The sequence below is a fragment of the Triturus cristatus genome, chromosome 1_1, assembly GCF_964204655.1.
Source record: "Triturus cristatus chromosome 1_1, aTriCri1.1, whole genome shotgun sequence".
Lineage (NCBI taxonomy): Eukaryota > Metazoa > Chordata > Amphibia > Caudata > Salamandridae > Triturus > Triturus cristatus.
Window position 1 is genome coordinate 222,756,943 of NC_140579.1, and position 72,089 is coordinate 222,829,031.

The following is a 72,089-nucleotide window of genomic DNA, read 5'->3' on the forward strand; positions in this document are numbered from 1 at the left end:
GTATTGTCATTCTGTCTTCTTTTGACCCCTAGAGAGCAAAACCCTCTGGATGCACATACTTCATAATGCACTATGGTAAAGAGGCTGTAGAACCCCCTAACACAGCCGTCTATGAAGACATGGACCTTCAGGAGAATACGGCTGCAGAGAAGGAAGGTCTGCAACAGCCTGGGACAAGCGTCGAAGATGATGGGGCCTCGCAGGACATTAGCGACTCTCAAGATTTCAGAGCCGCCGCAGAGGGCTGTGAAAATGCAGAGGTTAGTAGGAAAATGTTATGAGCAGATAGTTACAAAAATGATGTATGTTATTTCTTCAACTAACGTATTGTCATTCTCTCGTCTTTTGAACCTAGAGAGAGACCCCAAAAAGGTCTGCTACAGAGTGGAGGCATGTGTCAGGGTGGCGACCTGCAAAAGCGAACAATGTAATTTTCAATTGTCTGTGGTGTTCAAAACAAACTGAAAGTTCCATATGTCAAAACCGTGAGGGCTGCGATAAGTGTGTATGCGGCTCTGACGCGTGTGAAAAGAAAGAGCAAGGATTGCCCGACGACGCCCGACAGGCAGTTAAGGCTTTCGCCGCGTCGGTGGTACTAAATTGTGTCAAACGGGACTATTACAGCCTTTGTCAAGGTCATCAAATCAAAGATCCTCAGCAGGCGGCGCACGAATGCTTGTGTGAATCATACAGAACAAGAACAATACGTTATATTTGTACTTTGCTAGACCCTTACAAGGTATATAAACTGCTAAGGGTTGTGTATGGTTTGTACAATGAAAAGAAATATGTCCACCCCGATATGTTGATGATCTTGATAGGGGCACTCAATGAGATCCGATACGCCTTAGACCCGAGCTCAAAACTAACCGTTATGCAGGGAATGGACACTGCTTTCAATAGAAGGATGATAGAAAGACTCATAGCAAGGCGTATGTGTAATGTGTATAAAACAAATAGACAAGCAGGGTCTTTGGCCCCCCGAAGACTGTTTTAAGCAGGTTCTTATGTAACGTTACATGATAGCGTGTATTTAGAACAAACTAGTAGAATGTTAAACCCAAAAGGGTGACGCTGTGTTAAGTTGTACTATGTAGAATGTGAAAAGATATGAAACCAATGTCTGTGATTTTGCTAATAGTCTTTATTTTTTAATAAAATGTTCTTACACAAAACAAGCGTCATTCATTGCATTGTGTAACGGCTGATAACATGCAGGGGGGAGTGTTAAGAAAACTTTATTACGATACTCGGGGAGTTGGTAGCTTGGGGAGCGCTGAAGCTCTATATAGAAGGGCTGTGGATGAAAAGGAGCCGGTAAGCAGAGAAGCTGTGAAGACTTGGTTATCAGGCGAGGAGGCGTATTCACTCCATAAACCGGCCAGAAGACATTTTAAGAGACGCCCAACAATCGTTAATGCGCAAATAGATTATCAATGGCAAGCGGACATAATAAGTCTACAAGATATAGCAAAACATAACAACGGATCTTGTTATATATTAACCGTCATAGATGGGTTGTCCAAGTACGCCTACGCAGAGGCGCTGCGTGATAAAAGTGGGGCTAGCGTCACAGCCGCTTTTAAAGCCATCTTCGATAAGGGGCGTATTCCTCAAAAACTACAAACAGACGCCGGAAAAGAATTCTTAAACAAGGCATTTCAGAAATTATTAAAGCAACACAATGTTCAACATTTTGTAACACACACGGAGGTAAAAGCAGCTGTTGTAGAACGGTTTAACAGAACCTTAAAGTCTAAGATGTGGAGGTATTTTACGGCCCACGACACCTACAGATACGTGGATGTCCTGCAGGCTTTCTTAGCTATATATAATGCCAGTTATCATATGACCATCAAAAGGGCCCCCGAAGATGTGACACCTAGTAATTCGTTAACTGTTTGGAGAAATGTGTATGGTCGTAATTTCGATACAAAGGTGAAGAAGCCTGTTTTTAAAAAAGGGGATCACGTAAGGATTTCAAAATTGAAAGGAGTCTTCACGAAGGGTTACCAGCAGACTTTTAGCGATGAAATATTTATAGTGGAAAGTGTGGAGCTTAAGGAAGGGCTGTATATTTACAGGTTAAAGGACTACGATGGGGAAACGGTGTCTGGGGTTTTTTACAAGGAAGAGTTACAAAAGGTGCCAGATGATCCGAACCGGGTGTACAGGGTTGAAAAGGTTCTGAAAAGGAAAGGTAGCGGGGCTAAGAGCCAGGCATATGTCAAATGGCGGGGGTGGCCTGAGAAATGTAACAGTTGGGTGTTGGCCAGTTCCCTGAAGGGTGTGTGAGCTCAAAACAGCTGATACGATGGAGACAAAACCCTTTTATATAACCTTACCATCCAACGCCTCTAAGGGCATGTTCCCCAACAATCAGATTTCTAATTACACCGTCAAATTGGCTAAGCCTGTGGACCTGAAAGGGGACTGGGAGGTTGCCCTAACAGAAATCCAGTACCCTAGAACATGGAATACCTTTACAGCGGCCAAAACCAAGTTCCATTTCAAGCGTGAACAGGACCCCAAGGTCATAAACGTATCCTTCCCTCACGGCTACTACCCAAGCGTTTCAAGCGTTGTCGAAGCCATCAACAAATCCATAGCTGCCATAGAACCGCTGCCGAATATTCATCTGGTGCTAGATAAAGTTAGAAGGAAGGTGTTTCTCAAATCCATAAACCGCAATACCCTGTTTAACTGCTCCGGTAAATTAAAAAGGGTTTTAGGGACAGTACAACATGTGAAAAGTCGGGTGGAACAAGATCACACGTGCCCCGATATTAACGGGAGGTTCGACACACTCTGGTGCCGATCACGATCCGGTAAAAAAATTCCCCGTACGACTCGTATCCGGTCTTTTTACCGTACGAATCGTACAAGTGCCGTACAAACTGGCAATCACGATTCGCATGGGAAAAAGTCCATACGAATCGCATTGGGAATCATTCCCCACACGTCCTCGGGTCGGAAAATGTGTCCGACACGTCCCCGGACGATTTACCGTACAAATGTGAACAGTGAAGTCCGACCGCGGAATTACGATCCATCCCGTGCGTCCGATGTTACAACCGGATGGAAAAAACACCGTCCGCACTGAACTCCCATAGCAACCATGGAGACATGTGCCCGCATACACGCCCAACACCCCCCCATCCCTCCTATGTGCGCCGTACCCCCCCCCAGCCCCCGTACGTTCGAGTCGTACCCCCGTGTATGTACACCCGTGTTCGAGTCGTACCCCCGTGTATGTACACCCGTGTACGTTCGAGTCGTACCCCCACCCGTGTATGTACGGTGCGTACCCCCAGCGCGTACATACACGGGTGGGGGTACGACTCGAACGTACACGGGTGTACATACACGGGGGGTACGACTCGAATACGGGTGTACATACACGGGGGTACGACTCGAACACGGGTGTACATACACGGGGGTACGACTCGAACACGGGTGTACATACACGGGGGGTTCGACACGTACACGGGTGTACATACACGGGGGTACGACTCGAACTTACACGGGTGTACATACACGGGGGGTATGACTCGAATACGGGTGTACATACAGGGGGGGTACGACTCGAACGTACGGGGCTGGGGGGGGTACGACTCGAACGTACGGGGGCTGGGGGGGTACGACTCGAACGTACGGGGGCTGGGGGGGTACAATTCGAACGTACGGGGGCTGGGGGGGGTACGGCGCGTACTCACGGGGGCTGGGGGGGGGGTACGGCGCGTACCGGGCCCCCTATTCTGGTCGTTTCGCAGCATACTTCGCATTTCCGGCACTTTTTGGGTGCCGTGAAAATATTGCCGTCCGGACTGCTGTCGGTTCGAATCGTACTTCCTGGGTCGTGAAACGCTGCCTGACAGCGTCCCAACGTCACGTCGGCGCATTCCCGGATCACATTGGTATGTATAATTTCGTCGGACGGTGTGTTTTACGATTCGTACGGAAATGGTGTTTCCGTGAGAATCGTACTTGCATGTTTGTAAAGTTTTACAACCGGGTACGAGTCGGACGGAGAAAACGCTCCGACCGACGGTTCGTACCCGGTTTTTCCAGGATCGTAATCGGCACCCATATGTGTATGGCAATATTGTAGAGGCTCAGAGGATCGGGGATAGTTACTCGCCGCTGTTAAGATGTGTTCATGTACAGGGTGATAATAATACCATGGTCAATATCCAGTTTAACAAACCTGACTACGTCGCCGTTTCTAAAAACCATTTTGACACTATTTCAATTATGATCTACGATGATCAGTCTGAGCCGGTGGCCTTTAAATACGGGAAAGTTATTGTTAAGCTTCATTTAAGGCCTAGACACGACAGAGGGTATTAAGCAGCCATCATGGTGGTTATGAAAACCTACGGAGATCCGTCTATGTACAGAGACTATTACAGAAGTCAAGCCGGTTATGGAGGACCGCCGTACTTTCAAGGGTCACCTGTTATGTACGGGGCTGGATTAGGAGGATTCTTTAGAAGTCTGTTTAGAAGAGCTATGCCTTTCCTGAGAAGAGGCTATGAAATTGCAAAACCCCATGTTAAGGCGGCTGCCACGAACATTGCCCAGGAGGTGGTGGGGTCTGTTACATCGGCGGTTGCAGAGCGCATGAACAAGCAACCTCAAGAAGGAGCGGGTTTGATGTATAAACCACGCGCGAGTGTCAAAAGGAAACGTGGGGTTTCCAGACGCAGGGGTCCTCCGGCCCCCTATAAAAAAAGGAGGAGCTCTTCAAAACGCACTCAGAAAAGAAGAGCCCCAAGAAGGAAGAGAGCTGCGAAGAAGCGAAACGGCTCTAAAGTAAATATTTTTTAAAGCCTCGTAAACAGCACTATGGCCTTCGTACATTGTGGATCAGGAGAGTGCGCCAAATCAGAGTTATACTTGTTTAGTCTAAAACCAACGCAGACAAGCATCGAAAACAGCTTCTTCATGGAGGTATCACCTTTAGCAGCATTGACGCCGCTGGCCCCCATAGAGTTTTTTGTGTCAGGGTCCACGGATATGTATTTGGATCTCAACAACACGTTGCTACATCTTATGTGTAAAATCGTCAAAGCCGATGGGACCGACATTGAAGACGACGCTAAAGTGGCAACGATCGCTTACCTGCTAGCTACCCTGTTTAACCAAGTGGACATAACCTTGGGTGATCGACTCATCACCCAGAACGATAACATGTACGCCTACAGAGCCTACATTGAGAGCATTCTAAATTACAGTAGCGATGCCCTTGACACACAACTTTCAGCGGGTCTGTTTCACCGGGATACATACGGACAGTTTGAAATCACAGCTCTGGATGGAGCCAATAAGGGTTTTATAAAAAGAGCCGTGCAGGCATCAGGTAGTCGTACCTTTGACCTCCTGGGTCGCATACATTCAGACCTCTTCTTCCAAGATAAACTGCTCATCAATGGAATTGATCTTAAGCTCAAGCTCACTCTCAACAAGGACTCATTCTGCCTCATCAGCGGGGATGCGGAACACTACAAGCTGAGCATCCTGGCCGCGAGCCTGTTTGTAAAGAGAGTGAAAGTGTCACCGAGCGTCAGGCTGGCGCACGCCGAAGCTTTACAAATATCCAACGCCAAGTACGCTGTGGAAAGAGTATCTCTGAAGGTATTCAGTATCCCTGCAGGAACCCGCTTAACACAGCAGCAGAATTTATTTCTGGGCCAGCTACCCAAACTCATCATCATAGGTTTTGTGGACAAAACAGCTTTTAGCGGTACCTATGCCTCAAACCCCTTCAATTTTAAACACTACAAAATCAACTACGCGGCACTGGTCCACAAGGGCAATGTGATTCCTGCAAAACCCTACACACCCAGTTTTGCAGCCGGTCATTACATCAGGGAATATCAGGGTCTGGTTTCGATAACAGGAAAGCATCAAAGGGACTGTGGTGTAGCCGTGTCAAGAGAAGGCTATGGGAGCGGATACACGCTGTTCGCATTCGACCTGACACCAGACATGGAAGATGGCGATCACTACAACCTGGTCAAAAATGGGAATCTAAAAGCTGAAATACGTTTCGCCGACCCGCTGGCGGCTAATGTGAACATGGTCGTATTCTCGGTATTCGACAGCATCATTCAGATCAACCACGCAAGACAGATTTTGTTTGACTATCTTTAAAAACATTTGCGAAATGAATACTGTACAGATACGTGACTTCTTAAACAGACATAAATACGCTAGGAAATACTTTTTGGGTGTTTTCCCTAGCGATGGGTTACCAAGCGAAATAGGGCCAGAAAGACCGTGCACCCTAGTCTTTAACACAGACCCGCATGACCAGGCGGGGACACACTGGGCCGCCTTGTTTATAGCTAGGGACAAGGTTACAGTGTTTGACAGTACAGCAGAGTTCCCTGAACACAGACTCTATACACGGCCCATATTCAAGTTTGTGAAAAAAGCTGCAGCGGTGGTGGAGTATAACAAGCTAAGGGTGCAGGATTCCATGGCCATAACATGCGGTGAACACTGTATTTATTTTATCAGTAAAATGTCAGAGGGTCTTTCCTTTAGAAATTTCTTAAATCTGTATTCGAGGGATCTTGTTAACAATGACAGTATAGTTGTGAAATATGTAAAAGAAAACACAAGGTCGTCGGTCAGACCTGTGAAAACAGAATATGCAGCTTGTCAAAACTGTAAGGGTTTATAACAGGCGTATGCTTAATGTTGAACATGTAAAATAAAGACAATATATTTTAAAAAAACATGTATTCAGACTCCGTATTTCAATATACATACACCTTAAATGTTTTAAAAGACGACTGAGACGGATTGAAAAGTTATAACAAACGTTTATTACAAACAGGTTGGTAGTGGGGTCATTAGTTTCACAAACTTTATTGAAGAAACCAATGAAGTAGAAAAAACCAGGAACGTTTTTACATATAATACACACAATTATTCAAAAAGTCTGCGGAACCATCAAGGCGTAATCCACGTGAGGGGTTTGGGCATAGTCTTTTTGCGGGGCGGCACCGATGCTGCAGGGGTCGACCATGTCGGGGATAGCCTTCGAGCTTCAGAACCTGTAGGCGATGGTAGTAGGGGGTCCTTCAAAGTGTCTAATAGTCTTCGGTGTTCATTATTACCAACAAGCGTGGAGGGTATATTGAGTTCAGCAGCGGCCCTCAGAAACTGCTCCCACCCTCTCAGTGCATTTTGAGGCGTTAGGATTTTGGGGTGCGTGAGACCTTTGACTAGATCGTACATATGCGACCCTGCAACCGGCTGGCCCTTGTAGAGAAACTCTCCTCGTTCATTCCAAGAGGTCAGGTCTTTAGAAGCGGCTAGTTTACTCATTAGCATCTGCGCAGCCCCTCTGTGCCTTTGACCTATATTTTTTAAGAGATCTCCAACAAAGGTATCTGAGGATGTCGCAAGATCGGGAGGCGGTTGTAGGGGTTGCGGGGCGTTGACTGGAGCTGGTGGTTGTTCAGAGTCTGGGGCATATAGAGTCAGCTTGTTTTTCTCGGTATTCCACATGGTGTATGAATTTAAGAATTTTTTGAGAGTGGCTGTGTAAAGGTTAGCCTTGTCGTAGGGATTTAGATCAGTCCTGCTCAAAATGTCTTGAATTTCAGTATCCAGGCGTAGAGTCTCATTTCTACGTATATCCCAGGCGTTGTCCGAGGAAGACCCCATATGCTCCATTTGTTGTCTAGGCACCAGATACATTTTTGTGGCATGTTCCATCACCGCCCCATGATGAGGCTTGTAATTATAGGTATAGCAATGCCCAACAAGTTACCTATAAAACCCCCAGACTGTTTCACCAGTTTCTTCTTTGTGATGAGCGAGGCCCTTTTATTACTGAGCTTCCTGATAAGACCCCTCTTCTTCTTCAACACCTGTAACTGACACTTTGATATAGGAACATTGCCTTTTAGGGTGTTTAGGGCTATTTCGGAAATGGCAGACACTAAATCGTCAGAAGCGGCGCCCAGGATGGCCTTTCTGTGTTGGGGGCTGGCGGTAGCAAGCATTTTCAGGAGCGCTAGATTGCGACGTAGGCGGGCAGACATGGTCACCACTGAGCGTTATAATGGCTGAACTGTAAATGGCTCTAAAAGACATCAGCGTTGCTTTTTATAGGATCTAGTCTTGGGCTTTGGGGTGTAAACTACAGGGAGCTCTGGGGGAAAAATATCAGCCCTTAGTCTATAGTCTTCTAGAGTTTCATTTTTTAAGTCTACCAGCAGGTACCCGTGGGGTTTTGATGTAGCGTCGCTAAAGGCCTCCATGAAGAAGTGTGTGTTTCCGGGGTACATCTGTTTAGCTATGACGGATATTTGTTGTTTGTCACGGGGGGTTTTAAATAAAACAAGGTATGAAGCGTTGAGAGCTATAGACCGACTGTTCTTGCCCTTGTAAAACAAGTTCTGTACAATGTAGCAGATGCTTAGATTGCGATGATGTGAATATTGAGTAAAAGCTCTCTCTAACTCGGGATGATCACCCCCTTCACGCATCAGGTCATCAACAATTATCATATTTACATGGGTTGGGGCAGTAGCTCATCATCGTTGAGGTTATCCGGTATACCCTCTATAAATTTGATATGGGGGGACCGACAGCCCAAGTCTGTATAAAGAGGCTGCCAGCATGAATAAAGCCATATAATATTGTTAGGGGTTTGTGATAAAGCAGAGTTGGCATTTTCTAAGAGCTTTTTTATAAAGTAGCTTTTACCGCAGTTTGAGGGGCCTGCTAGAACGCAGGAGAACGGATGCTGTAACCGGGTGTCCATGTCGTGGCGGTTGTCTCTCTAATGGGTCTAATAACCATAAGGCAGTGTTTTATAGTCGCTGGTCAGGACCCTTTTATCAAAAACAACTCGCAATGTTTTATGTAGAGGTTGGGTTGTGATTTTCCACTTCTTTTTGGATCTGACTATGCAGGGCTGGTTCACGACTATGGTTTTAGCATTCTCAGAATCGTCTGCTGTAGCGTATTCTTGCACCAGATTCTTCAGACTATCAAAATTGATTTTTAGGGTGTTGCTGACATTTAATGTTATCCCTTTGACCTTCATACACACCTTATTCTTGTTGGTATGGTAACTGTATGTTTTAGGCCCTGAGGAAGTATATTCTTTTATATACTCATCCTCATCTAGCTCACTGGTTAGATTACCCAGATAATCTCCTAGAGGAGGGTCTTCATCCCCAGGCTTGCTGAGAAAAATCACTGAATCTGTATCGTGATACAAGCAGCGATCCTGGAGCTTATCCATAACCCCATAAAGCTCTAGACGAGCGTGGGCTGTCGTGAAGCAGGCTATGAAAATGTTTATGTTGTTACTCGTTGTGGGGTACTCTTGGGCATATTTCCAACACAAAGCCGCGGTATCGTCATCGATAAAATCGCAGCTGGACACCTCGTAGCAGGGGGCAAACAGGTACTTGAACAGTTCATCAGGATCTGATATTAAGGTAGTATTTGAAAGGTTTGTGCGCTGTGCAAATTTTCCCCATAAGGAGTTGAGACAGAGTTTGGCTAACTGTCGGCGTGCAGGATTGACCTCTATCAGGTGGGGGCGTAAACGGATACCCTCATGAGCGTAGTAGTCGGCGATGTATTTCTGTTTTGCACCCTGACTAGTACACCATTCAGGATGCCCTGAGGCCTCCTGTTTGTCTCTGAGAAACAAATTAATGTAGGGGGCAAAGAGTTGTGTTGTAGTGCTCTTAAAATGCCACACTTTGTGTACTCTACCTAACCTGTACCCTTTCTCTAAGGCAGCTTGTACCTCGTTGCTACACCAGGTCCCTGTGAGCATCCTTTGTTCATCGGTGTGTCTGCACCCCGCAACCTCTTTAAACATCGCACATGTTCGACAGAGGGGGAACAGCAGCTTACCATCGACTCTACATGGTAACACAGGGAAGTAAAGCTGCTTAGGCGGATAGATTTCACATTTGATAAGCCCAAAGTATTCGGATAGGGGCTTAAAATCTCTATAGATGATGGTGGGATGACCCAGAGGGTACAACTTCATTTTGTTCACAAAAGGGTACAGACTGGTGAAGTCGTAGTAGTGTATTTTCTCACCCTCATCAGCAGCCTTGTACAGTTGTATGGCATTTGTACGCCCCCCAAATAAGGCATCTCGGGGCTCCAAAGGTGTGGGGAAATCATGAGTCTTAAGAAACGAGCAGAGGGCTGTGTCAGTTTTTAACATATCTAACCACTCGTGCTCCCAAAGAACTCTCATAGCAAAGCCCTGATTTTCAACATACTGGGCCTTTGTCAGAGTACGTCTGTATAAGTGTTCAAATTTGGTACCCAGCATTTTGTTATACTCGTGGGGTTTGTAACACTTGGGGCAGCCGTGGTAAAAACAACCGTTGAATTCAAAGGCTGTCGGCACACCCTTAATTACAGAGTACCCGTCCAGGTAATAGGGTCCCAAGCGGTATTCACCACCCTGTAAGGCATGTTGAATCTGGATGTCTTCCTTCTCAGAGATGTGCATGAGCCACTGGATAGAGGGGGTTGAATAACGTTTCTGTTTACCGTTATAGAGGTCTGGCGGTACTAGAGCTATAGTTTCCGACACTAAAAACATGTGTTTGTAGATGGACATACACATGGATGCCAGAGTGACGTTTTGAAATGGGTCTATGTATTCGACCGCATGTTGTATTTTAGGGGTTTTGGATGTCAAGGCCTTGACTTTCTTAGGCATTGTCTTAGGTTTCAAGACCGTGACTTCTTTAGTCATAGACACCACAACATCTCTGAAGAGGTTACAAGCTTGCCTGAGGATCATTACATCAGCCTGACAATAAGTTTTCAACTCTGTTTGAAAGTGAAACTCCTTTTCACGGTTTTCAGAGTACCACTGTAGAAAGCGCGCTTTCTCATCAGGCATCATGTATTCAACCCCGTAGCTGTCAGGAGGAGGCATAGGACCCACATAATTCTGGTTAGCCCAGGTGTTAAAAAAGTGTGGAAAATAACCTTTACATCCTGGGAACCCGAAGGCCTTTGGCAGCATGCTCAATTTCATGGGGAGGAAATTCAGGGTGTCTATGAACCGTATTTTTAAAGGGCATACCGTCATCAGCATCAGTTTAGAACCTTGGGTTATGAGTTCCACCTGTATCTTTTCACGAATCATGTCGCGTAGAATAAAGAAGGAGTCATAGGCTTTCGAGTTGTGGGCGAGCATGGTATATCCTTGGAATTTGGCTTGAATGAAAGTGCTTAGGAAATCACCAACACACGTTCGCCCCTCAAACTCCCAACTGACGTCGGAGGTTAGATGGTGTGCGTAAATGTAGTTAGGCTGGTGTACCCCCGTCTCTTGTGTGCACTCTATATCAAATACTATATAGTCTTCGGTCTTGGTCTGCGGGGGACCTTTAACCATATAACATTGGTGGTTGGTGCCGGCCTTGTAAGACACGTGGCAGCGGCGACATATCATACCTTTGCACTTGTGATCCACTGTCACATATCGCCCACACTCGGTGCAGTCCTTTTTAGGGACACAGTTGTAAGATTTCTCGTGTATGCTCAAGCAGTTTTGCGAGCGACAAAACATGCTACATGTGCCACACCTCACCTTCAGGGTGGTGTCTTCTATACAGCCGTCCCTCTGACACATCTTACAATGCATTTCACACTGGTGAAATGCTTTATTGGTGTATATATGGTCGCAGTGGGTGCACACATACCTGGTTCCCAGAAAACCTTTAAGGTTCAAGATGCCGTAAAAATGATTTTCAACGTGGAGGACATATATGGTCTTGTTTCTCACAGGTCCCCCGGTTGTAAAGTACTTCCAGGAACCGTTGTGATAAAGAACTTTCACCGTCACGGCGAAATAGTTCTCAAAAAGACCTATATCGCCAAAGCCGACCATTCGGTCAGGAGGTATTTCAAGAACCTCATGGGCTTCAGCAGCTCTAGACATGAAGACAGCGTCAGCGGTCTTGCGATCCATCAGCAGCCCCACGATGCTGGCCGCCAGACATTTATTGGCCGAGGCGCTGCTAAAGTTGAGCAGCCACCTCTGTTTCTTATCAATTAGTTTACTGTATAGTATGCTCTTTAAGGGTCTGGAAACACCTCCCCCTCACGCCCTCGTACAATAAGGGCTATGACTCTAAAAGTGCCATAGGCGACTAGTTCAGCCTTACTCTGTAAAAGCCTTGAGAGGTTTTCTAAAAATTGCACAGCGTCAAAAACATCTCGGCTCTTCCGCCTGGTGAACAAAGGAGTGTCAAAACCCTGCCCCTGGAAGCGGAGTTGGAAAAAGTCATTAGGCCCCACATCGTGTAACAACCTTTCTATGAGCGCCTGCACAGCCTGATGTATAGCTAGAACACCATGAGTGTTTGATGTTATTTGGTGTAGGTTAACAAATCTAAACTCCTCATAGTGTTCTACGGCCCTAAACCTCTCTACTTCGCGAGTGTAACTTCTAACACTCTCTAGAAACAAGGGCTTGGGACCCTCATCAGTAGGAGTGCGATTTGTGGAGGTGTTCTCTGATGTGTCATTTTGGGGGGTCGGGGTGGGATCTGTCTCAGGGGTCCTGGAAACCTACGGGTAGCGCATATTCTAGCCTTCTTCAGCTTCTGTATTAAAAGCCGTCGTTGCTTTGTACTATTAAGCCACTTGTGTTTTTTTTACGGGCCCAGGCTTTTCTAGATACAAAACCCCCGCTTATCTGAACAGGTGGGCCGGTATCATTGGTCGCCTTATTCATGGAGGCCGTCGCTACAGTTCCACCCCCTAGGTCCTTCTGAATGCTGTGGTGTTTGGAGTTTTAAAGTCAGACCCCCTACCCCCTTCAAATGGCCAACCCTCGGTATGTTAGACCCTGACCCTATGTATTGGCGGTGGTGAAGTGTTGGTTTAAGTGTTTCAGGCGTTGCTGTTGAAGCTGCGGTACCTTGTTTGAAGGGGTTTAGGGAAACATCGGGGTCTTGTCTGAGGGGATGTGGGGAAACAGGGGGGTCTTGTCTGAGGGGCTGTGGGGCAGCAGATGGACGCTGCTTGAGCAGTTTTAAGAAGCGTACAGACTTTGTCACTAGCCTCTGGACCTGACGGCTATATTTTAGAGACCGCTTATGAGCACCAGTCGCTGTGGGGGTCTTTAGGGGTTGGTCTTGTCTTAGTCACCATTGTATACCATGTATGTCGGCCACGGTTGTCTGACACATCTGTATGATCCCATTTTTACACAGCCCAGTCCTTGCAGCGATCAGATGTTGGGCCTCCCTCCTGTTACAGCTCTTGGTAAACCCCAGATCAATTCTCATGATTGCGCGGTTCCCCTGACGCCTTAATTTTCGAACAGCCATCTGCATCTCTTTTACATGAGCCTTGAATACATCTTCTGCGTTTACAGACACATCTTGTCCCTGCTTAGGGGGGCACACCTTGCACGGTCTTATAAATGACGGCAACTCCGCAGCACCAGCTATACTGCCAATAGCGGGCGCGGGGCTGGAAACAGGACTGTACACTGGTATGGCAGAGGGGATGGACACAGGCCTGTACACGGGCCTGGCATCGGGGCTGGACACAGGACTGTACACGGGTATGGCAGCGGGGCTGGACACAGGTCTGTACACGGGGTTGGCAGTGGGGCTGGACACAGGACTGTACAAGGGGATGGCCCTGGGGCTGGACACAGGACTGTACAAGGGGATGGCCGTGGGGCTGGTAGGGTCGTATGCTCCCGGTGGGGTACCAGGGGACATAGGGTATGAGGATTGTGAGGAGTTGTCATTGTAATCCTGGGGCCTCGCTGAAATGTCTGTGTTAGGGTGTTGTGCATGGTTACCTGTGTTCTGTAAACCCTCTATGCTCAAAGACCCTTGGTACGCCTCTTCTGGGGTTCTACCTATGCTGTCTACCAACCCCCTCATCAGCGTGAGTGCGTCGGTATCCGTGCTAGAAGGACCTTCTAGGGGATGTGTATTACCCACTGTTGAGACCCTTGGCTGGGCCTGAACACTTACAAACGGCTTTGGCGTCTGCTCAGAGGCGTGCACCTCTACACGGACAGTTATTTGATGTGCCAATGTCTGGGGTTTCAGGACGCTGGGTGGCTCCACCGCTGCTATCTGCAACTTAGGGACCCCCTGTTTCAGCTTCAGATAATTTCTTGAGAGGCGTGTTGTTTTAGCGGGTTGCGGGGGCGCCACCTCTTCTACACCCTCCGGTACATCTATTGTTGCCATGGGTCTCTTGGGTGTATAGGCCTCATTCAGGGGCTTAGCATCCTCTTTTACAGATAAGTCTAAGGGGCTATCTTGGGGCTCGGGGGTCCTCTGGTTCTTCTCAGGGCTTAAGAGCGTGGCTTGGACCTCTGGGAGCACCGGCGCTGTCTTCTTGAGGTTTAAGGGCTCGGATTGGGGTTCTGTGAATACCTTGATGGACTTCACACGATTTAAAGGGTTGTGACGGTTCTCAGAGGGCCTATGATCCTTCTTAATGAGGTCTGTGATTGAGACACCTTTCCCTTTTAACACCCTGAGAGGGCTCAGACCCTTTGTAGCTGTTTTACACAGACCCGCCCCGGTGTTATCTGTGTTTGTAAGCATCGCCGGTGTTGAACCCGCCCCTGTGCAGAATGTTCAACCTGTTGTTTGGGGTGTAGTACGTAGAGAGTTTCTCCTGGCGTACACTCCTACTCACGCCTTTTGCGCCGCTTCTGTTGTTCTGGACGACTGTTATGTCCCTTAAGGGCTGCGCCGACCCCCCACCAGCCGCATGCTTCTGAGACGCTTCTAAAATATAAACAGAATATATATATATATATTAGATGAAACATAAAACAACACATGCAGTCAAAACCATCCTGAGTTCTACACAGCCACCTTTTTATATAGGCCTTGCTACAAGCCGTTGTACCCTTCTGCTTGAGAGTCTGTAGCACTGGTAGTACTTTTCACACCCTTTTGTAACAAACACACCTGGTAGCGGTCTTTTTGCAGCTCCTTTCTTTGACAGGGGTCCCACTTTAGAAGTTGAAGCTTTCCTCTTCAAAGGGCTTTCTTTTGAACGCTGCGCCGCCTCTTGGTCCATGCCGCCGTCCTGGCATAACGTGGGGGCACCTGTAAAGAAACACAATACCCAACATTAGGCATCTTTCGCCGGCGTCCTCCTATACACCCTCAGGGTCAGAACTCTGGCCTACCCCGACAGCTCCCTAGCTCCTTAGACAGTTTAAATAACAGCGGTCTTTTTAATTACTTGTAGGAACTGTAGTGTTTTGCACAGTGTTCATAGCTCCTTGAGCCTCGATGTCCCCCATTAGCTCTTCAAAAACTTGCTGTAGGTCCGGATCATAAGCTGTAAAATCATACATACACGAGAACCGCATTAGAAAAAAGAGACCTTATGCGTTATTGGTTTACAAAACTACGTAGAACTACACAACTCCTAATATATATACCTGGTTGCGGTGTTGTCAACTGTACTGGGTTGCTAGTTATTACATTGGTGTCCATCGCCAGGGGTACACATGTACCTGCGGCATTTGCAGGGTCTTGCATCTGTATTAAATAAAAAGCAACTGTTTTAAAACACGCCTTTTCTTAAACAATGTATTACAATTTCAAACAATTCAAGTAGGCATTTAAAAAAAATTTTTTAAAAAATTTAAAAAAATAAGCTGTTAGGAGGATGTCACAACCCACAATTATAAAAACTATAAAAAGCGCTCCATGTGGTGCTCTAAAACACATATTCAAAATGGCTGCCTGTGTAGCGCCGAAGACTGCACTTTAATAACGCTGGCATTGGGGCTAACCTTGGCATACAGTGGTCACCACTGTCACCTGTAACGTAACGTTTGTTTTAGTGTTTTGAGTGTGCCATTTATTTAATTTTTTTTTTTCATCTACGTGTACTATGTATGCTTTTGTAACATGTACACGTTACTTTATCCTTTTGTTTGGCTCTTGATACTTGTACATTGTCACTATTGTCTCATGTAACGTAACTTTTGTGACACACACACACACACACGTAACGTATCGTTTGCTACCTCTTGTATTTTGCGTGCCCTTGATACTTGCACAATTGTCACTATTGCCTCATGTAACGTTATGTTTGCTACCTCTTGTATTTTTTATGCTCATGATACCCGCACAATTGTCCCTATTGCCGCTTGTAGCGTAACGTTTGCTACCTCTTGTATTTTGTTTGCTCTTGATACACACACACACACACGCACACGCACACACACACACAGACTTTCTACCTGATGGGAGCTTCGCCTCAGGGTCTGCAGTGATGTCACCATACAGTCACTGTAGGGGTGGGGCCTTGCACAACAGACCCGGAGGCAAAACAGGCAGCAGCTGGCCCTAAGGAGCCCCCAGGAGCAGCGCGACCCACCGGAACCAGGCAAAAGACCCCTGAGCAGCGCCACGCTGAAGCGGGCTCGGGGGTCTTTGGAATTTTAAAATACAAAAAAAGAGCGAGGCATCGCCGCCCCCACGGACCAACGGATCCTCCCACAACCCCCGAGCAGCGCCACGCTGAAGCGGGCTCAGGGGGGCATTGGAATTTTAAAATAAAAAAAGAGCGAGGCATCGCCGCCCCACGGACCAACGGACCCTCCCACAACTCCCGAGCAGCACCACGCTGAAGCGGGCTCGGGGGACATTTTTGAAAAAGGAAATAATTTTTTTTTAAAAGAGCTGCACACGGCCGCGAGGCAACTCGGCCCCCATGGGCCATCGCAGCCTCCCACAACCCCCGAGCAGCGCCACGCTGAAGCGGGCTCGGGGTTAATTTTTTGAAAAAACGGCCAAGCCAGCATTCGGGGCCCGGAGCCCCACACAGACCATCGCAGCCTCCCACAACCCCCGAGCAGCGCCACGCTGAAGCGGGCTCAGGGTAAATTTTTTGGAAAAAAAAAAGCGGAAAAGACATCATTCGGGGCCCGGAGCCCCACACGGACCATCGCAGCCTCCCACAACCCCCGAGCAGCGCCACGCTGAAGCGGGCTCGGGGTTAATTTTTGGGAAAAAAAGCGGCAAAGACATCATTCGGGGCCCGGAGCCCCACACGTACACCAGCGCCAGACCCCCTCAGCCCCGAGTAGCGCCACGCTGAAGCGGGCTCGGGGCAACTTTTTTCAAAACAAAGCGGCAAAGCCAGCATTCGGGGCCCGGAGCCCCACACGGACACCAGCGCCAGGCCCCCTCAGCCCCGAGCAGCGCCCTGGAGAAGCGGGCTCGGGGTGACTTCTTTTTAAAAAATAACAAAGCGGCAAAGACCACATTCGGGGCCCGGAGCCCCACACGGACACCAGCGCCAGACCCCCTCAGCCCCGAGCAGCGCCCTGGAGAAGAGGGCTCAGGGGTTCATATTTTAAACAAAAAGCGGTAAACACCGCATGCTGGGTCACGGATCCCACCAGGACCCACAGCGCCCTGCCCATGATCAGAGCCATCAATTCCTACAACATTAGGTCTCTTTGGGGTGTTTTTTAAAACGATGCACGCAAGGACCCCTGAGCCACCCAGGAACCATGGACCCCTCCAACTCAACCCTCCTACAGGGGCTCCTGCACGGCTACAGACCCCTACTTCTACCCCTCACAACAGCGGCTTGGTGAGTACAAAAAAGCTTTATTTTGACCTGTATGAACTGTACATTGCATGTTTGTGCACAACCACACTTAAAGCAGCAGTAGCCTCTAACATTTTATTGCCATTAAATGTATAACAGCTTTTTTAAATGTTTCTAGGCTCTGTAAAATATACATTACCCCTCTGCAGGTACCCCCCTAAGGCCTACAACATTGTGCCCATTAAATACAAACCCTGTAAACTCTACCCTACACCCAGCCCCATTAACATTAAATACCTACAAACACACAGCTTTAAACTCAGCACCTCAACAAAACCTTTATTCACTTTAAACACATTTACATCGCATTTCACGTCTTGTAAAAAACTTCAGTGTCACCATTAAACACAACACATAGATTTAAAGATTAACAGTTTACAATCCAACCTACATAGTACTATTTAGCATTTTTTTTAAAGTACAACTTTTTTTTAAAACCTGCATATACACCCTAATACATAATTTGCGTCATCCTTTATTTACCTGATTTACATGTTGACAGGCTGCTTCAATCTGGGAGAAGTTGCTCAGCGCCATTCTTGCCTTAAGTTTCAAGGGTTGGCTCTGTACCTCCAAGACAATCCAGGCCAGTCACTCCCAAGGGTTTTGAACAGGTGCTGGGGCAAAAATCCACAAGGTGTAGCAAAGCAATCCAGGCCAGTCACTCCCAAAGGTTTTTGAAGGGCTGTTGGTGCAGAAATCCACAAGGTGCAGCAGAACAATCCACGCCAGTCGCTCCTCAAGGGTTTTTTGAATGGGTGTTTGACAGTGTTCCTTGAGGGGGCCTTTTATACTTGTCCTAGCAGGCTAATTAGAAGCCCCCCACACCCTTTATGACTTGAGGAGTGTTTAGAACAACGTCCTGGAGGTCTTTGATGGGAACCTTTTTTTCGGTCCTTGTACAGTATAACCAGTACAGCATTTATTACTTTGGGGGCTTGGGTGGCCATCCCCAAAACTCTTCACACCTGCGTGACACCTCCTCCTGGGAAGTAGGGAGCCCGGGAACAGGGTCTAGCTCCAATCCTAAACCCACCACCTGTCTTTTTTTTTTGAAGTCCAGAGTTTTTTCCTGCCAGAGATGTCAAATTTCCAGCCAGCCTTGTCAATTTGGGACTAGCCTGTCAAAATTGGGACCAGGGGCTTTGGGTTTGTGTGAATTACATCCTAGCAGCTGACACCCTGCTTCAGGTTCTCATGGGAAGCTTTGGCTCTACAGGACACCAGTCTTTTTCGCATCTCAAAGCTCCTTGGTGGCTGGGGTTTATATTTTATAATGGGCTTGTATTAGCATATTTTGGAAGAACTGCCAGAGGAAGGATTGTGAGGAACCTTTACCACTTTGACACCTACATGCCATAGCCTTCCTCCCAGGCCCTGGGCTGGGGAGACTCAGGACTTCCCCCGCAGCTGTTCCCCCTGCAGCTGTCTGCAAACCCCCAGCCATGTCCATTTTTGCAGGCAGGCCTGTCAAATTTAAGGCCAGAAGTTTAAGACTAGGCCTGTCAAATTTAAGACTAGACCTGTCAAATTTAAGACGAGACCTGTCACTTTTGCGGCCAGCGTTTGCGACCAGACCTGTCACTTTTGCGGCCAGGAAAGTTTGATGGAAGCTATACCTACTTACTACTCACCTATACCCTGCATAGCTGCCCTAGCACATGTAGATATGCACAATGTCAAGACTAGCTTTCCAAGCCTTTCTTCTCTTTCAAATAGAATCCAGCTCACCAAGTCCCAGTGTTCCTTCTTACTTACCCTTTTTGCCCTGATTTCCATGACCTACCTTCAGAGGCTTGAGTTATGATCCAGGGATTGTTATATGTATTCTGCCTAGACACCCTGAGTACGGTAGTAGGAGAAGGGCAACAGAAGAACCCCTTGTGTCTTCATGATCGGAAAGCAGCAAGTTCTGTTCCTGCAAAGAGAAATGCTTTACAGGCACTTTGAGGGAATGCCAAGCAGGCAAAACTTCTAAAAGGCTATAGAGAGGCAGTGCGTTGTTCAGTAGAGCTTGAGCAAAGTCCGTCATGCTTGTATTTTTTTTTAAAGTCCTAAGGAATAGAAGCAGAATTGGTTGCATGTCTTGTGGGTTCCCTTTAATAAGGTCGGTAGAGCACGTTATTGTGACTTATGTGGAAAGTTAGCAGGCCTGTGGAAAGACCAGTTGCATGACACTGTCTTTTAAAACTGTGCCCTTGAAACGAACCAAAGTCCCATGTCACAAATGTATCTATAAAAGAGCCGGTAAATGTGGGCAGTGTTGGTTATATATTAATATACGCCTGTGGGAGGTTAAAAAGGAGTGCAGCAGAGTTAGCGAAATGTCAGGCTTGCAAAATGCAATTAAATAAAATCCCTATCCCCTTATACTAAGTGATAATAGACCAGCACTGTACACTCGCCAACTTGTTTTCATTTTATGCACAACTGTTGACACAACATCCCATGGAGGATTTGGCTGCACAAACATCAGGAAATGTGTGCGATGGGATTTATAAATGAATTAGGTGATTGCCTTTTTGAGGGAATGGCCAGACAAACGCCCACATAGGAGTACAAGCCTGTGTCTCAGTCCTATGCAAGTGTCTAATATAGATTTGTCTGCTGGGAGCATCTAAGCTATCTACCTTCCAGTTTTAATAGGATCCCAATGTTGTCTCATTGCTGCTCACTAATATGTGTATAGATATTTATTTTAGGCACCGAATAATCTTTTTTTTTGTAATGTTATTGAAAATCTTTATTTGAAAATTTCTGAACCCAGCAACCTCCTAGAAATCGGATAGTTTAAATCTAGTTTTTGATTTATTCCCACAAGAAAGAAAAACAATGTGTTAAGCATATTCAGAATTTTACAATTCCGTGTGTATTTGGGCTTAAATTAGATTTCTGTTTGGTCCCACTTTTACAACCTTTTTTTTCCGCACAACAAAACAAAATCATCTATTCACTTATCTGCAGGCAGGCAAAAATGTGAAGTGTCTATAGTCTTAACAAGTTCCAGCTCAAAACGACCTCTCAATAACATTAACTTTTCAGAATCAGAAGCATAGGAACTACATTTGTCAAACTAAAACTTCTATATAAAGTCTCTTTTTGGTTGGCCAATATGCATGAACTAGTCTTGTTAGAATAAACACACTTCATATTTCTAATCCTAATCATGCATTGTTTTCGTCTGGCCCTGATGCATCTAAGTGAGGCATCGGACTCTTGAGAACTTGAAATGAGTTACTTGTCTGCCTCTTTAATGTGCATTGAAAAGAGTGACTGTGGGTTTGCCATGCTCGTGTTTATAAAATGTATTCAGGTTTTGGTTATATTTTTGCAGAAAATCACTGTAGAAACAAAATGCGTTATTTGCAACCAGGCCTGCGACATCATTTTCTAAATAACTGTTTATATGATGCCAGAAGTATCATTTTCATGTTTATCGGAGCTACTCTTTAACTTTCTTTATCCTACTACAGACAAAGATCGAATGTTTGAAATTTATTAGCATAGTCACAAAACCCCCAAGGCCGGATTAGTGACTAACTGTCTTGTTCAGATGTTTGGTTTGAATCAGTTGTTCTGGCTGTGCGCTTAACTTGGTTCTGGGTTCCAAACACCTTAATTGTTTTCCTGCTGCACTAGCTTGTGAGCTCAGTAGCTTTGTCAAATTAGGGAAAATAAAATGTGCTTACAGACTAGAACAGGCATTGGCATAGCCAATAGGTCTCGCTTTTGGGACCTTATAAGTATTTAGTTATGCAGCACAATATTTTTGGTGCAACAACAACTGTTGCATGGCTAAACACTTATAAGGCCTGCGAAGGTGTGAACTTTTATGCATGACATTATTGAAAAATCCACTGTCGATCCCGCCAGACCACAATATTTAGGTGTCACCAATGCACATGGTTGTAGTCGGTATGGACCTCATAAAGACCCCTTCCAGGTCATTGCTGCTGCCTATCCTTACTTGAGATGTTAAAACCCTGTGGTCTTCTATTGCTCAACCTTAAGCACTACAGTCCCACCTTCCAGGATAGCTCAGGAGCAATCTCAAATATCGTTTCAAATTATTTTGGCTATTTCTATTGGTGCAAAGTTTGCCACGACAGGATTACAGAATACTTTACACGTGGACAAACGTTTACATTATGTTGAGGAATATGGTCGGTCAAGCAATATAAACTTCAACGGATAACCATTTTACATGATAGTAGGATACCTTTTACATTTTCTTGGGGAATACAGAAGTTCATAGGTACATATACTATGCAGTGTGAGAGGTTAAACAAAAATGAGGTACTGGACCCTAGTGGTGTGCTGAACTATGACTTCCAAACGTTCTTATGTCACAGCAGTGTAGAATAATCGACTCACCATAGGCTATTCAGCAGTGAATGAATTGTGTTGCTTAACACTGTACAAACGTTGCTATAATTTCAAACTACTCAGACCCTCTGGATATTTTTAGACATTCAAACAAATATCCTAACTCTTTTATTTGGTTGAGATAAAAACAAAAGTAGACTTTGCATTCTCAAAAGGTGTGTTTAAGGCTGCATGCTTGTTGCAGGTGACATAATCTTGTGTTGCATCATATTAACACAAAACAAAATTTCAGAAATGCCTTGCTTGAGCATGTGTGAATGGGTCGAGAGCTATGCATAACAGAGGATATTAAATGCATTGTAGTTAGAGTGCCTCTGAAATGCCCAGTTTACCTCACGCCTACTTCTTTGAGAAAGAAAAACTAGCGTTTAAAGAAATGGTGTGTATTGTGTTTGCGGGCAACCAGGGTCCCATGTTTCTTTTTCATATACATGAATAGATATGACGTGAAAACGGAGAGGGAAGAAGACGAGTTCATTTGGCACACCCGTGGATGGTGGGAAGCTAGATTAGATGAGGGTAAGTGTCAGGGCAAAGGCGTTCGCACTCTGTCTACATGTGTTAACCGCGTTGCTGTATTCAGAGTTTTAAACAAGACTACGTATTTTGGAATAAAGTAAATTGGCTCCTTTTCTAATTTGGGAAATACTTTTATGAGGTTTGCACTTTGTTGAATTAAGGGGTGGAAGTAAGAGCCTCTTTATATCATATGAGTATAGGGTTATCCCTTTCTGCATCTTCTTACAGCACACGTGTTTGAAGGCAGTAAGATAATGAACATCGTTTACAGTTTTAGTCCAATTTAAATGTCTTTTGCATTTGATTTCTATTCAACCAATATACAAATTAAAGCTACGTAAAATATACAAAACAGGTGTGCATACCTTAATCACATGTAATACATTAAATTCCATTAAATTCCCACGTAAGGAACCAACCAGTTATATTACTTTTCTTAGAATTATTTAATTGTTGTATTGGATATTTGGTAGAAAAGAATGTTTCACCTCGGGTTGAAAAGGTGACAACAGTTCCATACCCATTTGGCATCCCCCTCTCAAAAGTAACCCACACTGCAGAAAAAGTACAATCCACATAAAAAATACATTGATAATGTTCTGGTTAACAACTCCAAAAAGTACTTAAACACTGTTTTGTATGCGACGACAGCTCCTAATCTGAGTTTACACTAGTGTCGAATGTGATATGACAGTGCTAGACTATGGAGCAAACACGATTTTTTCTAGTCCTGCGACGCACTTGAGAGGAGATGGTACGTTGAAGCAAGGCAGCTCCACGCGTCTATTAGAGCGCCAACAATCGGGATGCTGAGTACCTCTGGGGCACTATTAAGACAGGGAGAACTGTGACACGCCAACTGACACGGTGACAGCAGGCTGGGGTCATCAGAGGACTTTAAAAAACAGTCTTGTTATTTGGTCCTTAACACTGTCCACACTTTTGCTATAATACAATCGTGGGTGTCTGAAGTTAGAAACTGAAACAGGGTGCAAGCTAGACACGCGGCCTTCGTAGCTAGTATCTGTTCTTTAGTGCTGACTACGACTGCAAATTGCTCAGGCTGTGCACGAGGGATCTGCACGCACGCCTACAAAGCGCGGGTACGGACATCTGCTGTCTGGCCGGGAGTTCAGGCAGGGAGATCAGCGTGGCTGGAGCCCAGTGGAGGCACGTGCAACGAAGGGCAGAGCGGACAGTTCGGCGCCAGTTAAGGATGTGACCTGTTGGCACCAAGATCACAGTTGGAGCTGTAGTGTAAAAGGGAGCACAGAGGTCTTAAAATAGGATCTGCGAAAAACCGCAGCTTTATATAACCTTCTATTTTTGTTATGATTAATTGTGCAAATTCCCGAAGACATCCTGGCGCGAGCTTCAATGAAGCTGACGAGGAGGGAGTGGGAGAAGGGAGGGGGTAGAGGAGGGGATTCACGCGCGCGCTGTAAGGCTTAATGAGCCATTACAGAAAGCCAGATGGCAGCTGTGCACGTTGCGCGCGCTTCTGCGCGTAACAGCAAGCTGGTGGCCGGCAAAAGCCTGTGGGTAGCACTTTTAAAACCCAGCTACTAAATGTCTCGCCAGAGCAGTAGTGCATGCGCTGGCTCAAGCGAGACCTAAAAATGACTTTTCCTAACTGATCTATTAGAAATCCCTTTAAATAAGTCAGTCTGATTGTGAGAGCTAATTCCCTGGATCCTCCTGGTCCCCAAAGACGGGGCACATAGAGGTGAGTCCTCTAAGAACAGCATCCTGCAGCATCACAGGTCAATAGCCGTGTACTCTATCTTTTTCTCCAGTTAGTCTTATGAGCGTACACACATTAATGTAGGCGCTTTGATTACTAGTCGGAGTGTCCTACCCTCGTAGAAAGACTCTCTGAAACGACTGCACCCATTATGGCAGACAGTTCCTAAAATACATGTTCAAATAATGCAGATTGTTTCTCTAATCGACAGTTCAATAACAGCTGAAAATGTATGCTCATGTTCTGTACTCAGCACATGTTTTGTTGAAGATTCAGTTGCTAATCCTCTTAATATATGGCCTACATGTGCTTATCTGTGAGGAAATCACTGTACATGAGTATTTCATACTTTTTTTCGCGAGCCTTTTGTTGCATCTTTTGTAAGAATGGAAGTTTGGGGTTTTTTAGGTTCTAGAATGAAGGTGAGGGGTGATAGTTGCAGGACGTCTCCTTCCCGGTCAGAGGTGAATAAATAACCTCAGCACTTACTTTGAAGAGTTGACTTCACCTTTTTTCACTGGCAACGAGGATAGGATGGACACCCCCTGCCCAATATAGGTAAAATGCTGACTACCATCAAGGGGGCCGAAGGGGTTTTCTACTTTACATCTGTCATCATAATACCTCCCGATTGTATTACATCTTGATTCTCATCCATTGTCATCTTTTGTTACGCCAGAGGGGCTATATAAGTACAAGGCTTCATATAAGTACAAGAGGATGCCGGTTGGCATACCCTCAGCAGCCTCAGTATTTCGACGGGCTATGTACCATTTGCTCAAAACCACACCCACGTTACATATTTTCAGGATGATATTCTGGTGTTTGGTTAGAATGTGATGGAACATGACTGGACGTTGAGAACAGAACTAGAAATTTTACAAAAAAGTGGTTCAAGAATCAAGAAAGAGAGAAGTTCAGAGTGGATGGTGTAGAGTATTTAGGACATTGAATTGGTGAGAATTGAATTTCCCTGATAATTAGGCTGGTTTCAGTCATAGAAAAAGGTCCTTCTCTTGCATGTAAGGACATGTTGAGGTCATCATCAAAATCCTTTATTCGATATTTAGAAAATATCATAAAAGTACAATGGTACAGTTAAAAACATTACAATACAATTCATTTTGTACTGACAAAAAAGGGGGGCCATTTACATCAAAATGTTCAAAGTAACCCTCTTGTGCGTCTCAATCTTAGTGCAACTCTAATAAAATTCATAATACAAGCTAACGTCAATGGATTCCCAGCCTTTTGTAAATGTAAGAGAGCAACCTTTGCATGTCTAAAATTCATTTGTTTTAAAATCCTTACTAAAAAACGACGTCTGGGCACTGAATAAAAAGGGCAAAGAAGTACAAAATGAAGGGTATCCTGCGGAGACCTATTGTCGCAGCCGCAGGTACCCTTCTGCTCAACTGTGGCCGTAAAGCCAGATGGGTCAGCCAAAAGATGATGTAAAAGGTTGAGCCTAAAACGGGTAATTAAAAATCTGTCTTGTGCATTATATAGCAAAGCAAGGTAGGGTTCCATACCTACTACTGATTTAACTAGATTGAAAGTGCAAACAGTAGGCTTACTTTCTTCTGAGGCGGCTCTACGGGCAGACTCCTTTGACAAAAAAAGTTTTTTAATACGGGTTTTATCCGCAGCGGTTATTGTTGTAGGGTCAATAAAAAGATTCTTACAATCTAATCCAGACAGGGCACCCTTAACGTAGCTCATCCATGGGATATCCATCCCCTTGTCTCTACCCATACAGTCACTAATTATCTGCCTACTCAGACCCGCCTCACTATTGGTCCATATTCTCAACCAGGCCATGAGTGGTCTAACTTTAATCAGGTCCTCTATGTACACCCTTCCCAACTCAGCATGTGTGATATAGACTGACGTACTTTGTGGGATTTGTAAAATTTTCCTAAAGAATTTGTTTTCCTCAGTTTGAATTAGTGCGGGGTTTGCAAAACCCCACACTTCTGCCCCATAAATTATTTTGGGACAACAAACTGAACCATACAGATGCATGACCTGTTCAGGTGACCACCTGCCCAACCTATGTCCATAGCTCATTATAGCCCCGTGGAGGCCACTACTTTAGCACTTCTACCTTCAATTAAAAGTTTAAAATTTAAAAACCCATCAAATAAAACACCCAGATAGGAAAAGGATTTAACCTGTTCCATTACGTGTGTGCCAATTTTGAAGCAAGCATTTTTACATGATTTAGACCCTGCCACCAGTACGTAAGACTTGGCTAAATTGGCGGAGAGATCAAAACTGGCCATAAAGCTAACAAACCCAACCAGCAAGATCTGGAGGCCTTTCGGTGTTCTGGCTAAGAGTACCGCGTCGTCCGCATATAACAACACCGGTACTGCTCGTGCACCCACTCTAGGGGTATCTACATTTAAATTACGAAGTGCCAGTTCTAGCCCGTTTATGTATAATGAAAACAGAAACGGGGCCAGGATGCAACCCTGGCGCACCCCGCTAGTGCAGGGAAAGGGAGCTGTAGTATCACCCTCTAGGTTATAACGTACTCTAGCAGAGGTGTTCCAGTGGAGTGCTCTTAAAATAACCACCAGGCCATCTTCTACCCCTAGTTTGATCATTAGGTTCCAGAGCTTTTCTCTATTGACGTGGTCAAAAGCCGATGAGAGGTCCATAAACCCCATATAAATCGACTGATTGCTTGCAATGGTATACTTGGCCGTTAGGAGGTAAAGATTCAGACACTGGTCTGTAGTTGACTTTCCTGTTCTGAACCCATATTGCAAGTCGGTTATTATGTGGTGATCCTCCGCCCAATCCAGGAGGCGGTTCAGGACAACTCTCCCCAATACTTTAGCTGTTACGTCAATTAGAGAAATTGGACGATAGCACCGGGGGTCATGCTTTTTCCCTTTTTTGAAAATTGGGACTATCGTGGCTGCAGCCCAGGATCTCGGCATGCCTGTAGAAACAGCCGTGTTTATTACTCTAGTGAGGATAGGTGCCCATAGGTCAACTTTACTTAGGTAGAGGTCTGGGGGAATACCGTCCGGCCCAGGGGCTTTATTCTGTGTCAACCCTTTGATCCCCACTACCAGTTCATCCACCGAAAATTCTACGTTTGTCACCCATGGGCAAATAGCCTCACCCCTCCCTGACTGCTCAGTGGCATGGTTATATAAACCTTTAAAATGGTCAAACCATTGTTCGAGGAGAATGGTAGTGGCAATCACCGGTGCAGACGCATCCTGGAAACAGGGGTTATTAATTATTTCCCAAAATGCTCTAGGATCTTTTCTGTCAGCAGCCTCCCGTAAATTTTCCCATGTCTGTGATTGGAGGACCAATTTCCTTGACTTAATGGCCTTTTTGTAGACTATCCGACATTGTGCAATACGCCCCTTATCTCTAGGGACCTTTTTTAGACTTTCTTTCAAATCCTTGTGGGCCCTAGAGCAATCTCTATTAAACCATCTGGGGGAGCATTTCATCGGCCCAGGCGCGGGTGACATTAGTAGTCCATCAATGAGGCGTGCCAGTGCCTCAAATGCTTTGACCACCATGGGGCCTTCAAAGGATGGGTCTAAACAAACCCCAATCGTTTCCTTACCGGCATCCATTAAAGATCTGTAGAAGGCATCCCCGTCCACCCGGGCCCATCTAAGTCTTCTCCCCTGGTCCGTGGGCCTCAATATACTATTTACGTTACCATTTTCCTTATTTTTACATGGGGCCCAATTCTTCATCCGCAGAACTAAGGGGTTGTGGTCACTAAATATGCTCCATTCTATGCTCGCCTTACATATCCAGTTCACAAAAGGGATAGAGACTGCTATGTAATCTATAATGGAGCAGGACCCTCTTCCCTTAAATGTTGGTATAATTTTATCACCTGCTTTGGGCCCCATCAAATCTATTGTGTGCCTGAGCGCATGGCTATTCAAAACCCTTTCTAACTCCAATCCCTCGGAGGTATGTTCAAGATGTGGTCCTTTTTCTACTGTGCAACCAGTCCAGGCCCCCTCCGCCCATCTTAGATTGGGACACAAATGGCAATTTAGATCCCCCGCTAAAATCACATATGGGGCTACTGCTCTCTTTCTCGACATTAACTCCATACTTAATAGGTTGTCCAAATTACAAATTATTGAGCTATTCCTATTACCTGAAACAGCATTATAAATGTTAATAAAAACAATGTTCATGTTCCTGGATTCGAATCCAATAGCTTGTATATTGACAGAGTTCCATTGCAAGTCAACCCAGGTACCTTCAAGCTGTAGATCCACATATGTAATTAACCCTCCCATAGGTCTTCCCGGCGCCGATTTCCTTGCAGGCACAGAGAAGCACTTAAACCCTTCAAGATGGAAGGGATTGTGGTCCACTACCCAGGTTTCTTGTAGGCAAATCACACTAAATTTGCCAACGTACTGTCTCCACTCCTGGTTATGGAATTTGGAAACCAGCCCTGCGATGTTCCAGGAGATCATTTCTATGCCCTCATTCCTTCCTAGGTCCAAGGGATCCATGGGAGTGGTCGGTACAAAGTCCTTGGGGTCACCTGCCTTATTCCTTTCCGGTGTTAATTCAGTTACTATACTATTGTTGTCCTGGAGTCTCTCCCCGACCAGATAACCATGACCTGAATCACCCCCCATGGGGTAAACCAGTGCGCTACCTGTGGGGGGGGATTTGGCAATGGACGGTTCCTGCACAATGACCCCTAATCCCTCTGGGTCAGTTGTGTCTTGAGTGGCCTCTGTCTCTGGCTGTTTTGGGGCTATATTAACCTTGTTCTGAGGGTGGGTATCCTCTAATCTTTCAGTGGCTTTTATATATTGCGCTTTGTCCACCTCTATGTGATTGGGAGCAACATTAGCCTCCATCTGGCCCCTCATATTATTTGTATGTCAATCGCAATCTTCCAGGCCAGATAGTGCATCATATCTGTTACTCAAATGTATCCTCCCTCCAATACCCCTCACTTTTTGCCATCCAGAGTGCTGTGTGCCCCCCCTGTCAGCATTTCCATTTACATAGAAATAAGATAGGGGAAGAGGATAAATTGAGGTGGCTTTATCATCATGAAGCCAGTTACAAATGAAGTCCGCCATCCTCCAGTCCCTAAAATTGATTATAATGCAGTCACCTTCCACTGCTTTTTGTCTATACCCCACCCAACCCACTCTTCTTGTTAAGATAATTTCCGCAGAAACATGAGTTGGTAATGGGCGATTCTTGTTGAGCCAGTGGATACATTTATTTCTTAGCTCCTGGTGGGACTCCCTCTTACCCCAACCTAAAGGCGGAACCCCCACCAGGACCACTACATATGGTGCAGATTGTGGGGGGAGCTGAATGTGTGGTGGAATGACTTCATCGTCGCCCTTTGTATTTATGGCCAGTGCTTCCTTTTGTAGCTCCAGAGTAGCAGGCTTTCTATGTAAAAGACAACTGTTCTCTTCAGCAGGGTCAATCCCTGATGAGTTGTTAGTACATAAAGCAGAACTTCTATCCCGGGGATGTGTCAGATTAACAGGTGCAGGGATTTTGTTGGTCAGTGTAGGCTGCTTTCCTACTGGGGTGGGGTTCTCTATTCTAGTTGTCATATTGGGGCCCTTGCAACCTTTACCAGACTCTATTTGAGTTCTGCCTGAGTCACTAGCTAAATCTATTTTCTTGCCCCGTGATGAGGCTAGCTGAAGTTCGAGGCAAGTCAGTCTAGAGTCTATTGAGTCCAAGCGTGTCACGATAGGGACACAAGCTTTTTTAATCAAACATTCCATTTTTGACCAGAAGGTGGGGTCCAACTCGCTCACGTTCTTTCCCCCGGTGGAATTGCAGGTGTCCCCATTGTCGTCGAGAATACAGGCATTTCCAGTGTTTTGTAGTGAACCATGGGATATTAATTTATCAGATCTCTGGGATTCACTAGATTTTGACTTCTTGCCCATTGTCTGAGATTTATTACTTTGACGGGGCCGTTTCAATTGGGGGGCCTGATCCGTCCTGGATAATTTAGATTTTGCCCTGGTATTTGGACGGGTCTTAATACCCGATGAGCACGCATCCACAGGTCCGACAGGCGTCACCACATCTATGATTTTGTCTGTTACGGGCAGATTGTCCGGGACCTCAATAGACAGCGGCCCTGGTGTATCCGGGAGGCCCCTCATCCCCTCGTCTAGGGAACCCACGGAAATTAATGAGTCTTGGGTCTTAGTCCGACAGGACTCTGGTGACTGGACTTCAGCTAACAGACCCATAGAAGATCTTTTATTGAAAGCAATGTCAAGAGATAGCCTTTTTTCTGTCAGTTCGATGTCCTTCGCAAGTACAGAAGACACTCTTACTAAAAAGTTGTCCAGGGTGCCCATTAGTGCTCCTCCTGTCAGCCTTTTTTTGTCCACACAGCTTTCATTTCTAGCCAATGGAATGGCAGACATGACGTCAGCAAATGATAGATAGTGACCTCCCCGAACCAAGCACTCAGTCACTTACCAACAATCCTTGTATATGGGCTACTCACTGGCCTTCCAAATGGAGATGGGTGTCGCTGTTGGAAAGGGGTAGGCCCGTCCCGGCCTCTTACGGTCTCGAACGGGCACAAACGGGCCCGCCCTTGGCCCGGGCTTCGCCCGGCGCGTCCCGCGAAGCGGGGCTCTCTCTGCTTTGTATCCGCCTCCCGGCGCTGTTGCGTCGTCAGGGCAGCACGCCGCCGCTTAGGCTGCCGGGGATTGTAGTCTTGGGGCAGCGACGCGAAGGATGCAGCTTTCCTGGTGTTCTCCCGATGCTGGCGTCGTGGAGTGCAAGCCCCCAGGTCTCTCGGCAATCACGGTGGCGGTGAAATACAGGTGACCGGCTATTCAGAAGCGTTCCCCCCGCTCCGCCGGTCTCTCTCTGCTTTGTATCCGCCTCCCGGCGCTGTTGCGTCGTCAGGGCAGCGCGCCGCCGCTTAGGCTGCCGGGGATTGTAGTCCCGGGGCGGCGACGCGAAGGATGCAGCTTTCCTGGTGTTCTCCCGATGCTGGCGTCGTGGAGTGCAAGCCCCCAGGTCTCTCGGCAATGACGGTGGCGGTGAAATACAGGTGACCGGCTATTCAGAAGCGTTCCCCGTGTTGAGGTCATTCTTGGGCCTAGCAGAATATTTTTCTAGGTTTGTTCCCATGTTTGTAGATAAGATAAAACATATGCACAAACTGATGGTGAAGAACGAGAAGTTTGTTTGGTGTGGAAAATGTGAAAGTGAGTTCAAAGAACTGAGAGGAAGCATTACATCTGCACCTGCACTTAACCATTTCGACATCAATTATGCTACCATAATCATCACTGATGCCAGTTCTGTAGGTTGAGTGCTGTTACTGCAGAGAAGGAATGACAAGGAGGTTACCAACCCCTATGCATCCAAGCCATTAAGGGATGCAGAAAAAAAATGAATCCACCATTGAGAGAGGCATTGACTGGTTGGGTGTGAAGCATTTCATAACAGATGTATGGGAGTTCCCCATTCGGACTTACCACCACCCTTTGGATTTTTTGCCAGCCATGGGACGAAGGAGAGCTTCTTCCAGAATTGCACATTGGATGAGGAGTATGTTAGTGTACAACTATCGGATGGAGTATGTTCCCGGGAAGCGAAATGTTTTGGCTGATTCTTTGTCCCTGTTGCCAGCTAATGAGAGTTCAAGCGTAGAGTGCAAGCAAGATGAATGGTTGGTGGCTAATGTGGATGTGATCACAGAAGACAGAATTTTCCATGAGGAATAGATAGTTGCCTCCATGAATGATGCTAAATTCCAAGAAGTAGAAAAGTATCTTCACGAAGGTTGGCCAGCAAGAGGAAAAGCTTCTGGGGATGCAGAGTGTTTCCACCAAGTGAGTGGAGAGTTGTCGGTGGTGGTAGAAGGGGTACTGATGCAAGGGGAATTGTTGGTTGTACCTGCACAGTGGTAAGAACGTGCAGTGAGACTGGTGCATGAGGGACACATAGGTATGAGCACTACCAAAAGACACGTCAGGGCAGAGTACTGTGGCCTGGGGTTGAACATGATTGGAGAGGAACAGCAGATAATGCATGCTGTGTGCGTGGAGTGACCATTTGCAGAAGACAGTGAAGTACCCTCCTGTGGTAACTGGTAAATCTGATGGTCCATGGAAAAAGGTTTCAATTGATGTGACAGGCCCATTACATGTGTTGGGTAACTGCCCCTAGTATGCTATAGTGGTAGCGGATTAATTTTGCCGAAATGCTCTAGGTGAAATTTACAGGGCACGTCACTTCTGAGACTGTGTCTGAGTTTTTAAAGGAATTGTTCATGAGAGAAGGTGTACCCGAGATCATTGTTTTAGATAATGGAGTTCAATTTGTTTCATGACTCATGAGAAAGATTCTCATGGAGTATGGTGTGGAGCACATTCATTCATCAGTGTACTACCTTCAAAGCAACGGTCTCATTGAGAAGTGTAACAGGACGCTGAAAGAAGGTTTGCAGTTGGCATTGAGTGGTTTAGAAGACTGGAGAAGGGCAGTGGGAAATTAATTAGGTCATATCGTAAAATACTCCATTGTGTGACTTGGAAAGCACCTTTCCAAATGATGAGAGGTTGCAAATCTCGATCATTGTTGTCTAAGGGAGCAGAGAGGGACTGGTCTGCTATGGAAAGAGTTGAAGGAAAAGATTGTGATTATGAGGTTGGAGATTGAGTCTGTATGTTGAAGGAACACAGAGTTAACAAATGGGAATCCAAGTGTTCGAGCCCTCGCCAACTAAGAAAGTAGAACAAATGCACACATTCATGGCAATGGCAAAGATTGGAATTGTAAGAATGTGGTGAGGGTCCCGTGGGGTGGAACGGAAAGATCTGACAAAGCAAGAGAACAGTGAAAAAGGGTTGAATGGAAATGAGACCGGATCCATGATTCGAATTCAGAGTAAGTTTGATGAGCTCTTTGCGTTTAGTTATATACAGTGCTTAATTTGTAAAAGTTTAAGCACCAGGGCTCTGACCAGGAGGCCACTGCAGCTTGCACGACCCATCGCCCTTGTCATTGCTGCCAAAACAACTACTAACCATCTCTCTTGCATGTAAATGTGACAGTTCCGATTATTCCTGGTCCCCAAAGCTTAAGGAATGGCTGGGGAGGTAGGTATAAGCAATTTGAATGTATATTGTATTCCTAAACTACCGTTCTGCTCATCTCTAAATTAGATGAGCAGCGCCACCATGTGGTGGACTGTTCCAAGTATTCTGTTGACAATTAGGTGCTGGTGCCAAGCACCGGAAACCAATTAAGTACCGGTGCTTATCACCGGAAAGCCCCAGCTCAAATTAAGCACTGGTTATATATAGTTAAATTGTATGTTCGTGGCATATGAGCTGTAGATTGTATACTTTAGCATAGATTGTCATCTGGTGTTGGGCTCCGATGTTTGCAATTTTTTTTTGTCAAAGAAGTCTTTGTAGTCACGGGATAGGTGACTCCTCCTTATGATGATAGCGCGCATGGGCATTGACTCCATCTTCAGATTGTTTTTTTCCACCATTGGGTTCGGATGTAAACGACTGCGCTCCCGGTCAGTATCGTATTAGATTCCCCTCAATGCGCAAACCTTCACCGCTCGACGGTATTGTTTCGATCGCGCACCTCGACGCGGATCCCTAAATCTCAACACCTTCGATTCCGGTAGTCGACGTGGGCCGGTGGGCCTATCCTCACCATCAGGCCTTACAGCTAATGGAAAGAACTCCATTCAAAAAATGCCCCCTGTATGGTGCCAAATTCCCACACACTGATCTCCACGAGGTTTGAAAACCTTTATCTGTCTCCAGAAAATGAGGACAAAGATTGCCCGGCCTATGCTTCATTTCAATCGAAGAAAACCATAAGTGACCGCCGGGCTCGACATCACGTCATGTCTCGATCCACTACCTCGGTGCCAGATGTCATCTTCGATGCAGGCCCTGATGCTCCCGAAGATCAAGAACTGGACAATGAATACATCAGCGTCTCCGAGGCCGACGAATCAGACACCGAAGATCAGACGATTACTCCAGGTCAGCGAACTGTGAGTACCGATATCGACACCCCCTACCTCGTCTCAAAAACATAAGGCTCCGGTAACACCTTCACCTTCTGGCTCAGGTCAACACCGTGATAAAACTTCGGACGCCCCGCCTTCGGGCTCGGCTCCGAAGCCCAAAGACAAGCCTTCAGGAGGCTCTGGACCGAGCCAGCCACGCATCGGTACCGAACTACCATCCCCAGTACCAAACCCAAACATTTGGCACCGAAACACCAGCAGGATAAACCCTCAGAGCCAAAGTCGGACCACAAATCTTCAGAGCCAAAAAAGAGCAAATCTTCAGAACTGAAAAAATCCTCGGAGCCGAAAAAGTCCCCGTACTCCGCACCTCCTCCAAAGCAAAAGGACAGTAAAACCCCTCCTAAAGCTTCGGAACCAAAACAACCAAAATCGTCAGTGCCGAACAAAGATTCTGGATTAAAGGACCTTTTTTAACCAGATCCAGTGGATCCTAAACAAAAAACTTTTCACATTGACCCTAAAACTGGTCATATTAAGACAGTTCTATCTAAAAAGAGACCTTTGGAATTCCCAGACGACCCCAAGGTACCCTTAAAGAAGAGAGACATGGGAACTTCTCCAGCCAGACCCTTCTCTCCTCCACATATCCCCACAACACCACTTTCTCCAGCACACACTCCAATGCCTCCATATTCACCTACACCACAAGATGATGATGATGGTGATCACCTTGGGGGTGGGGGTGGAGATTAGACCCCACAAGACGATAATGATGATTACCATCCTCCCACCACCTGAACCTTGGGAGGATTACGATATTCCACCAGATGTCCCAGATACAGACTCCTACCCATCTACGCCCCCCCCCCCCCCCGACGACAACATAGGGTTTGCAGAGCTCATAAATAGAGCTGCACAATATCATGGGGTGGAATTGCACTCAGACCCACAGGGGGAAGATTTCTTGTTAGAAACTTTTACACAGTCACAAAAATCAACAAGCATTCTACCCATGTTAAAAGGTATCATCAAACATGCACCTGACGTTTTTAAAGATCCGGTCAGAGCTAGAGTTCTCAACCCCAGGATTGAGAAAAAATATAAACCAGCTCTCAACGATCCAGCTTTCATTAAAGCACAGCTCCCTCTAGATTCCTTAGTTGTGCCAAGTGCACGTAAACAAGCAAATTCCCAAACATCAGGGGATGCCCCACCTCCAGATAAAAAGTCTAAATTGCTAGATGCATCTGGCAAACGCATTGCCTCCCTAGCAGCAAATCACTGGCTCATTGCCAACACCCAAGCTTTGCTGGCCAGATACGACAGGGATCATTACGACGAGCTTGAAAAGCTCACACATCTCCCCGATGAGTATAAGACCAAAGCCAATGATCTCATACAAGAGGGAAAATTAATTACAAACACTTCTATAAAGTGTGCTCTTGATGCAGCTGACACAGCATCTCGTGCAATTAACACATGCCTGTTACTACGCAGACACACATGGCTACGCATATCTGGGTTTAAGCAGGATGTGCAGTCTACAATTCTTAATCAACGTTTTGATCAAGAACACGTATTTGGACCCACTGTAGACACATCCTTGGAGAAAATGAAGGACTCAGAAACTGCTAAGTCCATGGGAGCCCTACAGGCAACAACCTCTAGAGGTTCTTTTCGTCGCTCCTTTTACAGGGGTGCCTCTAAAGCTATTGGGGCGGACAACATCTCATCCTCCTACAAGAACAATACTCAAACCTCCCCTAGCAGAGGCTATTTCGGAGGAGGCTATAGAGGCAACAACAACAAAGGTAGAGGCCACGGTAATAACACCCCCACCTCTCCTACTACAAAGCAGTGACTTCCCTCCACTTCCCCCCGACCATTCCACCCCAGTCGGGGGAAGACTATCACAGTTCCTACCTGTCTGGAATTCCATCACCACAGAAAAGTGGGTAAGACAAATTATCCAGTATGGTTACTGCCTGGAACTCATTTCAACTCCCCCATTCATACCCCCAAAAACAACGTCCAATGTCCACAGAACATCTGACGCTGTTAAAACAAGAGGTTCTCTCATTATTACAAAAACACGCAATAGAACCGGTCCCCTTACCTCAGCAAGGAACAGGGGTTTACTCCCTTTACTTTCTAATCCCAAAAAAGGACGGTACTCTCAGGCCAATACTGGACCTACGACCGTTAAATCTCTACATACAGTCGGACCACTTCCACATGGTCACTCTCCAACAGGTTCTCCCATTGTTCCAACAAGGCGATTTACTTGCCACTCTAGACCTCAAAGACGCCTAATTTCATATTCCCATTCACCCCACTCACAGAAAATATCTACGGTTTGTGGTGGACAGACAGCACTATCAGTTCAGTCCTCCCATTTGGAGTGACTACAGCACCCCCGAGTCTTCACAAAATGTCTCGCGGTAGTCGCAGCTCATTTGCGCAGACAACACATTCACGTGTTTCCTTACCTCGACGACGGGCTAATAAAAGCCAAGTCACACACACACTGTGTACACAATACACACAGAACAATCGAGTTACTCCACGACTTGGGATTCACAATAAACCTACCCAAGTCACACCTTCAGCCGTCCTACCTCATTCAGTATCTAGGTGCCACAATAGATACCTCAAAAGCCCTTGCATACCCCAATCCAGTCAGGATAGCCAGCATGCAAGCTCTCATATCAAGGTTCCAGCCTCAACACTCCCTTCCAGCTCGAGTGTTTATGCAGCTAATAGGGATGATGAACTCTTGCATCCTCATCGTTCCTTATGCAAGACTCCAGATGTGCCCCTTACAGGAATGCTTAGCACATCAGTGGAACCAAGCTCAAGGACAGTTAACAGATCTGGTGTTGGTGGCCAGCCGCACACATCGCTCTCTGCAGTGGTGGAATACACAAAACCTATCCAAAGGACGGCCGTTCCTTGACCCGGTTCCACAGATAGTGCTAACCACAGACGCATCGCTTACCGGCTGGGGAGCTCATCTCCAAAATCAAACCGTTCAGGGTATATAGACCCATCAACAAAAACAACTCCCCGTAAATCATCTGGAGTTACTAGCAATCTTTCTAGCACTAAAGTCTTTCCAACTCTTGCTAAAAGGTAAAGCTGTCTTAATCCGTACAGACAACATGACAGCAATGTACTACACACAAAAGCAGCGAGGGACACTCTCCAGCTTTCACAACTAGCGCAAAGCATATGGAGATGGGCCACTCCTCAGAACATTTACCTTCTCGCAGAACATCTACCAGGAGTACACAATCAGATTGCGGATCTGCTCAGTCGTCAAATAAAGCAGATCCACGAATGGGAACTACATCCCCAAGTTCTTCCATTCTTTCAAATGTGGGGTCATCCAGATATAGATCTGTTCACCACACACTAAAACGCAAAATGCCCTAGCTTCGTCTCCAGATATCCACGCCCATTGTCCAAAGGCAATGCGCTATGGATTAACTGGTCAGGCAGATTTGCATACGCTTTTCCACCTCTCCTGCTCATTCCGTTACTGGTTCAGAAGCTCAAACAACACTCCCTCACAATGATCCTAGTTGCTCCATCATGGGCATGCCAACCATGGTTCACAACCCTGTTGGAACTTTCAGTAGTGCCTCATAAAAAGCTATACCTTTCCCCCAAATTCCTCACTCAGAATGAATGAAATGGCATTTGTATAGCGCATGGCTACCCGGGAGCATCCCAGCGCTGAAGTGGTAACTAGAGTAGACAGACAACCTAAGAAAAGAACCAGGTCTTTAGCTGTTTTCGGAAGGCTAGATGGTAGGATTCCCTGCGAAGATACAGAGGTAGGGTTTTCCAGAGCTTGGCAGCATTATACGAAAAAAGCCAGCCTCCACTTCTGGCTTTCTTGATCCTGGGGACCACTACTAGGTGGAGCTCATTAGAGCGCAATTTTCTGTTTGCCTTATAGAGATGAATCATGGCAGTGTTGATCGGTGGCCCGCTCCCTTGCAGAGACTTAAGAACAACGCAGAAGGCCTTAAAGCTGATTCTCTCCTGCACCGGAAGCCAATGGAGAGAGTGTAGCGCGGGCTTTGCTGAACGATTGGGGATCCCCATCAGCAATCTTGCTGCACAGTTTTGTACAGTTTGAAGTTTCACGACCACTGAGTTTGGGGCACCAAAATATAGAGCGTTGCCATAGTCTATCATTGAGAGGATTAGTGCTTGAATAGCAGTTTTTGTGCTTGAAACGGTAGGAGGGGAAGTACTTTGCGGGACATTCTAAGCATGCCATAGCATGAAGCAGCAGTCTTCCTGGCTTGAGCTTTGAAGGCGAGGTCCTGGTCTAGCCAGATGCCCAGGCTTTTTATCTCGGTTTTTGGGGCCTGCACCGGGCCCATGCATGCTGGCCACATAGTGCTTGATTTGAAGCTTAGAGGGTTGCCGAGAATCATGAGCTCGGTTTTCTCACCGTTGAATTTTAAATGTGACCGACTCATCCACTTGGCAACTTCCTCGAGACAGGAGTGGAGGCCATTGGCGATCTGATCTGCCTGGTTCAACGCTGCAACCAGCTGTGTGTCATCAGCATATGTCACTATGTGGATCCCAAAGAGGGCTACAATATCTGCCAACGGGGACATATAGACATTAAAAAGGGTGGGGCTCAGAGATGAGCTCTAGGGGACTCCACACCGTAGGGGGGTGGGTTTTGAGGTGGTATCGCCTTCAAATACCTGGAAGGATCTTTCTACTAGAAAAGATTGAGGCCATAGTAAAGCTGTACCCGTTACTTCTGCGCTCCTGAGACAGTGAACCAGAATACGATGGTTCACTGTTTTGAAGGCTGCGCTAAGGTCAAGGAGGATTATGGCTGAAGACCCTCCTGAATCAAGAATCTTTCTAGATTCTTCCACCACAGCCAACAAGGCAGCTTCAGTGCCTTGGCACGGGCGGAATCCCGTTTGAGAGGGGTGGAGCAGATCATGGGACTTAAGGAAGGCGGAGAGCGTGTGGTTGACATATTTCTCCGCGATCTTACTGATTCCAGGGAGGAGCGAGATGGGGCAATAATTGCCCAAGTCGGCAGGATCCAAGTTGTTTTTTTTTAGCAGCGCTTTCACCATTGCCCTTTTCCACTTAATGGGAACCGTACCTGTGGAAAGTGAGGCATTGATCAGGTCGGTGATAGAGGGGGCAACTGTTGGTGCTACCAGTTTCAAGATGTTGGGTGGTGCCGCGTCTAAAGGCTACCCACTTTTGACCGAGGACAGAAAAAGTACTTCTTGGGTCAGTAGAGCGAAAGTCTCCAAGGAATGTTATATTATGTGCGTACCCGAGTCATATGCTTGATTACGGTGTCGCTATCTTTCTGTGGCAGGCACTTGAGGATGTTTTGTACTTTGGTGGAGACGTACTCTGCCTGTTCATTGGAGCGCTGACCCGAGATGTCAGGTACGGCCGGAGGGCCGGGAGCTTTGAGTAGCTTTTTTGCAATAAGAAAAGTTTCTCTAGGGGAATTAGCAGCTAATGAGATCTTTTCCTCATAGTAGGAGGCCTGGGCTTTTTTTATTTCTGCCTTATATGTGCCAATGGCCACCCTGTATTACAGCTTTTTATTGAATGAGAAATCTTTCCTCCAAATCCTTTCCAGTTTTTTGCAATACTGTTTTAAGGTACGTAATTTGGGGGAGAACCAGGGGGACTTGTTAGGTCTGCCTTTCTTTTGGATCGATTTTTTTGGGGAGCACCACGTTCAGTGAACCCTCAATACAGTTGCAGAATCTATCATTGGCTACGACTGAGTTAGGGTCGGAATTCGGCCTGGTCTCTCCAAGTTCTTGAGCCCACTTGTCTAGAGGGAGTTTAGTCCAAGGATGAGTTAGGGTACATAAAGGCTGGGTTTGTGATACGGTGATCAGTGGGGACCAGAGAAAGGGATCAGAAAATGATCCGACCACGGGAGGGGAATGGGATCTTTCCCTTTTTAAATCCCCTAAATTAGAGAAAATGAGGTCTAGAAGGTGCCCTTTAACATGAGTCGCTCGCAAAATCTTCTGTGGCAATTGAAAAGCCGTGAGGTCTTGCGCTAATTCAGTTGCGGTGAGCGCTGCGGGGTTGTCGAAATGCAGATTAAAATCTCCTAGGAGAGTAAAGTTAGCAGCAGTACTGGCAAGATTAACAACTGCTTCTAGCAAAGATTTACAGAATTGGCCCGTTACCCCTGGTGGGCGATAGATGAGAATACCTGAGAAAGAAAGGGTGGGTGTGAATTCTATTGAGAAGTAGGAGTTCTTGCAGTCTGAAAGTGGGCTGCCTAGCAGGCGACAGGTTAGATGGTCTTTGTAGATAATAGCGATACCACCGCCCATGCCTGTCGTTCTGTCCACCCTCTGCATTAAATACCCCGGGGGAAGTGCTTGGATGATGTCTGGCTCCGAGCTGGGATTAAGCCAGGTTTCTGTAATCGTGCATCGGGTTTAGCCACTGACCCAGCTTCTAAAGTGCGTGTGCTGATAGGGAAAAGGGGTGCCCACCACCCCTGAGCATTGAACACAGCTCCCCAAGATACAACAAAGACGTTTAAAATCAGTTTTTAAAACTAATAGCAGCAAGTTTAAAAAAAAAAAAGATTGTAGCAGCAGGTAAAACTACTCTGACTTCTGCGAGGGTTCTGTCTCTAATTACCTCTGGGCGGTCGCGTCACCTGGTGCCTTTATGGGCGTCAGCCGTGCGTCTGGTTCCGCCACTAGAGCGCCGACCTGGCGTCTAAAGTGTGTGTGTTGATAGGGAAAAGGGGTGCTCCACTACCCCTGAGCTTTGATAGATAAGACACCCAGATCCCAATCAACTCAATCTTGCGATCTGGCTCCTGAAGTCCTAGAGTTTGGCTATCTCAATCTCCCGCCAGACAGCATAAATGTCATTAAAGAGGCTAGACGTCCTACTACTAGAGCATGCTATGCAGCAAGTGAAAGCGATTTATCATTTATTGTACAAATAACAAAATCAATCCACTAGATGCTTCCATCCAAAATATTATCTGATATCTTTTGCATCTACAACAATTTAACCTGGCATATACATCTATACGGCTACATCTTGCTGCAATAGCTACTTACCTCCAAAACAGACATTTGTCGTCGTTTCAAGTACCTGCTATCAGAGCGTTTATGGAAGGACTTAAAAGAATAATTCCACCTAGAGTTCCACCTTCTCCTGTATGGAATCTCAATATAGTCCTCACCAGTCTCATTTGAACCTATGCACAAATGCGAGTTACAGTTCCTTACTTGGAAAGTAGCCTTTCTCGTAGCTATCACATCACTTAGAGTTAGTGAACTCCAGGCATTAACCATACAGGAACCATTTCTACAAATACACCATAGTAAAGTGGTTCTAAGACCTAATCTAAAATTTCCAAAAGTGGTATCTGCCTTTCACCTTAATCAGTCGGTTGAACTTCCATTATTTTTCCCTCAACCAGACTCCGTAGCAGAACACGTTCTCCACTCGCTAGACTTTAAAAGAGCAATACTCTACTACATTGAAAGGACTAAAGGTTTTAGGAAAACAAAACAACTTTTTGTAGCTTTCTCCCCACCTCACAAAGGCAATCCCATTTCAAAAACAGGAATTGCAAGGTGGTTTGTTAAATGCATCCAAATATGCTATCTCAAAGCTAAACGCACATTAACTTTTCCCCCTAGAGCTAATTCCACAAGCAAACTAGGGGCTTCTATGGCATTCTTAGGGAACATTCCCCTAGATGACATCTGAAAAGCAGCAACTTGGTCTACACCGCATACTTTCACTAAACACTATTGTGTAGATGTGCAAGCAAAACAACAAGCTACGGTGGGTAAGGCTGTGTTAAGAACACTTTTTCAAACTACTGCAACACATACAGGTTCCCACCGCTAGGGAGAAAAACTGCTTTTTAGTCTATGCTAAAGTAAACAATCTGCAGCTCGTATGCCTCGAACGGAAAATGCTACTTACCAGTATGCATCTGTTCTTGGCATGTAGAGTTGTATACGCCCACCCACCTCCCAGGGTACCTTTATCTGTTGCAGTATTATCTTATTTAGATACATCACATGGACATCCCTTTCTATTCTCTTACTAACTCCATCATTGACCCTTTATGGCGAAAAACAATCTGAAGAGGGAGCGCACTATCATCATAAGGAGGAATCACCTATCCCGTGACTACAAAGACTTCTTCGACAAAAACAAATTGCAAACATCCGAGCACAACACCAGATGGCGATCTATGCTAAAGTATACAACTCTACAGCTCTACATGCCAAGAACAGATGCATACTGGTAAGTAGCATTTTCCTTTCTTTTGGTTTTACAATTTAATTCTCTATATGTATTTTTGTTTTCTTTGCTCTGTAGTTATCAGGCATATTTTTTGTTGACTTTTTTCTTTATGCCCCTACATTTTTGTACCGATGAGCTATGCATATGTTGTAGTATTATTTCCTTCTTGTCAATGTTAAGGGAGGGAGAGGTGTTGTAACTTTTGTAAGAGTGGAAGGTTGGGGTTTTTACGTTCTAGAATGAAGGTGAGGGGTGACAGTAGATGGAAGTATCCCTCCAGGTCAGATGTGAATAAATAACCTCTGCACTTACCTTAGTTTGCTTCATTTCTTTTCACCCATCTTACAGGGAAAGACAGTGTGAGACTTTAGAAAACATTAGATGTGTTTTTTATTTAAAGGACAAAGTTATTTTGAATACATGCGTGTCAGACGCAGTCGTACATCTGCGGCTAGTGCAGCTTAGTGACCTCCGTTCTCAATAACAGAAAAACGCCAGGGTCACAAGAATATGTCATTGCCTTTCATTTTACAAATTTGTTGTATTAGCCCATTGATTGAACTGAAGAGAAACAATACTGTTGCTTAAAGGACACATGAAGGTAGCCCGTCGGTGGTGGCTTTCTGATAGGGTGTGATACGGTAACACATCGGCCTTTAACAGTGGGATAATAGCAATACTAGCACTGTTTCAAAGTTAAAGCTCTATGCTGCTTTCGAAACAATCAATAATAAACTCCACTTACACTTGTCATGTTAGGGATCATAGGAAAGTCCTGAATAAACTCTCTATCTTTACTTTAACCATTCCTAATAATTATATTATTCTTGTATATCTCAATATTAATGCCACAGACCTTACTAACCTCAGAGGCCTAAAAGTTGTGTGATCTCCTGACCTACACGTGACCTAGATAATATTTTTCACACTTAGCACCACACTTTTGTTATTTGTAAGCACTTGAAATAACTGATGTTACTATTACCAAATTTAATGGTATTCGATTTACTGATATCAGAACAATTGAAAATTGAGTGGCTTTGCCAGTAAAACAAATTATGGCCAAGAGATCTTAGTAAATGTCATAGTGAAATAAAGGTGCCCATAACACCGGATTCCGAAGCAACCACAGCACCGAGACAGCCCTACTCTCCGCCTCCGACGACATCCGCACCTTCCTCAACCAAGGCCACACCGCAGCCCTGATTCTACTCGACTGATCCGCAGCTTTCGACACCGTCTCCCGCCGCACACTCGCAGCCAGTCTACACGACACCGGCATACAAGGCACCGCCCACGACAGGATCAGATCGTTCCTCACCGGCAGGAACCAAAGGCTCAGACTGCCACCCTTCCTCTTCGTACCCACAGAAATTAACTGCCGAGTCTCACAGGGATCATCACTCATCCCACCTCTCTTCAACTTCTACATGGCTCCCCTCGTGGCCATCGTACGACAACACGGCCTCAGCATAGTCTCCTATGTCGACGACACCCAGCTCATCCTCTCCCTCACCAAGGACCCCACCACCACCAGACTCAACTTCCAGGAATGAATGCAGGACGTGGCAGCCTGGATGAGCAACAGCTGCCTAAAACTCAACTCCGAGAAGATGGAAGTCCTCGTCCTCGGAACCACTCCTTCGGCATGGAACAACTCCTGGTGGCACACCGCCCTCAGCACCCCCCTGACCCCCACAGACCACACCAAGAACCTCTGCATCGTACTCGACTCCTCCCTCTCCATGAATCCTGGAAGATCCTTCTCCTACATTGCGGCCAAGACCTGGAACGAGCTCCCCACCGACATTAGACGTACCCCATCCCTGAACACCTTCAGGAAGTTTCTGAAGACCTGGCTCTTCGACTGATACGGATCTGCTGACCCCCCCTCAGCCCCCCCACCCCAGCGCCTTGAGAACCTCACAGGTGAGTAGTGCCCTTATAATCCCCTTGATTGATTGATGACATGGTGTTTAAGTACCTTATGTCACAAACAAGTGTTTAACTTGATGAGCCATTTTGATTCCATTTATCCTAATTCATTCAACTGTTAACCAATATTAGCCTTCTTCTTGTTCCCTCTGGAGTCTTTAACCGACATATGTAGCCAACCTGTATCAAACCATTATGAATATGCAGGTGACTCCTTGAGGCAGGTAGTCATAGAGGATTGAATCGTCAGATTTTGTAGTCTTACTATGTATTTCAAAGTTCCTTATTGATGCAAGTTCACCATTTATGGAAATTCCTATTAACCATTCCATGGTATCACCTTTCTACAGCTCTAGGGAATCTAGCAATTTTCAGCACTTCATGAGAGTGGCTAATAACAATAACCATGCTCTGATTAGTATGCCTACAACATAACCATGTCGGTCCACAGGCACGGACCACCCTGGAATTGAAGTAAGACGGCAGGCAAAGACTTGATTGGAGCAAAGAGCTCTACTGTTTTCATTGTTGCTTAGATTCTTATTTGTTCTTTATGGTAGAATGTCAAGTTGTTATACCGACACAGTGTTTATCCCTGTATGATTGTGTTTTGTACACTGGTGATGAAGAGAACACTACCACTCCAGTGAGCTGGTGAACTGATGCCATAACTCAAATACGCAACAGCAAATGTGAGGGCGAGGTACTGTAGTCACAGCACATGTCCTAATCAGTAGGTTTTGGTGAGTCTGACATCGGAAATGGTCATGTGATTTAGTGCTTCTAATGGAAATGCCTAATGTTCGGGATCCTCCCCCTACCTCTGATGTTTGATGTATTGAGATTAAGGATTCCTGTGTTCCAAATGGAATAGATCCTTCAGAGACTTTAACAACTTTATCATAGCCATAGGCTTAAAAGACGAGGAGCACAAAAGGGGAGTTCTCATGCACTATATAGGTCTGGATACAGACATATTATATGCCTGCCCTTTATGAAAAGTTCAGCAACATTTGTAGTGGAGCCATGTATAGGGTTGGTGTTACATTTGAGGTAGCAGCGATTTTGTGTAACTGCAGCATTGTGCAGAATTTTCAAAGAAAATTCCCTACGTAGTTGTATAGCACTTGGTCTATGCATCAATGTATTGATTCTGCTTAGTGTATCACTTCATTAGTGGTATAATGGCTTCTGCTATTTGTTAGTGAACATTATATTCCATGTAGCACACATTTATATGATTGAGGTGGTTGTCTTCTTCCACACAGGCCCCATACAGTTGTATAGTGCCTGGTTTGTGTCTCCATGAAGGTGTGTAGTATTTATTTTGTTAATTCGTTTTTATAGTTACTGTTCATGAACATTAAAATCCTTGTATCGCCATCTTGTGGGATAAGAGGGTCATGGCCTTTGCCTAAACTGGTCCCATGTAGATGTATAGTGCCTAGGTGTGGCTCCATTTAGATGTATTGTGCCTTCTGTATCATGTAGTGCATTTTTTATTATTGAAGGCAAAAATCTAATTTCAGGTAACTTTAAATTGTACTGTCTGAGGGGCTATTTTTATGTACATGCCAACTTTGGAGTATGTTTTTATGTGCATGTTTGTGACTCTTGCTAGGCTTTGCATACAGCCTCCACTGTATATTTATGGAAAAACTATAAATGACAGCTCATAACACACCATCGGTAAATAACTCGCATGCAAACAATTTAAATTAAAGCAAACTTTACCATGAATGATGTCTCGTGGGATCGGAGAATTACCGAAGTTACAAATTTAGGAGGGATCCCCGTTGGAAATCTCCTCTTTCAGTGAATGACTTCCTTGCAAGAAATAACTGAAATTGTAAAGAACAACTACTTAGATTGGTTTTACAATTATAGTTCTTGCCCTAATATTACCAGACTGTTGCCGGCGAGGGCTGCACTCAAACGTAGGGCGTGAGATTCTACAGTCCGGCTCCAGAGGGTATATGCAAGCTTTAGGTTTATACTGAAGCATCTTGGTGATCTCAGACACATCCAGTCTGTTGTGTGAGGTCTTGTGCTCTTCAGGCAGGGTCACAGGCAGCACAGAACCTGCCTGTAATTACCAGGGCCCTTCTGAACCAGGTAATGGTGGGTCAGGTACAATGCTTTAAATTTACTAATATTGCTGTAACATGTTTATCAACTGACTGATTATATTTTAATTTATGGGGTATTTGCATAACATATGTTTGTGTGTAGTTTATAGTGTAAAATATTTTGCATAAACTAGTACTTTGTAGTATTGGATGGACTGCTTTATTAGGTACACATATATATCCTGGCATGCCCTAGAGTTAGCAATAGCATCATATGCCTCAACAATTTTAGACCTTAACTTTGTCAATGGTGTTACGAAATGGTAACTAAATTACATATTTCGGCGATGTACCTTATAGTGGTTTGTAAAGGATTCTCAACAAGCACTGGGGTTGCGTTTTTGCGGCAAGGCAAGTATCTGCCACCTCTTTGAAAGTTTCAGTGCCTCTGAAAACAGTGTTGAAAGACACCTTTTTTTTTAGCAGAGTTTAAAACTGTTTTTATACAGGTTTACATACACAGATTGCATGCTATTGCAAAAGCTACCTATACTGCTATATTCCTAAAATCCTGCATGAAAGATTTACTTAAAATTTCAATTTTTCCCTTCTTGATTAATTTTAAACAGCCCTCTTCATCACTTCTACCTTTTGCATGGCTCCTGTGTAGTCTTCTCTGTTGAAAATATGTCTGCCTTAATCTCGGTCTTTAAAACCATATACCTGCAGTCTGCCAGTATTTTATTCATTCTATCAACCGTTTGCTAATGGTCACACCTCACACATTAACGTACCACAAATAAAGTGGAGTGAATGCATGGAATGGTTTTCTTCAGAGTGCAAGATTTATCCCAATAACTGCTGGATTAACCAACAACTTTGGGTTTCTGAGTAGTGTGCTACTTGCTTTAAAACACTTCAATTCCTCGTCAAGGATAGTAAGCGATATGTAAATGCAGTTTCTACAATTCAATTTAATTGTGTATTGTCTGTGTATATGTGTCCAGCTGCCTGGTGCTGTCTAGAGTGTAATGGGTCTGAGCAGGACACTGGAGGAGGGATAGGGTCGGGAGTAATGTGCAGAGTGTATTTATGGTAGTTGAGAACTTAGTGATGAAATAAGCAAATGTATTAGTAGTGGGCTTGGGCCAAGGAATAGTAGTAAAAAAAGAGGAGAGTGTTGTATTTGGAGGATTTATAAATCACGTAGAGTCATCTTTGGGCACCTCAGAACATTTGACTCGGGTGCAGGAAACTAAAACATTGTGGCAGGGAGTTGGAGCTCAGAAGGAAAGGCGATTAACCATGTCAGAAATTCTTCGATCGTGAACCCTGTTCTCTAATGAGTTCAGTTAAAGGCCAGTCAAATAGCTTGGTGTGAGAAGTTGGCCTGGTATATGATGCTCACCAGTTAAAGTGATCACCTTGTACCATGCCAAGCAACCCTTATGGTGTGGTTGTAAGTCAACCTTTTCGGACTAGCTGCCCTAGTGGTAGCGTAGGCTAAGCAGTCTTTGAGGCTAAACTCGTGAAGCGTGTTAAGCCAGCTGTTTTACCAAATGCAACCCCCTTTTATACCAATGAAAGGACACCACACAGATATATATTCAAAATATATATGTATTTATTTCTCAAAGTAACCCCTAGTCTCTTTATGAGCACAGGAGCACAAATCGTCAAACAAGATTACAGTAGAATACACAGAAGTTGCACTTTATATGGATAGGCCCTGGTGGCCGCTCAAACCATATACTAAAATAGTGGTATAAGTACCACGAACAGAAAAGGGAAAAGGCCTAGGGCCTCTAGAATCGCTGGGCCTACAAGGAGCTAACTTCAGTTAGTGACCAGGAGGTCCACGGGTGGCGTGTGCAGAGCAAATAGTCACACTCGTGCTCCCATAGGTTTCAATGGGTGCGTAAAAAGTACAAAGTTACTGCAAAGCGGATCTTCCGGATGGACTAGGAACTCAAGATTTGGAACACAGGCACTAGAGATGTAATACTACACTTGGGCACAGGTGTGCCAGCTTTACCTCACCCACAGGAAGCGGGTGCATAGGCCTCGAAGTGCGTCGGGTTTCTTCTATCTGTTCCGTGGAGCTTGAAGACAAAGATGCTGCAGGCGGTCGGTCCGGGAGAGATGCAGTGGATCCAAGAGTGGATCGGAGATGTTGAAGACCTGTAAGCAGAGGGGACAGTGTTCACAGTTACTAGCCAGTGACCAGCGTGGCACCAGGTGGGTACCAGGCAATGTTGGGTGCAAACAGGAAGAAAGGTGTAGCTTGTCTCTGCAGCCACGTGGTCCCTGGAGGTCGACGACGTCCAGGAGTCGGTTCACGAGCTGTCCCACGCAGGCTCTCGCTGTTGGCGGTGTCGGCGACTTGATCGAAGCAAACAAGCCTTGGCAAAAGCAATTGTTGTAGGAGATGAAATAAGCTGATGGTTCTGACCAGCAAGGTCAGAAGAACTGCTCCTTTGGAGGGGAGCAAGGGCCAGTCTGGAGCAACCAGACCAGTGGTGTATTTTGTAAAGTTCGTCGCCAAGATGGCTACTAGCCAGCGGGCCAGCAACCGGTTAGGCGCGTCAAGTGGCAAAATGCAGAAGGGCCCCACGCAGATCGTGGAGATGCTGGAGGGCTCACCTTTGGTGCAGATGCTGCTCGGGTGTTGGGCTTCTCAGATCCCAAAGCACAACTTGGAGGGAGCCTCGGTTGTTGCACTTGTCAGCTTGTCGTGGTCGTTTCAAGATGGCTGGCTCCACGTGTCTCGGTGCCTCCACGGGTCTCCTCTTTTCAGGGACTATGGATCGGGCAGTGAGAAGTCTGGAGGTCCAGGTCTTGTCAGTCTCTGGGCTCGGGCTCCGGCGGGAGGCGGCGGCAAAGCAGCCGTTGATTCGCTGGATGGTGCTTGCGTTAGCAAGGTGGTCACTCCCTGACCACAGGGGAGATTTCCTTCAGTCTTCTGTGCAGCAGAATGTCGAAGTTCCCGTCCTCTTCTTAGTTTCAAGTTGATTCCAGGATGTCTGAAGTCTTAGGACACAGCTCCTACCTTTAAGCGGATTCTAGGGGCCGGACTACCTGCTAGGTCCCTCCCTATGGGTGGGACCAGGAAGGGGGGTGGTTACACCCCCAATCCTTTGTCCAGCTCGCCCCAGGCCCGGGACTGGTGTGCCCCAGGACCGGTTTGAACTGGCATATGCACCGAGGCTCCTTGTGAGCCACAGGCATGTCTGGTTTCTTTCAAGCCCTACCTGACCAATACACAAAATCCTGTCTGGGGTGGTGCATGCACCTCCCCTGGCAGGAAACCCTTTGTCCACACCTCCCAAGCTGGAAGGACTCCCAGCAGCAGGAGGGCAGACTTGTGTCTGTGGTGGCAGCATCCATTTTGTGGAGCTGAGGCTATGTCTGATTTTACCCGGGTTTCAGGTACTGTACATGTCGTGTCCCTCTAGAAGGGTGGAATGCTAACCCCGTCGCCAGAATTGGCGAGGGGTTAGTATTCCAATTCGTATGACACCTTACTCGACATGTTTTGATAAAGCCAAACCAAAGATAGCATTTAACCGCGAGGTTCATAATGCACTTAAGAGTATATGGTATGACGATATCTGGAAACAGTAGAAGGAAGTTGTTCCGACCACTGCAGACAGGCTCAGCTCATGCCAGAGCACCATCTCACATGGAACCAAGCACTCTGCCTTCAGGATTGTTAAGGCCTGCCATAGGAGTGACTTATAGGTTACCAGGTGTCCCATTTAAGGTTAGGTATAGGTATACTACACCTAAGTAAGAGGTGATTACACCAACTTACCCCAGCTGAGTGATCAGCCAGTTGTGTCAAATTGTTAGGCCAAGCCTGGGGTGGCATAATACATGCTTCAGCCCCTGGCAGGCCTTGGGTACACCAATGCCTTGGGTACCTAGTGTACACTGGTACAGGGGCTGACAGGGTGATCCACTTCCAATTGGTTATGCACCTAGGGTGCATAGTTTTAATTTAGTAGAGAGAACAGCAGGCTGGGGGTCTGATTGGCAGGCCCACAGCCTCAATATGTCAAAAACCAGTGAAGCAAAAAGCAAAAATTTGGGGTGACCATAGGATAGCAGACCCTACTCTCCTACACTTGGTTTCAAAAATGTCCTGAGGCCGTTGTAGTTAGGTTCGAATCTCAAATTTAGGATGAGGGCTAGATTGCCTGTGTGGAATCTCTTTCTGGGGGTAGTAATGGAGTGAATATATGAAGTTTGTGTGATTATGTTAATGTGGCCTCATGTAGGGCGTTTGTTGGCGCGCTAAGACCACGTTGTTAGAACTGAGATTCTATGCGGTAACGCACGTCTTCCATCTGTATAGATTGACGTCAGTGAAGAGCGTAGAAGAAACCCTAGGTACGGGGCAAAGGTATGCAGTAGTTGAATGTTTCAATTAATGTTTGGTGAAATCGTCAAACAGCTGTAGCTTAAGTAAGGAGGATGGATTGTCAATCATTTGGTGTGGGTGATATGGGATTGTGTTGTGTCAGAGATCTAGCACACTGCTGGTTGGGGTGTTGAGTACTGGTATTTGAACAGACGTGAATAAGAGTGATCTGAGGATGATGGGCAACATTAGCAGCTAGATGCATTAAACAGCCAGGGGCAGCACCATTGTGAGTGAACAGAAAGCAAGCTAGTGTTTAGGATCACCTAGTCCTGGTGTAAGGCTGGAATTATGTGTGTTTTTAAGGTTAAAATCATTAATAACCGTAAGGGAGCATCACCATGGCTGTGTCAAGGCTGGAGCAGAGGTGTTTAAGAAAAGTCAAGGAGGGTGGTAGCCTACTGCCATGTGGGGTCAGAAAGGGGAAATAATGGTGATAGTAATATGGTGTGTAAGTAGTAGGTATAGCTCACGAACTAGAGAGGGGTTTGTTTATAATGATCCTTACGTTCCACTATCACACAATGCTATAAGAGAGTGGAGGAAGGCAGCATGGTGTGGGCCAAGTGCTGCTGGTGCAGCTGTATGTTTTTAGTCATCCCATTCGATGATGGCGAAGTAGTCTTGTATGAAGATGGTTTTATTGCATATGGATCTGGCAATTCACATGCAGTAAAGATGTAGCATATGTTGTATTTTTAGGTTTGTTTCGTAATTATTAGACGTTAAATTGTAGGGTTTCATAAAGTTATGTCAGTGGGACTTGTTAGGGAATTTATGGGGGTATTGTGAGGGAGCTAGAAAGTAAGCAGTACTTCAGGCTGTTGGAATTCACGTAGGAAACTGGTGACAGTATGAAAGAACAGAGGCAGAGTGCAGTGTTAGATGTGTGAGAATTGAGATAGTAGAGAGCTCTTATTTCCTTTTGTCTTGGAGAAAATTAGATAATGAGTGTGAAGGTGGCAGGATAACTAATATTTGGTGCTAGATACTGTGCAAATAATGAAAAGGTGTTCAACATAGAGTTGAAGAGCAAAGGCGAGATTCGATGGATGCAGTGCAGGGCTCTACTTTCTCAAGGCAGGCACAGACCCTACCAAGGCTGTCAGTGCCAACATACACTCAAACGTAGGGCATGAGATTCTACAGTCAGGCTCCAGAATATATATGAAGGCTTTAGGTTTATTTATAATACAAAGTTAAGATTTACTTTTATAAAGACAAGCAGGCACAACACATTGTACATGAATGTGAAAGTAAAAAGTAGAAGACATGGACCAGTGAGTGAATTGCAGTCTCTGGAAGCATTAAATCTAAGCTGGAATCCCACTGTCTTCTGCTTGACGTTTTTTTAACAGAAGGTATTCTGTGAGGCTGTATCTTGTTCGTCACTTCTCAAGTTCTCTAAACATGAAAGCCTTGATGTAGATGAAGGGATCATTTGAATGAGCAATCAGTCAGCATTTGCTGGATTGCCCTGAAATTCTCTATACGTCTTAGAGCTTCCTGATGTGGTCATTCTTGTGAAAGTCTTTCTTTGCAAAGAATCTTCAGAAAGAAGCATCCATTAAAGAACAAGTTAGTTATTCTCTTTTGGTAAATGCTTTCTGAGGGATATTTTCAACAGATTCCTCACTATCCCCTTCTTCTAAAAAAAATTATTTGTTCTTCCATAACGCTCTTTCTGATCACCTACAGTTTGCTTTTTTAGATTTCACTTGCAAAATCTCTGGTTTTTTCTTTTAATCTTAAAAGGGGTTCGAGCCTGCCCATTACTTACCTCTATTTACCATAGGCTGGCTCCCATGTGGGTCTCATTTCCTTGCATCGTATTGGTCAGCACCTCTTTATTTACCATTGGCTGGCTTCCACCTAGGTCTCATTTCCCTGCTTGCTATTGGTAAGCGCTCCTCCTGGCCTCTGGCTTCCACCTCCTGGGCTTGGAGTCTTCCTCCATGCCATGGATCAAGTACTGCTTCCTTAGGCCAGTGTCCTTCCACTGACCACATGCTTCCCAAGGTACTTTTTTTTTTAACTTTTACAAATGCACTCTCTAGGAATGCAGGAGTGTCTGTAGTCCGTCTCCCAAGCCCACTATCTTTACTTTTCCCAACTTCCTTCTTCCAACCGTGTTTAATGAATTTACCCACATTACAACCTACAACCATTGTTCACCACTTTATAAAGCAACAACAGGCTAGAACACCCAATCCCTCGAAAAATAATTAATTTGTCACTGCTTATGTCAGTCTTTAGCTGACTAGCACATCTATTGGCAGAGTGCACAAAGACATTTGCAAATCTCTTCTGACACACACCCCAAATCAGCGGTATCAATGCTCTAACAAGCATTTGCAATGCAATAGGTCTCGCATTTGTGAGACTTTGAGCTACTGGCATTGTAAATGACAAATCTTTATCTATGTGTTGGTTTTAAAAACATATACATAAAAGACATTGTCATTTACAATGCCAATAGCTTAAAATTTTGTAAATGCGAGACCTGTTGCATTGCAAATGCTTGTTAGTTTTATTGATCTACGAAGGAGGCCTGCTGCTCGACACGATGATTACTTGTATCGTTGGCTGAATAGGGCTGTGGCTGCGCAGTATGCTGGGAGGGCCGTGGGCAAAAATATTGCTCATTGGGCCACTCCGGGTACACACTTGCCGATTCGCCAAACAGGGGCGAATTTGCAACCCTTCACCATTGATTGAACGATTTCAAAATGGGGTGTGACCTAACTTACGCCGAATCAGGGGCCCAGAGCGACACCAAAGGGGATGATGGACAGAGCGTTTGAGCAAATCAAACACTCACCCCCAGTCAACTGATCTGGGTTTAATCCATCATCATTCTTTAGCTCACTCCACCACCCCAGATCAGACATGGCCATATGCAAATCAGTCTGACCCTGTGCCTCACGGGAACAGTCCAGCCCAAACTGCCAAGCCATGTCTTCCATGGACCAGAAACAAGCATCCTGGGACCGGTTTCGGGTTCATAACCCTCATCAGCCAGGCTATCTTGAATCAGGGTCCCAGGCAGTTTCTGGCAGTATTGTGTGGCTCACAATAAGGTGGGCAGCTGGGCCGCGGCAAGCAGCAACATCCAATTTGAAATATTTTAAACACACGCAGTCACATGAGAGATGAGCTCTTCGCTGGGGAGACTGGGGCCCGTGTCAGAACTTAGTAAGCAACGTGCAGTGCAACCAATTGTCAATATTTTGTGTAGAGTGTAGATCGGCCCTGTAAAATAGGTACCAGTGCTAATTAAGCACTCGGGGACAGAGAGCTGACAGGCATTGGCAGCGAAGGGGCGCGAGAAGGGCGTGTGAGGAAGAAAGGCTGAGAGGGCGATGTGGTGATAGGGGGAGAAATGGTGACAGCATGGAAATGAATGAAGGAGAAAGTATGGTGGAGAGAGGAGTGAGTGGAGATACGGCAAAGGAGAATGAGGGGGAATCAAGAGGGAGCGCGTGAAGGAGGGTGGAACATTGTCCTTATAGAAGAAACACGATGAGGCAGGATCGGGAATGAATGAAGTAAAGCGGGTGGGGGCTGGCGGGGGAATCACAATCATGGTGGAGTGTGGGGGACAGCTGGAGCTTGGCAGGAAGCTGGAGCGGGGTGAAGCACGCACTGAGGTCCGAGGTAAAGGGAGTGAAGGAGAATGACGCGGGAAATAACATTTTATGGAGGGAGGCAAGAGCCTATTAATGAGGGAGCGCCTGGCAGAAAAGAGGGAGCATAACACGGAAGAAGCATGGTAACGGGTGGAGAGCATGTCAAGGGGTACAGAGGAGGGTGTCACATACCGTAGACAGTTGTCTGTAAGTTACCCAAAATCTATAGAATTATTTGGTTGAAGGGAGTATTCTTTTTAAATATTTAACCAAATAACTGCAGAGGAATTTGGGGTAAATATGGGAAAAACAAAGGAGGTAGCGAAGTACAGTGTGTGTGTGCCCTCAGATCCATCACCCCCCTTCCCGCCCTTGTATGCCCCAGTGGTTTGCTAATCTGCACTAAATACGAAGTGGGCTGCGACTGGGAAAAGATAAAACATGCGACCATCAATCCAGCTGGTTTTGTGAGCTACCCTGTCTAAGTACTGTGGCAAAATATTACACCTGCAATTTCGATTTCCAGGTGAGACTCTTTTCTTTATTTATGTTTGCCGTTTTATAAAGCATATTTGAACATCTTTCAGATACTTCAGAGTGCTGCATCTGTTTAAATGTCTGTACTGATACAATGTTTTATTCCTCCTTACACATCTAAAATACACAAGTGGGCAACTCAAGTTCCTAATGCACTCAGTGTGGAAAACTGGGGTTCCAATCATCTAGCAATGTTAGTTTTCCCCCTTACTTGTTCTGTTGTTTTGTTTCAGTGTTTATTTATATATTTTGAAAGTGTGTGTCAAAACGTCACGAAAGATTCTGGGGCCTGACGTACATGCAGACATACGCAAATGGGTGCATACTTCGCACTGACATTTTACGACCTGCCTGTCATTTTGCTGTACTAATTAATGTACTGATAGGTTACATTTATAAAAGCCTATTCATTCACTGATTGTCACAAAACAACCTGCCTGAAGAATATTATTTAGGCTGATCACTATTTTCTACCACCTGTGCTTTGATATGCCCAGGGGACTGCACTCCACCATCGGCCCACTGTGCTCACATCCTCAAACGGGAAACATTTTGTTAAACCATATCATGTTCATTAAAAGAACAGATACTGCTTTAAAAAAAATCCCACGTGGGAGGACCTCCCCTGGACACCTGTCTGCTGCCCCCAGAGTCACCTGTTATGGTCCTTCAGCGAGAAGCTTTCCCCTGTGGGCAGCATTCCCACAGCAAATCGTATGGTCGTCTTGGGAGTCGGTGGCTGCTTAATGGTTTGTGACTACAATTGGAGCCATAGGTAATTGACACACGCTGAACTCTGCCTCCGCCCCGCCTCACAGTCGGCAGTAGAGCAAGGAGGAAGACGCCGAAAGACACTGGACCGCCGGCTCCTGGCTTGTCGCCCCAGCCCACCGCACCCGCTGTCCTCCAAACACCAAGGGTCTCCACATAACTCCTGGTAGCCACGAGCAGCCATGGGCAGCCCGGTGCCAAGTGCGGTTGCCGGAAGAGTGTGGTTTTCTTTGGTGATTTCTCCCCATAATGGCACATCGTGTTGCATCGTGTTGCCGCACTTTCAGCCACCGCAACAGAGGCAGCACCGACGGGGGAGCTAAGGTGAGCCTGGAAAGGCAGACGGGTTCCACCAGAGCAAGCAAACGGCAGCGGCTTCGCCTAGCCTGTGACCCGGTGTGCACTCGTGAGCCCCGCTTACCTCCCCTCCATCTGCTTCCTGGTCCTGCTTCCAAGCCACCCGGTTGGAAAACAATCCTACACCTTGGGCTTACCTTGGGCACAGTGCACAGTGCACAATCACGTCCTCTTCAATGCCATATCCCTGTATAATCCAGCAATAATCCAGCATCGACAAGCATTAACAGCATTGACAGCACTAACAGCACTAACAACACTTACCTGCCACTGCCTAATGCTAGAGTCAAAATCAAAGTCTGCGGGGGAATCCAGTCCAGGTTTTCGGATGAACCAGAGCCAGCGGCTACCAGGGAAGCAGAGCGGGAGCGGAGCGGGAGACGCTGAAAGAAACGCTCCAGCCGCTCTAAACCACCCTCCCCGCTGATTGCCTCTCTTGCCTTGACTCCCCCCTTCAATTGAGCCTTGAACTGAGCCAAGCTGAAGTTGGCACCTGACACCCTGCCACCCGATGCCCGGAGCGGGAGGCGCAGGGCAAGGCTCGGTGCTCGGAGCGTGCCTCCAGCTATTCCCGGAGAAGCAGGAGACGCCAGGAAACGCCCAGGAAACGCTCCCCGCACTGCGCTGAGCACTGCGCTGAGCACTGCACCGGCGCCGAGTAGCGTGAAGAGCGAGTCGAGGGCCAGTCGGCCAAGGGCGATCGATGTGGGGGCTGTTCGGCGCTGCGACCTAGGTTTGTGTAGACTGTGTGGGTCGCAGATGGGGCGGCTGTCATCAAAGCGCTGGAATGAGTGACCAAAGGAATTCTGTACACAGTGAGTGGAGTGAGTGGAGCCCCGGATATATGAGAGGTACTTACGGCTCTGGACCTTGGACCTTGTACTGAGGGAGGAGTGTTGGGACGGGACTGCGAGGACCAGCAGCCCCGTAACTTTGTGCAGCTGTGTACCTCTTCCCGCCCCCTGCCCGTACATATTTAACTGCGAAGGTTTACTGTGTAGCCAAGGTCCCCTGTAGCCCGTTTGAGCCCAGAGGGGGCCGGACTGCCATCTTTGGAAATTTCTCCTTTTTCAAAAATGTCCCGTAAGTACTTTGTTTAAACTGATCCAGAACTCCTTCCAGTTCTCCTCGTAGAAACTCTTTTTAGATTTTTTTTCCGAATTATGGCTGCGAAGGAGAGTAGGAATAAAGCTCCTAATGGTAATCTAACGGGTACCCTGGACAACTTCATACTGAGAGCTAATTCCGTGATTGACCAAGGCATTGTCCTGATGGAACGCAGAGTTTCACAGGATCTTGCTATGGCCAAAAGGTCTTCAATGGGCCATTATGCAAATGCCCGTACACCAAAAGCCATTAGGGGCTTGAACACTGAAAATCCTGAGAATCCCGAATTGTCTACGCATAACCAATCTCCAGTACAGCGTTTGGTTGAGTCTTCACCTCATGGATTCCCTGTGACTTCGGGTGATTCCACGCCGCTCAAGACTATGGAGTTACCTATTACCCGCCAGCTCCGGGGGAAAGGTACGGGTGCGAAATCGAAAAAGAAGCACCCCACTGCAGGAGCCAGGAAAGCCAAACCATCTAAATGCTGCAGTAATAACACACAGCAAATTAGCTCCAAGGATGATGAGGGATCCGGGGGGTGTGCCATGCCTGATTTACCCCTACAACGAGTAAGTTCTGGGAGCGGCATTGCGCAAGGTCCGGTTGCATCTACGGACGTACTATCATCATCAGGGGAGGATTCTATATGTATGAAAATCACTGCACTTCTATGTGTTTCACTCCGTCCGCTGGAAGAGAGACTTGCCCGGATTGAGAGTCAACTCTCTAAGTTTGAGCATGTTACATTGGGTATCTTAAATAGTATTGCTAATAAAACACCAGACCGGGGTGATCGAAATTCAATTAATATAACTAGAGGGGTCGAGACCCATGACAAACTAGTTATTTCTGCGACTTACCCGATAGATGGCAATTATAGTACATCCCGGGAGTGTAATGTCGCAGCCCCAAATCCATTGCAAATCAATTCGGGAGTGGGACCCAGGGTAGATCAGTATTTAGTCCCCAACAGTACAGGAGTGGCCCACACTGATACGGATAGACATGATGGGTGGGTCCTGACGGATGGGGGCACGACAGAGGAACCTAGAAATAGGACAGAGGAACCTAGAAATAGGCCTAGAATTGACCTACCACCAAAGGTGAGTCCATACTTGGCTGTTCTAACTGGGGTCCCTGAACTAAGTGATTTGAACGTTGAGACATATAGTTCTTTAAAAAATAAAACCATCCATTGGCTCAATATGTGTAGGACACTCCCCCCTCATATTACTAGTGAAATATCAATGGTTCGAAGGGTGGGATGGGTGGGTCGTACTCCAAAAACTTCAACTGGCGATTGTGTACTGGTCAACTTTAGGGACTCACAGACCGCAGCATATATCTGTAACTGGAGTGTATCCAGCCCAGGTACAAAAATCGTAGCTCGCCCCCTTTCGTTTTTCTACCCCAGGGAACACTTGAGAAATCTGGATGATGGCTGGTCTCTTGTATCATACCAGCGAGGGGGGAGGGGTGGGAAGGATAGGTACGGCCACAATTTGCTAGCCCAGAGCCATATCCCATGCCACAATAGGTATAGTGGCCTGGAACAGGTTGATTGACTGAACGTAACAAGGCTCGAATCTCTAGGTAAAACCTCAAGTCGGGATGATTATACGGAGGCTACTAAGGTTCTAATGGGAAGCCTCTCAGTGACAGTATTACAAAGAGCCCATCATCCCCCACAAGGGAGCAGTATGAGTAGTGGTATGCTTGATATAGGGAGGACACCACAGGATCAGAAACCATCACTACCATTAGAAATCACCGGTGCCGATATCCCTATGGGGAGTGACAACACTCCTGTAGTTATAGCACGTCAAAATCTTGCTAATACGAAGCATATGCTTATTTTGTCATTGAATGTGGCGGGTCTCCCAAATAAACTAGCTTGTCCGGAGTGGGGCTCTTTTGTGGATAGTAATGATATATGCTTATTCCAGGAGACTTGGGCTAGGGAGGACCAATGCAGAGTAGGCTTTGCGGCCTTTAACATTGCTGCCCGCTGGGGAGGTAAGGGGCGACCATCTGGGGGCCTTACAACCTGGGTTGGGTTACATCTAGGCTGCAAGGGTGAGTTTATCCCGACCAACTCTGATGACATCCTGTGTGTCCTCCTGACATGGCCAACCTCTTATAAATTCGCAATCGTGAACGTTTACTCCCACCCGATAAGTGTGGCCAAAGAGTCTAGTACCATTGGGGAGCTGTCAATTTTTCTTGACTCCCTCAGTAATGATATACAATATATGGTGGCTGGTGACTTAAACTGTCACTTTGAGCCGCTGCGAGGGCTGAATGAGGGAGCGTTGACGGGGGAGGACGAATATTGGGGAATCCCGCCATGCCAGTCTCCCTATGCAAAGTCTTGGTCCCCACTGGCCATGCAGATTACGACCCTAACACTAAGCAACTCAATCAGGGCTTGCAATGGTCGGATGCCCTCTGATATCCTCTCAAAGTGCACCTTTAACAAGAGAGATCAAGAATCACGATTGGATTACATTATGGTGGAGACACGCCTATGGTCGAAGGTTGTTGACTTTGAGGTGATATCAAGGCCAGACAGCGACCATAATGCATTGAGTCTGAGGATGGACTTCCCACGCCCAAGGGCGAATGAGAATGAAGTTGCCCCAGATATGGTAGATGGGTTGATAACCACCAATAAAAGACGTAGGGTCAAGTGGGGGAAATTGGTGGCTTCCCAAGATGCACTACCTAAATTATATAGCACAATTTTACCATTCCTCACGAAGGCCAGTGATATAGTGGCTCAACCCTTGGCACTAGATTCCCTTGGAAACATGTTGACCATGCATCAGGATTTGGTAGACTGTCTTTTGAAATGTTTTAACCCGCTTAGCCTTAGCAGGAGGAGTAGGGTGCCTGTATCTTCCTGGTATAATGTTTCTTGCAGGAAGGTAAAAACGAAGCTCATGGAGGCTGTAAAAGATGGGAGAGATAAACCAAAAATCCGCTCTTTAAGGTTACTATATAAAGAAACAATGAATCATGCGAAGAAAGAGTGGGACATGGAAAGATGGTTAAATCTCTCCTCCTCCCTAGACATGAAAGATGCACGTAGATTCTGGGCAATAGTCAGCACGGGGTCAGGTGAGCCCAGATCTGCGATTGAACCCAATATTGAGGCAGGGGTTTGGGAACTTCATTTTAAGACCTTGTATGCAGCAGCTACTGGCCTAGACAGCATACAGTTATACACACTGCCAGCTGCTGAGTTTGATGAACTGGAATTTACACCAGAGGAGGTCTATATTGCCATAGGGAAATTGGCTACGGGAAAAGCTCCCGGTTTAGATAAACTCCCAGGCAACCTTTTTAGGGATCAGCCAAGGATTTGGGCTCCTTACCTCTGTACCCTATTTAATGCAATCCTGGGAGGCATGGAGGTGCCGGGTACTTGGCTGGGAGCAGAGATTATCCCGATTTTCAAGAAGGGCTCTCCTCTGCTCCCAGCTAACTACAGGCCCATCAGCCTCATCGACGTCCCCCAAAAAATCTTCTCTCGACTAATCCTAGATCGTTTACAGGAGTGGATGGACGAGCACGATATTCTTAGCCCATTTCAGGCCGGATTTAGGAGGAACACATCCACCATGGACCAGATCTTCCGTTTAATTCTGTTATACTGGAGGACAGTCACAGGTAGAGGGTGGCAGCCTCTACATGGTGTTTGTGGACCTCCGGTCCGTGTTTGATATGGTTCCTAGGGGGAAATTGTGGGCGGTGCTTTTGGATATGGGAGTCCCACATGCAATATTGGGGGTATTGATGAGGTTGCATGTACAGAACTTTGCACAGGTCAGATGTGGGAGAAATGGGGTACTGTCTTCCAGGTTTCCAGTTTGCAGGGGGGTTAGGCAGGGGTGTATTTTGGCACCAACCCTGCTCTGCCTCTATGTGAACGGTGTAATATGACACCTGGACGCAGTCCCCAATAATGACGCACCCAGACTGGCAGGCAGGAGGGTGCCTGCGATAATGCTTGCCGATGAAACCCTCCTGCTTTCCAAGTCCCCTATGGGGATACAACACGTACTGAATGGGTTTATAGATTTTTGCTTACTTAGGGGTCACGATAAATGAAAATCTTTCGTGGGACCCCCAACAGGTTAAGTCCCAACTCAAACTGTCTCAACTAACGGGGGGCATCCTTAAGATGTCAAATGCATCGACATTCAAGCCAGTGAGTCCCGCGCTTGAGATTTATAAAGTCATGGCTAGGGCAGTGGCCCTCTATGGGGGGGAACTCTGGGGGCACTCCTGCAGGCTCGAAATCCTAAACGTGGAGAATAAATTTATGAGACAGCTATTGGCCCTCCCCCCAAAGTACACCCCTCCTACCATTAAGGTTAGATCTAGGACTAAGTCCTATCCAGGATGAGCTAGCCCTAAAACCTCTCAGGTTCTGGCGGAGGCTCTAGATAACGCCAGAACTCTTAAATTACAGGCTTGCATTGAAGGACGTACTGAGCCATAGTAAAGCAGCACAAATTCCCTGGCTTGTATTTGTGAAACAGGAACTGAAGAAAATGGGACTACCTGCCCTGTGGTATGAACCAGAACAGGCGTGCAGGGAGGTTTCAGGTAAATCCCTTACGAAGTCCTTCAGGGTTTATAAACGCAACATCTGATTCTCGAGTCGGCACTTTGACAAAACTATTTTTAAATAACAAGACTGCCTATGTGTTCAAGGACTTCCTGAATGTTATCTATCCAGTAGCAGCAAGGAAGCTCTATATTCAATGGAGGTATGGTACACTACCATCAAGGGCCTTTACAAGCAAATGGCCCTCCTCTTTGAATGAATCTTGCCCAGGATGCGGTGCCGATCAAGAGGATGAACTCCACATACTCTTTTTTTGTCCTGCTTACAGTAAAGCTAGGAAGTATTGGTTAGTACCTTTATGTAAGAACTTGGGCTTTGACAAATGCTCGGTTGCTATGAGAATTCTTAAGACCGACACCTCAGGGCATATCGTCTTTGCACTATCGAAGTTTCTGATAGCCATGTGGTCCAAGAGATGGTTCATAATTGCGAATAGTAGCCAGGGGTGACTGTATATTTCTGTTTTTATGGAATTTTATTGTATATTATGAATTGACAATTTTATATTATGTGTTGCAATGTCTGTTTTAACTTGTAAATCTTTTATGGCTGAAATAACGTTGAAATAAAGATCAAATGATGATGATCAATTGACACACGTCATTGCACATTTTAATTAGCAGGGGGTGCCCCTTTTCCAGCCCCTCCTAATTGTGATTCAGAATGAGTCATAGAAACCATGTTTTGAGTCGAAAACGCATTTTTTTCCCACCAGAATTTAGTAATTAGTGAAAAAACTCTTTTGTGGTCGCAAACTGTGATTTTGCAAATCGTAGGGCTTGGGATTGCAAAACGCTTTGCACTTCGGCCATTTTGACTAGAAACCATAGAATATATGGCAGTTTTTTTGCAGAAGACAACATCGAAGGAGCATAAAAGGGTCATGTTGAGTGGCCGTCGTTGCCCCTTTGCATTTCTTGCAGGCTGCCAGCGGCCAGCCTCTTTTTGAGTCATTGCATGGATCAATCCGTGAAGGCGTCTGTCGTGTGATCCATCGCCCTGCGCTGTTTATCGCCTTCCAGGAACCATCAACAACACTCGTTATCCGGTCTGTGGGCACTTCTCCTACTCTCATGCAGCGTCAGCCACATTCACTTCTTAAAATGAATGATAAGGAGGTTAAATCCATCTTTGACTTCACTTTGCTGAAACTCTGGTTATTAACTGGGAGTTGGTGGCTTGGGCCTCGGACGGTGACTGCCAGTGAGGCGCTTCTGAGCTGCAGTGTAGAAGATCTCTACGTAATAGGGTTCTTTCCCACAAACTGTCTAAGATCTTCTTGCAAATGCTAGTTTGTAAGGATTTTACCCCAGACGCATTTTTTGCCTTTATTTCTTTTTCAACAAGGGGACAAAGCAGAGATGAAAAGAACTGCAGAGTAAGATAAAGCAGTAGGAAATATAGACGTGGAAGAAAGAGGCATAAGGTTAAATTAAAACTAGGTAGTATTGGAATCTGGTACCCTAGAATTAGTCAGCGCTAGCAATGTCCTCCTGAGAAAAAACATAGGTTCCCTCAAATTATTGTATGCATTTATTTCTTTATTTATTCACATGGCAATCACTTATTTAACACTGTACTTAGATACATTTTTGTTTTAAGTCTATCGTCCTTCTTGCCTGTTGCTTTCTCTAGTAAAGCAGCATTCCTTGCATTTGCTTTGAAATTCATTTACCGGGGCGTGGCTTGGACGGCAGAGCTAATGGCTGCCTGATCCTGCCGAGGAGCACCAAACCGCCAAGAAAAAGAAACGCAACGCGGGGGATCAGAACGCGCGCACCACAGAGTGTTACCATTGCGGAGAGGTATGCTCACCCCAAAATGCCAAGAGATGCAAAACTAAGCCAAGAAACGGATGGAGGACTGAGGTATCCAAGATGGCGCCCAAAGAAAACAACGGGAGAAAAATCGAAACTAAAGGCGGCCACCCAAAATACACAGCCTACGTGAAGAACGTGTGGTGAGGAACAAAGACCATCATGCAGTCACCAGAGGTGAGCGTTGAGCGGGGGGAGGCGGGCGATCCAAACGCCAAAACAAAAAAGTAGCACGTCTCGAGAGCCCCCCCCACAGCGCACAGCGATATCCCCGCTCTTGCCTCTGAGTCACCGCTCTGCAGTCAGATTAGCGGGAGGCTGCCGATACACACGCACACGCTGCGGAGAGGAAGGGGAGTCGCCGGAGGTATCAGGGGGAGAAACTGAAGAGGGGAGAAAAAAAGAACGGGCATAAGTGCAGAGAAAGGGATCCAAAAGACGCAGCGATAGCAAATCACCCGATATAGGGAATCGCAACGATTAAGCGTACAGCGATACCCCCCATTCCTGCCTCTGCATTGCCGCTCCACCGCCAGAATAGCGGGAGGCTGCCAGGGACGCACGCGACTGAGAAGACACCCGCCGCTCCTACCTCTCACCTCAAGGCCACCTCAAAGCGGTATGCTGCCGGAACCGTACACACTACGGACACACTACGGAGTGGAGGGGGTATAAAAGACACAATTGAGCAGAAAAGGAAACTAAAAGTGCCAGCAATAACAAAAAACAGCGCTGCTTTCGAGAGTTCCCCTCCCCACACACAAAACACTGGAATAGAGAGCCCCCGCTCTTTAGCCAGAACAGCGGGACGGCGAAGAAAGGAAGGGGAGTCATCGGAGGTAGCGGAGGGAACGAAAAGGGGGGAGAAAAGATTGGACAATGCAGCGGAATAGAGCGGAAAGAAGTGAAAGTAAAAAGGAGAACAAAAGCTGAGTGTTGGCCAAATCCTACCAAACAGGCAAGCATAACAGAGGAGAAAGCGGGAGAGCTTAACCAGCCCGACCTCTTGCACCCCACCGCGGGCAAAGTACCACCGACCCCCCTGACTTTCCACGAAGCACTACAACAGCTAAGGAACAATAGGTGCCACAGTGCTCAGGCTAGAGCTGACAATATAAGAGTCTTTGGGGCATACCCCAGGAATTAAGCATCACAGTGCGGAGGGGACAGGAGGCAGGGAAGAAGCAGGAGAGCCGGAAAAAACAGGATAAGCAACAAATCAGAAAGAATAACGCTCAAAGAGAGGCAACACATACTACACCCTGGGCAGTAAAAAGTAAGAAGGAAAGAGCTAAGCAACTCATGTCAAGCGCACGAGACAAGGGGGACCAAAGACGCAAGAGAGAGGCATAGGCAACAACAGACGACAGACAAACAGACAAACATGGCGGACAGGGAAACCAGGCTACATCAGCAACAGAAGACAAGTAAGGGCGAACCACAGACATCGGACTCACCAATCAAACAGAGGCCAGACATAAACACGCTAGAAACAGTACTTAAGAAACTAGCAGAGGTGCACGACTTGGCAAAGTCAACCAAGCTCACCACTGAAACAATTGAATTAGAGATTGCAGCGGTTAGAGCAGACCTGAATTCGGTGAACATCAGACTAGCAGCGGCGGAGCAGAGAATAAGCGACACGGAAGATGCAGGACATGTCATGGTTAAAGAAGTAAGATCATTAACGGAAATCACGACTGCTCTGCAGCAGCAAACAGCGGAGATGGAAGATAAAAACCGAAGGGGGAACATTCGAATACTCGGAATCCCAGATGGTGCAGAGGATATGGCAGGCTCTTGCTCTGCATTCCTGGAGGACCTGATACCAAAACTCACCAACCTAAAGTTCAACCGCCAATTTGAGCTAGATAAAGCATTCAGAATACTGGCTGCCAAAACACAGACTTCCCAGTATGCAAGACCCATCATATGCAAGCCCCTGAAATCACAACACACGGAGGAAATTTTTAACTACGCCAGGAAAAACCAACAGATCAACTGGAAGGGCCACAGAATCATCCTAACCCAAGACTACTCAAAGCCCACAGTGGACACAAGGAAAGGAATCCTTGCTCTTCGCCAGAAACTTAAACACAGGAACATTCAATTTTCGTTCATTGCCCCTACAAGATTCAAAATAATAGACAAAGGGAAAAATCACATCTTCACGGATCCACGTGAACTGCACAAATAGCTAGAGGGCCCAATGTCACTACCCATGGACACAGCTCTACAGTGCTCAGCAAAGAGAGGCCCTTCCCCAGAACACAACAATGATGGAGACACCAGGTAAACTAAGGGTAAGAGTAAAAGTAAAAGCGACGAGATCGATAAACAAAGACAAAGACAATGCCAAAGTCAATGCGCAACACATCTACCTCAACCTCATCTACCTCATGAACCGCTATCTGCTACCTCATGACCGATCCCACAACAAAAAGAGTGCAACATCGAGGAACGATGAGACAACACGCTCCGGGAGGCGAAAAGGCGATCCTGCCGTCACACCTTCCGTATCCTAATGAAGAAGGGGGGTGGGGGGGGGGGGGGGACAGAGGGGGGGATCTTAAAGCTAGTACTTCTCAGGTACTCACTCTTTTCTTCTTTCATCCTTTCCTTTTCCCAAACGACACATACTCAAATGAAGACCAATGTACTAGCCCGTGCAGCTCTAGGAAAAATAAAGCGGGGGCGGAGACACGAGCATACCCGGGGTCTTTGGAGATTAGACAACTTATAGTGCTGCACCACAGGGATTTAGATGACCGGTAACAAAACTTTCACACTAACCACAGACCTTAAAATAACATCACTCAACGTCAAGGGCCTTAACCACCCCATTAAACGCAAGAAAATACTAAACTACCTAACAAAAACCAAGAGCGATGTAGTCCTGTTACAAGAAACAAAACTAGAGGAGGAAGACGCCAAACTAATCAGAGACAAATGGATAGCGCAGAACGCAAGCTCACCTGCAGTTAACAAGAAGAGAGGAGTGCTGACCCTAGTATCAAGGAGATCGAGCCTAGCAATAGTAGCGCACACACAGGATAAAGAGGGCAGACTGCTAGTAACAACGCTAGCCAGAGGAGAAGAAAAACTGCACATAGCGAACATATATGGCCCAAACATAGACGACCACTCATTCTGGACAGAGGTATCCGACTCCCTAGACAAACTGCCACAGGATGAAATCATTATCGTGGCAGGGGATCTCAATTTACCACTAGACCCTCTAATAGACAGGCAATCCACGTGCAAATTTCAACCTACCAGGTCCCACACAGCACTACTAAATGTATGCTCTAAATTCAACCTTAAAGATGCGTGGAAGTTACAACACCCAACCGAAAGAGACTACACCTTCTACTCCAACCCTCACAAGTCATACACGAGGATAGACTACATCCTAATCTCAGGGATCCACACACACATGATCGAAGAGTCGACTATCGAACCAAGACTGGTCTCTGATCATTCAGCCATTGGTCTAAAACTCAGCAGCACACACAACGAAACAACACCGAAAAGATGGTGCTTTAGGAGCGACACCATCAGAGACCCTGGCAACAAAAAGGAGATTGGGGAGGCCACAGTGGACTACATAGCCCATAATGACAATAGTGAGGTGAGCACCAACACCCTATGGGAGGCACTAAAGGCAACCATCAGAGGGAAACTAATAAGCATCAATGCAAGAATAAACAAGAAAACGAAACTCCAACTAACACAGCTTGAGAAGGATATTAAAAAGCTAGAACTAGAACATATAAACACTCAAGACAACACAACACTCTACGCATTAACACAACAGAAGTACGCATATAACAAGATCGTAAGCGAGAGAGCGGGCATGTGGTTCGACAAATGCAAGGCACTCAACCTCTGCGAGTCGAACAGAGCAGGGAAACTGTTAGCATCATACCTAAAATACAAGTGTAACCAGGTAGCGATCGCATCAATTACAGATCAACACAACAAATCACACACAAGACACAAAGAGATACTCAAGACATTCAAAGACTTCTATGAAGAACTCTATAGGAACCAAAAGACGCTCGACAAGGAGCTCTGCAAAAAATTCCTAGAGAGGCTCAAACTACCAAAACTAGATCAAGCTGACACTGCAAGACTAGGACCGCAAATCAACTCCACGGAAATAGAAATAGCAGTCAAAGCGCTAAAACAAAAATAAGGCCATGGCACCCAGATGGCTTCACAGCCGACTTCTATAAAGCCTTCCTTCCCCAACTATCCCCAACCTTGAAAAAAGTATTCAATCATACTGCTTCGTCCGGGGTGGTCCCAATGTCAATGACAGAGGCGACAATAATCGTCATACCGAAGGAAGGTAAAGACCACCAACACCCGGGGAACTATAGGCCCATATCACTTATCAATGCCGACTGCAAAATATATGCCAAAATACTAGCGGCCAGACTGAACCAGCTCCTGCCAAAAATAGTACGCAACACCCAAGTGGGATTCATTCGAAACCGAATGGCAAGCGACAACACACGGCTATTCTGCCACGTACTGGAACAAGTCTCAGGGAGCCAGACACCGGCAGTGGCCATAGCATTAGATGCTGAGAAAGCTTTCGACAAAGTATCGTGGGCTTTCCTAGAACAATGCATGTACAGTTTCAATTTGGGGAAAGATTTTATCAGAATGTCAATGGCTCTATACCAGTCTCCCAGGGCCCGCATCGTGATAAATGGCTCACTCTCAGACACATTTACACTACAACAAGGGACCAGACAAGGGTGCCCACTCTCACCGTCACTATTCCTCCTAGCACTAGAACCTCTCATTAAGGACATAAAAGTAAATGAAAATATCAAGATGATAAACTTTAGTGGAATGAACATAAAACTGGCAGCCTACGCAGACGATATCCTGATAATGACAGAGCAACCCCAGACATCAATAGTAGCACTAATGTCCACAATAAAAGAATACTCGGAACATTCAGGGTACAAGCTTAACACTGACATATCTGAGTGCAAGCCGCTGAATATCTTCTTCTCCAGAGAAGTCCTGGGAGACTCAGGGCTGACCTGGCAGACCAACTATATCAAATACTTGGGTATACTATTTGGTAGTGACCTACCAACCACAATACGACACAATGAGAAACTTCTACTGATAAAGATAAAGAAACAACTAGAGGACTGGTCACCAAAATTTATGACATGGTGGGGACGAATCGAAACACTAAAAATGATGATCACACCCCTGGTAAACTACCTATCGGGGATGATCCCCATCTTCCTAACGGATGATTTCCACCAAAGGGTAGATAGACTGTGCACCAGATTCCTGTGGAGGGATAAGAAAGCGAGGATAAGAATAAAAAAACTAAGATTACCGAAAACACAAGGAGGGGTGAACCTGGCAGATTTCAAGCTCTTTCAACTTGCCAAACAAGGCATACAGTGGGTAGATCAAACACCGGAATACACACCGGTATGGTACCAAGTAGAAAAGTCCATTCTGAACAACTGGAACCCACTAGCCCTGCTAACAGCAAACACATACCCACACGCACACAACCCCATACTGAAGAACACCAAAATAGCACTGCTAAAACTCGACAGTAGAATGAAGGTCAGCATCAAAGGATCAAAATTAGAAGCGATCTGGGGGAACAACAACCTTAAATACAGGGGGAAAACCATAAGATTCGACACCTGGATAGAGAAAGGCATCTCGCACCCGCACCAACTAGAAAAGGGAAAGGCGCCAATCACATTCACTGAATTGAAGACAACCCATCAGCTAGAAGACCTAGACCTGTACAGGTTTCTAAAAATAAAGACAGCCATAACAAAATCAAAACTAAGAGACACAACGCCCTCGATACTCCAGTATGTAAAGAACATAAACAAACTAGGTCACCAAGCATCGAAAATTTATAAAACACTAAGACAGCTCAAACATAACCTGAATAACAAAACAAAGGGATACTGGGACACACACTCACAACCCCCTATAAAAGAACAGGAGTGGGAAACTATATGGGCATCAGCCACACAAAATAAAATCACACCTGTTCTCGCACAAACCAAATTATGGCTCCTTCACAAAACTTTCTGGACCCCAGCCTGACTACACACACTAGGCCTAAGAGATAACCCAGCATGCTGGAACTGTGGCACGGGGAGGGGAGGTTTAGAGCACCTGATCTTCCAGTGCCCAAGGCTCAAGATCTTCTGGCATAGGGTTATGGACTTTATAGACAATGTCTTTAAGTGCAAAATCACCAGGAACTTTGCCTCACTCATCACAGCGTTCATTCGAACAGACCTCCACAACAAAGGGAGAGAGAGAACTGCTGGACCTACTTCTAACAGCGGCAGTCAAACTCTTGCTAAACAACTGGAAAGACTCCTCAAAAACATCCTACAAGAGCTGGCTCAACTGGATTACTTACCTCAGAGGAGCAGACAGCCTAGCACTGCAATACACGCCGTGGAAGGCGTCTTCCAGAGGTCTCAGAGGTCTATGGGAAGCGCTGAACAAAGTGCTAGTGCCTCATGATCCACCATAGGAAACAGATACAGTCAGACGCCAAGGCTAAGGCCTGAATTAAAGGGCTACCTAAGTTCTGAGAAAAGTATGCGATCGCGCTTCTTTCCTATCTTTCTACCTCAACTTATTCTAATCTATCCTATACACTCCCACCTTAGGAACTCTCTCTTCACTATATGAAACGAGCTAACAATGGGGGAACTGCCCTAAAAGTAACACTATACTAACAGGAATACCATGTAACCTAAGGGCAACCTCGACAGACAAATGATATGTATGTCATGTATATGTATAAAATACCTAATAAAAATACTATTAAAAAAAAAAGAAAAAAAAGAAATTCATTTACCAAGTACAGCCGTTTGGTCAGGAGGTAGCAAGCAGTAAACTCTGTACCTAGCAGCCTGTTAATGACAGTTATCTCTCTAAACTGCGTGCTGCAACTGAAACCGGATCCCTAGCAACGCCCTATCCTGAAGGTAGAAGAAAGAGGTGGGAAGCCTCGTTTCCCAAGGCTCGAGATGCTTCTAAGATAATTCCTTGACACAGATGTGTAAATATTGTGTTCTTTGCACACATTACGAGACTCCCACTTTGCACGAAGACCTGCCAGAACAGCCTTACACCAGTTCCTATCATTACTGAAGTGCTGGAAGCAGCGTGTGCATAATTACGGAAACCTCGGTGTCGTTTAAACTTCAAAGTTAGTTGGAGGGGTACACACTTACAAGCAAAGTGCCTTCGTTTTTAACACAAAGCTTTGAAATCATCACCAACTTTTGTTTATTTTTTGCACCGCTACGACATGTGTGAATATAGAAGCTTAAAGCAACTTTACGTGGCTGTTATTTCTGTACCTACAAAAAACAAGCATTGGCATAGCCAATAGGTCTCGCTTTTGGGACCTTCTAAGTATTTAGTTATGCAGCACAATATCCGTGGTGCAACCACATCAACTGTTGCGTGGCTAAACACTTACAAGGTCCCAAAGGCAAGACCTATTGGCTATGCCAATGCTTGGTGTGGTTGTGTGTGTGGGTGGGTGTGTGATTGTGTGTGGTTGTGTGTGTGTGGTTGTGTGTGTGTGTGTGGTTGTGTGTGTGTGGTTGTGTGTGTGTGGTTGTGTGTGTGTGGTTGTGTGTGTGGTTGTGTGTGTGTGGTTGTGGGTGTGGTTGTGTGTGTGGTTGTGTGTGGGTGTGGTTGTGGGTGTGGTTGTGGTTGTGTGTGGGTGTGGTTGTGTGTGTGGATGTGTGGTTGGGTGTGGTTGTGTGTGTGGTTGTGTGGGTTGCGGCTGTGTGTGTGGTTGTGTGTGTGTGGTTGTGTGTGTGGTTGTGGTTGTGTGTGTGTGGTTGTGTGTGTAGTTGTGTGGTTGTGTGTGTGTGTGGTTGTGTGTGTGTGTGTGTGTGTGCTTGTGGTTGTGTGTGTGTGCTTGTGTGTGATGTGTGTGTGGTTGTGTGTGGTGTGTGTGTGGTTGTGTGTGTGTGGTTGTGGTTGTGTATGTGATTGTATGTGTGTGTGGTTGTGTGTGTGTGGTTGTGGTTGTGTATGTGATTGTATGTGTGTGTGGTTGTGTGTGTGTGTGGTTGTGTGTGTGTGGTTGTGGTTT